The sequence below is a fragment of the Ictalurus punctatus genome, chromosome 11 (genome assembly GCF_001660625.3).
Source record: "Ictalurus punctatus breed USDA103 chromosome 11, Coco_2.0, whole genome shotgun sequence".
Lineage (NCBI taxonomy): Eukaryota > Metazoa > Chordata > Actinopteri > Siluriformes > Ictaluridae > Ictalurus > Ictalurus punctatus.
This window is the reverse complement of record NC_030426.2, coordinates 1,978,479-2,050,567: the sequence shown is the minus strand read 5'-3', so window position 1 is coordinate 2,050,567 and position 72,089 is coordinate 1,978,479. Positions and strand designations below refer to the sequence as shown.

The 72,089-nt window shown below is 38.0% G+C and overlaps 2 protein-coding genes, 1 long non-coding RNA gene and 1 pseudogene across 3 annotated transcripts in view; 1 reads left to right on the top strand and 3 right to left on the bottom strand.

The window, feature by feature from the left end:
- Nucleotides 1–7,549, top strand: part of LOC108271901 (serine/threonine-protein kinase 4) — a 45,524-nt gene extending 37,975 nt beyond the window's left edge. Inside the window, exon 11 of the mRNA XM_017479835.3 lies at nt 5,583–7,549. Coding sequence (XP_017335324.2) covers nt 5,583–5,741 — 159 coding nt within the window. The 3' untranslated portion in view covers nt 5,742–7,549. The remainder of the gene's footprint in view (nt 1–5,582) is intronic.
- Nucleotides 7,550–26,327: 18,778 nt separating this feature from the next.
- On the bottom strand, nt 26,328–29,856 carry LOC108271573 (uncharacterized). Its single transcript, XR_008397209.1, has 3 exons — nt 29,711–29,856; nt 29,557–29,626; nt 26,328–26,922 (listed from the first exon to the last, which is right to left on the bottom strand). It is a non-coding gene; the product is annotated as an uncharacterized LOC108271573 (long non-coding RNA).
- A 12,395-nt stretch (nt 29,857–42,251) lies between these two features.
- On the bottom strand, nt 42,252–44,928 carry LOC108271680 (potassium voltage-gated channel subfamily S member 2). The gene is made up of 2 exons (XM_047158719.2): nt 43,957–44,928; nt 42,252–43,041 (listed from the first exon to the last, which is right to left on the bottom strand). The coding sequence occupies exons 1-2, from the start codon at nt 44,920–44,922 to the stop codon at nt 42,511–42,513; spliced, it is 1,497 nt and encodes a 498-aa protein (XP_047014675.2). The 5' UTR covers nt 44,923–44,928; the 3' UTR covers nt 42,252–42,510.
- A 19,175-nt stretch (nt 44,929–64,103) lies between these two features.
- LOC108271630 (potassium voltage-gated channel subfamily S member 2-like) lies at nt 64,104–66,954 on the bottom strand (annotated as a pseudogene).
- Between the last annotated feature and the right edge of the window lie 5,135 nt (nt 66,955–72,089).

Sequence of the window (72,089 nt, the reverse complement as noted above, 5' to 3'; positions counted from 1 at the left end):
TCAAAACATTGACATTAATAATTCAGTTGAAATTAAAGTGTCAGAACTTGTGACCTTAATGGTTTGTTTTATTTTTCTTTGTGTTGAATATAGACTGATTCTCATCAGCATTTGTTAAGTATAGAGTGTAAGAGTCACATTTCTGAATCGATAGCTTCTAGTAGATAGTGTCACAAAAAATCAGACTCTCTAAATAAGGGGTTTGAAAACATGAGCCTTTTTACCTGCAGGACTCCGAGTGCACATGCATTTCACTTGCTCAAGTCAAACAAATTATAAGGCATGGAAAAAAGAAATAAAGACCATTTTAAAGGCAACTGTCCATATACAGTTGATATAAAAGGTCTACACACCCCTGTTAAATGGCAGATTTTTGTCATGTAAAAAATTTAAACGAATAAAAAATGAGCTAAATCATGTCAGAACCTTTTCACCTTTATTGTGAAATTGCAACATATAAATATCAAGTGACAAACACCCAGAAACTTCCAATACCCAACTTGCATAAGTGTGCACACCCTTTTATAATTTGGAATGTGGAAGTGTTCAGAAGCAACCAATCACATTCAAACTCATGTTAAATACTAATTAGTATACACCTGCCATCAATTAAATGCTGTACATCTTCTTGGTAACATCCAACTGGAAAAGCCATGTGTCATAAAGAGCTTACAAAGCAGGCACAGGATATCACTGTTGAACAATAGCAATCAGGAAAGGGTTAAATAAAATTCCAAGGCATTGGATATACCATGGATTACTGTAAAGACAATAACCAACAAGTGGAGAAAATATGACAGTACTAAGGACAGGACGTCCCTCTAAAATTGATGAGAAGATCAGGAGAAAACTGGTCATGTAGGTCTACAGCAACATTAAAAGAATTGCAGCAATTTCTGACAAGTACTGGTTGTTGTGACGAGTACATGTGACAACAATCTCCTGAATTCTTCATAGCTATGGGGTAGGGTGGCAAGACGGAACCTTTTTTAACCAAAATATAAATAAATAATACTTTCAATCTCCCAAAACCATGTGGAATAATATGTTATGGTATGATGAGACCAAAGTTGAACCTTTTGGCCATAATAGCAAAAGATATGTTTGGCACAAAAGAACACAGCACATCACCCAAATAACACCATCTACTGGGGAAGCATGGTGGTGGAAGCGTCATACTTTGAGGCTGGCTGTTTGTTCATCTGGAACTGGGTCTTTAATCAAGGTGGAGGGAATAATGAATCGCTCCAAATACCAGTCAATTTTTACACAAAACCTTAAGGCTTCTGCTAAAAGATGAAAAGGAATTTCACCTTTCAGCATGACAACGACCCAAAGCAAGCCTCTAGATCAACAAAGAGATGGCTTCACCAAAACAAATTCAAGGTTTTGGAATGGCCCTGCCAGAGTCCAGACCTATATCCAATTAAAAAAAAAATATGTGGGGTGATCTGAAGAGGGCTGTGCACAGAAGATGCCCAGCCAGGTGGATGTATTTAGAATGCTTTTGCAAGGGAAAATGTCAAAATATTGCTAAATCAGGATGTGCCAAACTGATATGGACTCTTACCCAAAAAGACTGAATGTTGGGATTAAAATCTATAGGTGCTTCAACTGGGTATTAGTTTAGGGTTGTGCACACTTATGCAACCATTTTATTGTAAATTTTTTAATTAATAGGTTAAATTTTTACAATAAACTTTCTAATTTATTTTGTTTTGTTTTTTTTATTTTTTTTTTTAGATTACAAAAAAACTGACATTTTAACAGGGGTGTATTGACTTTATAGCCACTGTACTGAAGAGTAAGGACATTGGAGACAGATTGCTATTGTTGTTTGACCAAACGATGCAAACATTTCCATATCAGTTTTTTCCCTTTATTTGTGTATTCCTTCTTTTTTGTTCACTTGCAAGCAGTATAGTGCTCTACTACATTAACTATTTTTTTTTTTTTTTTTTTTTTACTCATCTTAAAAGTCCAGGTGATTGCATCAGACCTGATCCAGCGCCTCCTACCTTTGGAGGGGGGACAGGGTGTGAGGGGACGGGTGTGTTTGTTAGACATTTGGATATTGATAGTTCTCCTGGAATTTTAAAACATTCTGAAGAATTTGTTAACTGCTAATCAACACCTCCATAAATGTTTTACATTTTATAACACAAATTCAGAACTTGTGTAATGGTCTACTAAAGTGTGTTAAGCCACAGGGCTTAGTGGTCATTCCATCAAAAGACAAATTTTAGGTCACATTCAATGCTACACTCGAGTGAACATTGGTGAGGTACCAACAGTGAACAAAGAAACTGATATTCAGATAAATATTATACTTTATTTGTAAGGCCAGCAGCGGCTTACCTTTGATACCACTCTCTTAATGTCTTTAGGAAGCAAATGTGAAAACTCTATCCTGCACATTGTTTCCAGATGCACTGCTACAGCTGTTAGAAAAACAAACCACACAGAACAGTGTTTTGAGAAGTCTGTTGGCTTTGACTCCTTTAACTGAACTCCTTTCCTTATTAGAATGAAATGCTCCACAGCAACATTTTTCCCCTTTGTCCGTTCAGTATGACAATCCTTCAGTCTCAGGCACGGTCACTGAGATGACTCTTTTCTTAGAATGGAGATGGTCTTGTTATTTTTATCTTATTGATTGTGCAATATATAGTTACAGGATGCCCGTAAAGGGCACTAATGAAGTCATCTGGGAGTCAGCAGGAATGTCTTTGTGCTGGAAATGCATTTTACCTTTCCTTTTTATTTGCTACTAAAAAGCTATGGTTTTACTCTATATATAAAGTCACAACATAATTGGCTGATGCACCAGACCTCAACAATAACATTTGTGGGATAATATGCTGTGTAAAAAAAAAAAAAAAACCTCTCACCAGTCATGTGTTTTTATTAACATTATAATCTTTATTGGTTGAGAAATCAGTTCAATAATTGTTTCCTTACTACACTAGTATTTTTTTGCCCCCTTTTCATGTTCTTTTGTGCTACTAATATGTTTTTTTTTAAGGTTCACATTAATGCTGCAGCCTCTAGAGAGAGACTAAAAAACACTATCAATTTTAAAGTGAAAAATATGACATTATTTTTCTTTCCCAGTATTATATGATGTTCAGTATATAGTGATCACATGTTTTCAGACATCTCTGTGCCATATGGGCTGCATGCACTTTACATATAGCATCAACACAAGCAATATGTTAGCACACAGTTGGAAATCTACAGGTACCTTGGTAGTTTTCCAAAATATCTCTGGTGTAGCTGAGGCAATACAGATGTACAGTATACTCAGTATTCCTACTATTTCTGATTGGGCTGTGGTGAGTGATATGGCTTTCAATTAATAACATAATATATGGGATCTTTTTTTGCAATAAATATATTCTATAACAATATGTAACAAATGCTTCAATGAGAGGTGATACATATTATGTAGTGTAGCCATCTGTAACAGGTGACTGATTGAGTAATTTCATTCCAGTGCTTGCTTTTTCTATGGTCAGCATGTTGCAAACACTCCAGGTTTGCTTATATGAGTTGGCTTTGTTTACTGTTTTAATATTGACTGACACATTTATTGAAGTCTGACCTAGTGCAGGCTTTTCTGAAAGTATTTGGAAGTTGGTTATGTTGTTTGGCCAGCATCTTTGACCTGTCCAGTTGCAAAGTGGGGCCTTCATGTATCGGACTTTGTCCAGCACATCCCACAGATGCTCGATCAGATTGAGATCTGGGAAATTTTGAGGCCAAGTCAACACCTTGAACTCTTTGTCATATTCCTCAGACCATTCCTGAACATTTTTTGCAATGTGGCAGGGCGCATTATCCTGCTGAAAGAGGCCACTGCCATTAGCTAACGCCGTTGTAATGAAGAGGTGTACTTGGTCTGCAACAGTGTTCAGGTAGGTGACGTGTCAAATTAACATCCACATGAATGACAAGACCCAAGGTATCCCAGGAGAACATTGCCCAGAGCATCACACTGCCTCTGCCGGCTTGCCTTCTTCCCATAGTGCATCCTGGTGCCATCTCTTCCCCAGGTAAGCACACTGCACAGGGCCATCCACATGATGTAAAAGAAAACATGATTTATCAGACCAGGCCACCTTCTTTCATTGCTCCATGGTCCAGTTCTAATGCTCACATGCCCATTGTAGGTGCTTTTAATTTTGGACTGGGGTACAGCACGGGCACTCTGACTGATCTGTCTACGCAGCCCGATATGCAGCAAGCTGTGATGCACTGTGTGTTCTGACACCTTTCTATCATAGCCAGCATTATTTTTTTCAGCTATTTGAGCTACAATAGGTGTTCTGTGGGAACTGACCAGATGTGTTAGCCTTTGCCCCCCACACCATCGGGGAGCCTTGGGCACCTTGTTGTAAGTTCTGATTGTCCTTCCTTGCATCATTTTTGGTAGGCACCAACCACTGCATAACGGGAACACCCCATAAGACCTACTGTTTTGGAGATGCTCTGGCCCAGTCATCTAACCATCACATATTGGTCCTTGTCAAAGTCGCTCAGATCCTTACGCTTGCCCATTTTTCCTGCTTGTGTCACATCAGCTTTGAGAACTGTATTCATCTGCTGCCTAACATAAATATATAATATTTAAGGCCAAGTTACAGAAAAGGTTAATTAGATGTGAATTAAGTGAGATGAAAAGTAAATGGCGTGACATGAAAAGGGAGGGAAAAAAAACAAACCTACTGTACCCAGGTGGTTGTTGACACCAAGAACAATACACAGAGAAACTGCACTGTTTGTGTCGTTTAAAAAAAAAAAAAAAAAAATTGTAGTTGAAGTGTCTCGGTGACTCGACCAGAAATCCCTTGTGTCTTTCCTGATGCCATGTGTAAGAGCAGAAGGTAATGTGTCCACATGAAGCTAATCAGCTGCAGCACACTAGTGAGTTTTTGGCACACTGCAGCTTGAGACTACATTGGTCACTTACAGCTCTAATAATCTTGCTCTAATAATGTGTTGCACAGCATTAAAAGAAGATTCCACAGTGTTTCTATAAGCTTAATTATATTTGTGTGTCTAATGTAAAATACAGAAGCTATTTAAACTTGGCAGCATAATCAGTATATAAAAGCACAGTAACTCATCACAATTTATGATTTGTAGCTGAGGTTTATGTTCGTTAGTATTCTTAGGCGTAAATTTGCACACACTAAGGAGCATGAGTAGGATACAAACGTATTTCCAAAATTACTGAATTTGCGTCAATACTGAAACAATATTTAATGTTCAATTACATGTCGACCTCAGAATAGAAAATCATAATCAGAATGAAGGTGTTTGTTGCTTTGTTGATCATCATTGCAAGTCTAATGACCAAGGGAAAGTAAGGAATCAGTAGGACTATATAACTTCTTTTTCCATATTGCTGTGAAAAAGAGCAGTGTCTATATATTCTGAAGGAATACTGGATTAAAATAACTCCTTATAGAAATGTTGAAGTTTCATTCCCATATTCAGTCCATTGTATTACAGTAGTTTGGGAGATGAACCCTAGCACTTTAATTTAAATTATAATCTCCCTGTACCCATTTTTCCAGATACGTTCCTTAAGTGTAGAGGAGCTAAGAAGACGCCTGGCATCTCTGGACCCTCAGATGGAGCAGGAGATTGAGGAGATCCACCAGCGCTACCAGGCCAAACGCCAGCCCATTCTTGATGCCATTGAGGCTAAAAAGCGACGCCAGCAGAACTTCTGAACCAGCTGAAGAAACTATTGATGATCCCTCAGCAATGTTTTACAGTCAGTTACCTATAAAGGTACCTGTGCCAGTCCCAGCTACACTTTGGGTTTTGTTGTTTGTTTGTTTTTATTTAAAATTCTCTTTGCATTTGTTGTTTTATTATTTTTAAAATCTGTTGCTGTATCTACACCACTGTTGGTACTTGATTGGTGTTACTGTTGGCTCAAAAAGCAGGGAACAATATTTTGTCATATACTGTTTGACTTACTGCACTTTTTTAAGATTTCTATTACTTTGGCATAAGTGTTGTGTATATTTTTTGTTTTTGTTTATTTGTTTTTTGTTTAAAATAGCTGTAATTAGCACAGTTCACAAAATCTAGTAGTCATAAAACAAGCTAATAATTAGATTGGATATTTTTATTAATAGGATTTTCTAAAGAAGGCAACTAAGAAAGGTCTATAGAGATATTTTTTTTAGCCAATATAAAAAGAATACAAACCATACAGCTTCTAGCTGATACACAAATGGTACAGGTTTAAATGCAAGTCTTTTTAAACACCATCTCTATCACATCTGCTGTACTGTCAAATTTTAGCTCAGTATAGGCACACCCATGAATGATTGTACAAGGTCAAAATCTAAACTGACATGGTAAAACTGGAAGTGTGTGCTTTTATTCAAGGGACCTAGAAGACCTATAATCTAGAGTTGAGGATTGAACTGCTTTACTATCCACAGCTCAATGTTCCAGTTGGACACATTCTCCATGCAGCAGCAGAACATGTTAACAGTGACTGGTCACATAGGCATAGAGACGGAGTTCTGTTTAGTAAGCAACACTTCATGCTACTTTGCAAAGATTTTATAGTTCCCTTTTAACTATTTGTAACACAGCCACAAATTGCTTGCTAGCTGTGCTACTCAAAGCATTTGGAAGGATCTGCTGAGAGGCAAGTGATGAGAGCAGTCACAACCACCTTGATACTATTACATTCAATTCCATGGTAAAATTTTTGATAACCAGATGTCCTTTAAAGCCCAAAAAGCTCAATTTCTCCTGATCATGACTTTAGTTTAAGCAGCTGTAATGTTTGAAAACACATGTCAATGAACATATTCTATATCTTGCACTCTGTAAGCTCCCTGCAAGGGCATGAGAGGAAAACTTGAGTACCCCCTTCTATTTTGGTCCTGTCTGTTAGGATATCATATTTGATATAATATACTAATTTAAAAAAAAAAAAAAAAACTAAGAGCTGCATACTTACATTTTTCCTTTAATGGTTAATGTCAGATCAGGCATAGATGAAGTTGAGGTGCTAAAATTTGGAATGTGGCTAAAATAGCCAATTTTATAATATAGTTTATTTTTAAACATTGAAAGATTTTGTATGCTGTGAGGTCCTGGTATTGTTGTAGCTGGAGTGTAACATTTCCCTGCAAATTTGACTCAGGTTTAATTGTCTCAAGATATATTTGTATGGTAATCCGTAGCTACTGTGAAAGACTTGTATATTTTATATATACACACACACACACACACACACACACACACCCCTTATTATTTTTTGGAGTTTGTTACAATCTGTAATTAAATGATAAACCTTTACAGTAGTAATGCATGTTGCTTCTTCTTTTTTTCTTTTTTAAATGCGCAATGTGAATACAGAACCAATGTCAGTACACCTCATCTGTCCTAACACTGGTAATAAACAAGGATTTTGTCCGTGCCTTAAGTTATGCAAATTCTATTTGCAAGTGTTTAAATTTGGAATTGTCAATTTGTTTTATGTGTGAATAATAAACTGGATTCATTATAATTGTTTTACCTTGTTTGATCTTTGAACATGGCTTTCTTTTGTATGAATGAAGTGGAGAAAATGCTGTCTTCTAAAATTGTCCCCAAATTGCATGAATGAACACTGAGATCTCTATTGCATTAGGTAGAACAATCTTGTGATATGTTGCATCATCTTTGGTTAAAACCCTAGAGGCAGCATCTGTTGGTAAATTGCACACAGATAAACAAAACAAAAACTGAAAGCAAAAGAAGTTAAATGCTATTTTTAAATGAGTTGCTTGCTTGCTTCTAAGATTTTGCTTCCAAGATGCATAGTTAAATGTTTAATGAAATATTTGGATGCAATTATAACACAAATTCTGTAACTGTGGTTTTGTAAACCTCAGATAACTACCAGGAGCTTAAGACTGCATCAACCTGTGGTCAGACATGACCACTGAGTTAACTCCACTGGGAGGGGTGATGTTAACCTTGTAAAATCTGGAGAAAGCAACTAATTAAAGTAGTTTGGGGAACCACGCTCTTGCCAAATCCTACACAGAGTGGGACAGGGAATCCTGGCCCAATGGGGTTTACTTGGCACTTGCAAAGAAAACTCCACCTGCAACTTGCCAAACCTTTCCCAGATTTGGGCTTCTACTTCTGGGTGCAGTTGCCACTTCTCTGGTCCATGGCAATATTGTACTGCCCCAGTGGATACGTTGCTCTCAATGTGGCCAGTTGTGGATGGGCCTGCCTTTGGAGTTTCAGTGCAAGTAAAAGAGGAGAACCTGACATTGTGCTGCCTTGGTGGTTAATGGTTAATAAGCTGACAGTCACATCTGAGGGGTTGGCAAAAACATCAGGGTCAGATAGCTAGTTGATGTATTCTGACCTTGCCAATGAGGGGAAACCACACATCCACACTCTGAGTTAGGCATCCATGAACATTATCACTCTCCAGTAGGGGACCAGTCCCAACCAGACACCTGTTAGGAACACACCTTGCATTGGAAGTGAGCCAGTGCTTGGGATCCTTTCACTGAGACAAGGACATATTTCAGCTGGTGGAGTTTTGGGCCTAGATGCAGGCTGATAACCCACTTCCTGATGCTCACGGTTCTAGCAAGTTCAGAGTTCACTGTGATTCTGAGTGCCAAAATGTGGGAGAAGAGGGTGGACGTGTTCCAGATAGCTTGCTCTTTCGTGGGAGCACAGAGTATACCAGTTGTTCCAATATGGCAGTATCCAGATGCCAGTGGCCATCAAAGAGACAATGCCACCTCCACACATCTTGAAAAAGCCTGTGGTGCTGAAGGGCAGCGGATTTTTAATGTCTTTGCTCAGAAGGGAATCCTTAAAAAAAGCATCAGTGGTTCATGGATGCATAAAATGTTTAAATGCATAGGGAAAAAATGGTACCAGGGAGCAGTTTCCTAAAGGTGCCACCTGAACAATCTGTTGGCCCTGCTGGCTTTGTTATTTTGGAACGTGTACCATCCTATTTAGGGCTTCTATGGCAGCAGGTCCAAAGAGTGACCCAGCAAGTTCCACATGGCTGATTTTCGCACATCAGACAAAGAGGATTGTGACAGCCACAGATGTTGACACATAAATTGTCAGAGCCTCTCCCCATATCCTGGCTCATGTGTCATCCACTGTCATGAGGGCAGGGCACACAGCTCTCTTACAAAGGGGCCAACTGCGGATTGGGGAAACTTTTCCAATGCAAGTAGCAGAATAGCCAACATATTGCCAGTGCTCGCAACATGATGCAACAGTGCACATTTTCACCAGGGATTAATTTCTGCAACTGAACTCGACACTTGGGGAGCACACATACAGTTGCAATCAAAATTATTCAATTCCCATTGCAAATCAGGTTTATTGACAAAATTGGCAGACTTTCAGCTGTTTGCAATGAACAAATCAAACAAAAGCATTTGAAATAGTTTCAACAATGAATGCTTCAAGTGGTTTTCCCAAATTCAACTGAAAATGCAACTTATAATAACTAGAATGAAAGTCATTATAAGCTGGAAGTCTATAAATTTTGACAATAAACCTGACTTGCAATGGGGATTGAATAATTTTGATTGAAACGGTTGTATGTCCATAGTTTGTTTGGTGAGACCACCAGCACTGTGACACAAGCATCAATGGCAGGCATATGACTGAAACCAACCTGCTTGTTCATCACATTAGCCAGAGCACATGTCATAAGGTGAGCTGTCTAAATCCCCTATGAAAGCTATCAGTAGGCCTTGTACTGTGGCTTAGCAAATTAAAGGGGCTGTTCCAGAACTGTGCATTCAGTGTTGTGGGCAACCCTACTCACACCACAGCTATTTTCAGGGTGGCTGTGACAGCTATGTAACAGCTTTGAGACCATACTGTAAGCCCATGAGAACTGGCAGGGGCAGAGCCGGATTTCTCCTAGACGCTGCAGAGGAGCTGAAATCAGCCTGTAGAACTTCTGTTTGCAGCTCATATAGCAGCTGTGGCTCAGGTGGTAGAGCAGGTTGTCCACTAATTGTATGGTTGGTGGTTGGATTCCCAGCCCACATGACTCCACATGCCAAAGTGTCCTCGGGCAAGACACTGAACCCCAAGTTGCTCCCAATGGCAAGCCAGCACCTTGCATGGCATGTGTGAGTGTGCGTTTGAATGGGTGAATGAGAAACAGTGTAAAGTGCTTTGAACCGCTAAGCTTATAAAAGTGCTATATAAGTGCAGTGCCATTTACCATCTGTGCACTTATCAGATGGGGGGGCTGGAGAAAATCCAGGTCTACTGCCAATTCCCTAGAGCTCATAGAGATGAATTTCCACTTACAAGAAGTTGAGTGAGTACTGTATCTAAATATAGGGCTAGTAATGCTAGCGATGGAAATCTGACTCAAGGCAAAGGAAGTAAAGACAGCCTATTAACTTTTTACAAATAATGGTTGCAGTATACAGTCCCCTCTGAAAGTACTGGAACAGCAAGGCTAATTCTCACTATACACTGAAGTCATTTTAGTTTGACATCAAATGATGAATATGCGATGATGGATCAGAATTTTACCTTTCATATCCTGATAGTTACATCTAGATGTGTTAAACAATTTAAAACATGGCACCTTTTGTTTGAATCCACCCATTTGTTCAAGTGATCAAAAAATATTGAAACATGACTGATAGGTATGTCTTGCTGCCCATATGTGCCCTGTTTAAAGTGATTGTTTAAACTTATTATTTAAACAATTAATAGCTCTGATTATCTACTCTTGGTTTGAGCTATAAGTTTGCCTGTGTAGACTGCATTTGTTTTTAAAAAGGATAAAACATGAAGACCAGAAAACTCTCTATGTGAGAAAAGCAAGCCATTTTTTAAATGCACCAAATGTTTGAAGACAGAATTTGTTCTAACAATACTTTGTGACTCATTATTTTTGTGTATTCTTACTGTGTATTCTTAATAGTTGAGGGAACATAATGTACTGCAAAAGTTTTTTGTTTTTTTTTTAAACAGAGAAATGACTATGAGCAGCAAGTTGGTTTACAGGTAAAACATTACAGAGATTTTGTAATGAAAATTGTTGTTAGTTGTTTTATCTGTAACCTACACCAATCATCAACAACATTATAACCACCTGCCTAATATTGTGTAGGGCTCCTTTGTACGACCAAAACAGCTCAGACCCATCAAGGCATGGGCTCCACAAGACCTCTGAAGGAGTGCTGTGGTATCTGGCACCAAGATGTTAGCAGCAGATTCTAAATCCTGTAAGTTACCAGGTAGGGTTTCTATGGACTGGGCCTGTTTGTCCAGAACATCCCACAGATACTCGGTCGGATTGAGATCTGGGGAATTTGGAGGCCAAGTCAACACCCTGAACTCTTTGTCATATTTGTCAAACCATTCATTACATTTTTTTGTAGTGTGGCAAGGCACATCCTGCTGAAAGACACCACTGCCATTAGGCAATACTGTTGCCATGAAGGGGTGTACTTGGTCTACAACAATGTTTAATGTGATATGTGTCAAAGTAACATCCCCATGAAATCCAGAACCCAAGTATTCCCAGCAGAACATTGCCCAGAGCATCACAATGCCTCTGTCGGCTTGCCATCTTCGAATAGTGCATCCTGGGGTCCTCTTGAAAACGCGATTCATCAGACAGGGCCACCTTCTTCCATTGATCCATGGACCATTTCTGATGCTCGCTTGCCTTCGGCAGTGGAAAGGGGTCAGCATGAGCACTCTGCAGCTACGCAGCCCCATATGCAGCAAGCTGTGATGCATTGTGTGTTCTGACATATATGAAGCATACAGTACCCTCTACTAATATTGGCACCCTTGGTAAATATGAGCACAGAAAGATGTGAAAAATTGTCTTTAACATTTGAATGTTAAATTTTGAACATTCTGATCTTTTGTTCAAAAAATTCACAAACATACTCTGCTCTCATGGATATCAAACAATTGCAAACACAACATCGGTTTATCCAAAAGAACATCGGTTTATAAAACATCGGTTTATCCAAATCTTTGTTAAATATAGGTGTGCAACAATTATTGGCACCCCTATGAATTCATATGAGAAAAAATATATTTTTGTATATTCCCATTGATATTTTACTTTTTAATACACCTGGGTGACTAAGAACAGGAAATTGTTCAACCATGACTTCCTGTTTCACAGAGGTATAAATATGAGTTAACACATAGGCCAAATTCTCTTAGTCATTCATAACAATGGGTATGACCAAGGAATATAACTATGATGTGTGGCAAAAGGTTGTTGAGCTTCACAAAATAGGAAGCGGCTATAAGAAAGCATTTCTACCATCAGGGCAATAATTAAGAAGTTTCAGTCAACTGGAAATGTTATGAATCAACGGAAATTGGATGTGTGTCTGTATTGTGGAAAGCTTCTGCATTTAGTTGGCTGTGCCTCAGGTGGTAGAGCGGGTTGTCTACTAATCGTAGAGTTGGCGGTTCAATTCCCGGCCCACATGACTCCACATGCTGAAATGTCCTTGGGCAAGACAAGTTGCTCCCAATGGCAAGCTAGCACCTTGCATGCCAGCTCTGCTACCATTGGTATGTGTGTGTGTGTGTGTGTGTGTGTGTGTGTGTGTGTGTGTGTGTGTGAGAGAGAGAATGGGTGAATGAGAACCAGTGTAAAGTGCTTTATAGAACCTAAGGTTAAAAAAGTCCTATATAAATGCAAACCGTTTATTGTCTCAATGCACGGTGAAGAGGATGGTTCACGTGGCCAAAAAATCTCCAAGGATCACAGCTAGAGAATTGCAGAAGTTAGTTGCGTCTTGGGGTCAGAAAGTCTCTAAAACTACAATCTGAAGTCACCTACATCACCACAAATTTTTTTAGAAGGATTTCAAGAAAAAAGCCTCTCATCCAAAAACAAACTCAAGCATCTTCAATTTTCCAGAGGCTACTGGAACTTCAAATGGGATCAGGTTCTATGGTCAGATGAAACCAAAATAGAGCTTTTTGGCAATAAACACCAAAGGTTGTTTTGGTGCACACAGAGAGGTACCATATGGAAAAGTACCTCATGCCCGTGGTTAAATATGGTGGTGGCTCTATATTGTTTTGGGGCTATTTTTTTTGCCAGAGGACCTGGACGTTTTGTTACGATACATCATGTACTTCATCAGCCCGCTTTAATTTGTAATTCATAATTGTAATTCATAACTGAATTACAATATGTCACATGACCACCTGCACCTGAATCACGGCTCTGTTAACGAGCACACTTATATATAGCCATTGTTTGCACTGCTTCCCGGTCTTACGTTTGTCTTAGGCTACCATTGTCCATGTTACCGTGTTTTGGTTCTGTTAGTTTATGTGTAGTCTGTACCACAGTGTTTTGCATCAATCTAAGTATCTTCTATGTTTTGGTTGGTTTATATAATAAAATGTTGAAAATTTGCGATTGCTTCTGCATCTACCTTTGAGACGTGACACTCATATTTACCAAGGGTGCCAATATTAGTAGAAGTTGCATTTTCAGTTGAATTTGGGGAAACCATTTGAAGCATTCGTTGTGTTAAACTATTTAATTTGCTTTTGTTTAATTTGGTCATTGCAGACAGATGAAAGTCTGTAAATTGATTTGCAATTGTATTATATATATATATATATATATATATATATATATATATATATACACATATATATACACACACACACACACACACACACACACAATCTCACAAAAGTATCTCACCCCTCACATTTTTGAAAATATTTGATTATATCTTTTCATGTGACAACACTGAAGAAATGACACTTTGCTACAATGTAAAGTAGTGAGTGTACAGCTTGTGTAACAGTGTAAATTTGCTGTGCCCTCAAAATAACTCAACACACAGCCATTAATGTCTAAAATGCTGGCAACAAAAGTGAGTACACCCCTAGGTGAAATTGTCCAAACTGGGCCCAAAGTGTCAATATTTTGTGTGGCCACCATTATTTTCCAGCACTGCCTTAACCCTCCTGGGCATGGAGTTCACCAGAGCTTCACAGGTTGCCACTGGAGTCCTCTTCCACTCCTCCATGATGACATCACGGAGCTGGTGGATGTTAAAGACCTTGTGCTCCTCCACCTTCCGTTTGAGGATACCCCACAGATGCTCAATGGGGTTTAGGTCTGGAGACATGCTTGGCCAGTCCATCACCTTCACCCTCAGCTTCTTTAGCAAGGCAGGGGTTGTTATCATGCTGGAATACTGCCCAAGTTCCCTCAATGAACTGTTGGTTTCCTCAATGAACTGCAGCTCCCCAGCGCCGGCATCACTCATGAAGCCCCAGACCATGACACTCCCACCACTATGCTTGACTGTAGGCAAGACACACTTGTCTTTGTACTGCTCACCTGGCTGCTGCCACACACGCTTGACACCATCTGAACCAAATAAGTTTATCTTGGTCTCATCAGACCACAGGACATGGTTCCAGTAATCCATATCCTTTGTCTGCTCGTCTTCAACAAACTGTTTGCAGGCTTTCTTGTGCATCATCTTTAAAAGAGGCTTCCTTCTGGGACAACAGCCATGCAGACCAATTTGATGCAGTGTGCGGTGTATGGTCTGAGCACTGACAGGCTGACCCCCCACCCCTTCAACCTCTGCAGCAATGCTGGCAGCACTCATACGTCTATTTCCCAAAGACAACCTCTGGATATGACGCTGAGCACGGCACTCAACTTCTTTGGTCGACCATGGCGAGGCCTGTTCTGAGTGGAACCTGTCGTGTTAAACCACTGTATGGTCTTGGACACCATGCTGCAGCTCAGTGTCAGGGTCTTGGCAATCTTCTTATAGCCTAGGCCATCTTTATGTAGAGCAACAATTCTTTTTTTCAGAGAGTTCTTTGCCATGTTGAACTTCCAATGACCAGTATGATTCAGTGTGAGAGGGATGACACCAAATTTAACACATCTGCTCCCCATTCACACCTGTTGTAACACTACCAAGTCACATGACACCAGGGAGGGAAAATGGCTAATTGGGCCCAATTTGGATATTTTCACTTAGGAGTGTACTCACTTTTGTTGCTAACGGTTTAGACATTAATGGCTGTGTGTTGAGTTATTTTGAGGGGACGGCAAATTTACACTGTTATACAAGCTGTACACTCACTACTTTACATTGTAGCAAAGTGTCATAACTTCAGTGTTGTCACATTAAAAGATATAATCAAATATTTACAAATACTGTGTGTGTGTGTGTGTATATATATATATATATATATATATATAGAGAGAGAGAGAGAGAGAGAGAGATAGATAGATAGATAGATACACACATTTATTTAAGGGCACTTAAGGGGCAGTTACTTAGTTACTTAAATCAATTACTGAAAGGGATTTGCTAATATTTATGGACTACATCCTGCTATTTAAGAATGTAGTGCTTTTTGTGTAGACTTTTACTTCTGACTGTGACACAATGTAGTCACGAAAGGAATTTCTTGTATGCAGACACAAACATAGATGATAATTATTCAATTCAATTCAATTCAATTCAATTTTATTTGTATAGCGCTTTTTACAATAGACATTGTCTCAAAGCAGCTTTACAGAAATATCAACACGGTATACAGATATTAAAGGTGTGAATTTATCCCAACTGAGCAAGCCACTGAGTGGCGACGGTGGCAAGGAAAAACTCCCTAAGATGTTTTAAGAGGAAGAAACCTTGAGAGGAACCCGACTCAGAAGGGAACCCATCCTCATCTGGGTAACAACAGATATTGTGAAAAAGTTCATTATGGATTTATATGAAGTCTGTATGGTGTTAAGAGCAGCCGTAGTCCCAGCAGTCTGGAATTAAAGAAGATTTGAGCTCCATCCAGAGGCTGAAAGGATCAGGATCTCTAGTATCTCCATAAATTCGTGTGGGGCTCGGCGAAAGGAGAGAGGGAGAAAGTAGAACAGAAACTAGTCAGGGTAGGCTTGAGTAAACAAATACGTTTTAAGCTTAGACTTAAACACTGAGACTGTGTCTGAGTCCCGAACACTAATAGGAAGACTGTTCCATAACTGTGGGGCCCTATAAGAGAAAGCTCTTCCCCCTGCTGTAGCCTTCACTATTCGAGGTACCGTCAGATAGCCTGCATCTTTTGATCTAAGTAGGCGTGGCGGATCATATAAAACCAAAAGGTCGCTTAGATATTGTGGCGCGAGACCGTTTAGTGCTTTATAGGTTAATAAGAGTATTTTATAATTAATGCGAGATTTTACTGGGAGCCAATGCAGTGTGGATAATATCGTTAATAATTATAGTTAATTATTTTAAATATTCAAATTTAAAACTGATTGTTTTAAAATTTTATCAGCTGCATAAAACATATCACTGAAAACTGGGTAATGTAGATGCAAGATATTTGCATTTTATTTATTACATAAGTATATATACAATATATTTTTTATTAATTTATAGTCACATTTGTGAATAAGTAGCTCTGTATCTTAAATCTGGGAAATTTGCTAATATAAAATGTATTTTTATATAAAAACTGCAACAACATTTAAGTGTTTATATAATGAATGACTAATCAACAGCTACTTGTAAGGAAAAAATAAAACACCCCCACCCCCCTAGATCCCAGCCTTTCAACAAAATTCCATCTGCAGGCAAGTAAGCAACCTAAGAGTGAGGAGACAAAGAAATGCACTAGAGTGTGAGATTGTTCCAGGATCAAAGCTTGCATTACCATTAATATGCTTTCCTTCAGAATAAACTTACCGTAACTTGAGCTGTGAGATGTGTTGGTGGGGTATATAAGGTGGGATATCTGTAATACAATACCCAAGCCATTAAGCATCTGCCTGTGCTGACACTGAAAGGAGCTGCAATGCAGGGTTTTGATGTGCAAAAGAAAGTAAAGTATGAGCAAGATATTAAGATATTTTTGTCATGCTGAGTATGTGCTGTGTAAAAGCAATAAAGAATAAATAAATTTAATAATCTAACCAAAATAACTTCAACGGAAACTGAACATAGTTCCTATAAAGAAATGTAAAATGTATGTGGGCTTTTTATGTCTGTTCACATTTGGATAGGAGACTGTAATATCAAGCAGTAATACCTCAAACATCACTTAGCAAATTGAAAGAAAAAAATAAATAAATAGAAAAATTAGCCCTTATGCTATATTTTGGCAGTATGCATATTGTCATGGTAGGACAGAACTACACCACCCATCAGCCATTATGGTTCTTGTTTTCAGGTCTTTGATTTTGTTTGCACTTTACTTAATAAAATGTCTGCATTTGCATCTGCCTTTACCTCCCAGTTGTAACAGAACTCTTGACTTACCATTAATGCAGCAGAGTTTTTCAGCATCCAAGAAGCCCTCCTGGTCTAGAACCACATGATATGGAGCAAAAGGGAAAGGGTAGGGTCCCATTACAGATCGTGGCCTTGCCATGGGCATGACTCTGTCTTCCTGCTCCACCTTAGATGTTGCTACGGCACCCGGCTCCACTTTGGACGTCGCACCGTCTTCCTACTCCACTGAGGATGTCGCTCTGCCTCCTTGCTCCACTGAGGACATCACTCCGCTGCATTACTCCACTGAGGACATTACTCCTTCCTCATGCTTCTTGGTGTATGTCAGTCCCCCCCTTGCGTTGCAGACAATGTTACTCCCCACCTCTGGCTCTGCCTGGGACTTTGCTCCTCCCACTGGCTTTGTGGTGACCAACGCTCCGCTTTGTGCTCCACCTTGGACATTGTGCCATCCCTTAGCTATGTGGAAGAGATAACTCTGCCTCACTGCCTTGTGGATGACGTCGCTTCTCCTATCACCTATGCTAAGGGTATCACTCCCAAAGAACCTTGTTGGCCTAAGGGCCCTTATCAGCTAAGAGACATCGCACGTGACTATCCAGAACCCCCCTCTTGACTGTTTCATGCTTCAGGAGCCACGCATTAAGGGGGTGTGGGTGTGGTAGGTCATGTTAGCACCAAAGGGACACAGAACTACACTACCCATCAGCCTCGGTATGTCACGTTTCACTAACCACTCACACCCGTTTCCTATTTCATTTTGATTTGCACCACTCTAAGTTCTAAGTTCTACTTTTTCAATGTCTCGTTGGCAAGCTTTTGTTATAGTTGTCATTTACCTTCATGCGTCAACAGTTCATATCCACAGTTCATGTTTATGGTTCTTGTCTTCATGTCTTTGATTGTTTTGTACTTTACTTAATAAATTGTCTGCATTTGCATCTGCCTCCACTAACATTCTGTGATATATAGAAACTGCAGAATAATGAGATATAGTCTAATTACAGTTGCAATCAAAATTATTCAACCCCCATTGCAAATCAGGTTTATTGACAAAATTGGCAGACTTTCAGCTGTTTGCAATGAACAAATCAAACAAAAGCATTTGAAATAGTTTCAACAATGAATGCTTCAAGTGGTTTCCCCAAATTCAACTGAAAATGCAACTTATAATGACTAGAATGAAAGTCATTATAAGCTGGAAGTCTGTAAATTTTGACAATAAACCTGACTTGCAATGGGGATTGAATAATTTTGATTGAAACGGTTGTATGTCCTTAGGTCTTTGTTTGGTGAGACCACCATGTTGGCTCGAATTTAGCCTATTACCCAAAAACATTTAAAATTCAACTTAGAAGCCAATACTCACATCTACCTCTGAGACCAGTTGGAGATAGAAAAAATACACCAGCCGTGAGTGAGAAGAAGCAAGGGTCCAGCTTTATTGTTTCATTCCACCACACGAGATCCACACCGATGAGAATTCTCAGAAGTGATCCCCCATACCCTGAGCTTAAGCTCCAGTATTTATACTGTATTTACACACTAGATAACCCATAGGTTTCCAGAAAAGGCCTATTTCACTTACCCATAGAATTGAAACCAGGGGTTTTACTTTACACATAAAATCAGAACTCAGGCATTTCCAACAACCCAGGAAACAAAAACCCAGTGTTTCTATTTACCTAGGTTTTCAAAAACCAGGGTTCTCTTTTACCTAGGTCTTCAAAAACCAGGGTTCTCCCTTACCTAGGTTTTCAAAAACCAAGATTCCCATTTCCCTAGGTAATAAAAATGACGTAAGCAAGACGACTAAACAACCGGGAGGGACCTTGGTCTTATCGTTATCTCGAGGGGGGGGGCAGCCACCCTTATAACTGGCTTTCTTCATGGTTCTCTAAAAATTAAGGCTTTCCTTGCGAGATGAGAATCTTCACCATCTGAATCATGAGTAAGTTATATTTTCCTTTTTTCCCCGTACTTCTCATTTATAATTTATTTTCATATTTGCACTATATTTCTTATTTTATATATATTTATACTACTTATACTACTTGTTGTGTCTACTTGCCCGCCCTTGACTGTACGAGTGTGTGTGTGTGTGTGTGTGTGTGTGTGTGTTTTTAGCACTCCTTAGCTCGTACACTTCTTTTTGACTTTTTTGACTATTACTGATCTTAAATTGCTCGTAATTCCAATCTGTCAATGTCCGCCTAATCCCGCTTCTACGTGTCAAGGTGCCCGTTTTTCCTTCTTCTCCCTTATGTTTATTTTATGACATTTTTTATCCACAACAACCAGCACTGTGACACAAGCGTCAATGGCAGGCATATGACTGAAACCAACCTGCTTGTTCATCACATTAGCCAGAGCACATGTCATAAGGTACAGGTGAGCTATCTAAATCCCCATATGAAATCTGTCAGTAGGCCTTGTAAGGTGGCTTAGCAAATTAAAGGGGCTGTTCCAGAACAGTGCATTCAGTGTTGTGGGCAACCCTACTCAAGCCACAGCTATTTTCAGGGTGGCTGTGACAGCTATGTAACTTTGAGACTACCATACTGTAAGCCCATGAGAACTGGCAGGGGCAGGGGCAGAGCCAGATTTCTCCTAGATGCTGCAGAGGAGCTGAAATCAGCCTGTAGAACTTCCGTTTGCAGCTCATATAGCAGCTGTGGCTCAGTTGGTAGAGCTGTTTGTCCACTAATCGTAGGGTTGGCGATTGGATTCCCAGTCCACATGACTTCACATGCCGAAGTGTCCTTGAGCAAGACACTGAACCCTAAGTTGCTCCCAATGGCAAGCTAGCACCTTGCATGGTAGGTGTGAGTGTGTGTTTGAATGGGTGAATGAGAAAAGCGCTTTGAACCGCTAAGGTTAAAAAAGTGCTATATCAGTGCAGTGCCATTTACCATCTGGGCACTTATCAGATAAGGGGCAGGGGGGGCTGGAGAAAATCCATGTCTACTGCCAATTCCCTAGAGCTCATAGAGATGAATTTCCACTTACAAGAAGTTGAGTGAGTACTGTATCTAAATATAGGGCTAGTAATGCTAGCGATGGAAATCTGACTCAAGGCTAAGGAAGTAATGAAAGCCTATTAGCTTTTTACAAATAATAGTTGCAGTATACATTTCCCTCTGAAAGTATTGGAACAGCAAGGCCGATTCTCACTATACACCACGATAAATTAATAAATTGGTCTGATGAATTAATAGCTGCTGTGCAGTTCAAATAGTACTGTAAGGTGCATAATAAATACATTAGGAAAGATTCTCCAGATTGCCATGTGTAGAATGCTGCAAGGTCAATTGTCTAGTTCATAAATTTGGGTGAAATAACCTTAGGCAGGTACCCTGGGTTCAGCCATAAGGTTACTTTGGAGTCATCCAGTCACCAGTGCATGCAGGGCAAGATTTATCACCAAAGCATGCAATTCTGTCACCCTTTGTGCTAAGGTGATCACCAGCAAAATGGCTGTCTGTAGGGTTCTATTGTCTTGCAATAGAAGGACTCCAATAGAAGGGGGAGATGTCATACTGGGCTCTTCAGAAATTCTGAAAAAGTTGGGACAGTAGGAAAAATGCAAATAAAAACAAAGAGGAGTGATATATGTAAATGTACTTTGACTTGTATTTAAACAAAAAAAATGATAAAGACAAGGTATTTGAGGTTATACCTAATCAACTACATAGTTTGAAATTGATGCATGCAACACATTCCAAAAAAGTTTGGACAGGGGAAATTCAGGAGTAATAGCAATGTGACAAGTTGAAATAAGAAGGTGATGTGAAACAGGTGAGGCAATCGTCTAATCATAGTACATAAGGAGTCTTCAAAAAAGGCTTAGGCCTTCAAGAGCAAGGATGGTTCAAGGCTTGCCAATCTGACAACAGATGTGTCAGCAAATAATCCAACACTTCAGGAACAACATTCCCCAAAGAGAAATTGGTAGGATTGTGGGCATTTCACCTTCTACAGTACACAATATAATTAAAAGAATCAAGGAATCTGCTCAAATCTTGGTGCATAAAGGGCAAAGCCTGATAACCACTTCTGAATACATGTGATCTCTGATCCCTTAGACATTACTGTCTTAATGACTGTCATCATGAGTCTGTAATGGATATCCTGACATGGGCTCGGGAATACTTTGGTAAACCTTTTTCAGTCGACACCATTTGCCGCTGCATCCACAGATTCAAGTTAAGGCTTTACTATGCAAAGCAGAAGCCATACATCAACACTGTCCAGATGTGCTGCCGACTTCTCTAGGTTCGTCTCATCTGAGATGGACAGTTACACAGTGGAATCGTGTTTTATGGTCCGATGAGTCAACATTTCAAATAATTTTTGGACAACTGTTGTGTTCTTCGAGCCAAATAGGAAAAGGACCTAGCTGTTATCAGCATCAGAACCAAAAGCCAACGTCTGTCATGCTATGGGGGTGTGTCAGTGCCCATGGCATGGGTAACATGCACATCTGTGAGGGCATCATTAATGCGGAAAGATATGTACACATTTTTGAGCAACATACTGTATGCTGCCATCCAGAGCAGTATAATGCCAAACCACATTCTGCCAAGATTACAAGAGTATGGTCACGTAAACAGAGTGGCTTGCCTGCAGTCCTAATCTGTCTCTGATTGAGAATGTGTGGCGCATTATGAAGCACAAAATAAGGCAATTAAGGCCCGGTACAATTGCGCAGCTAAAGAAATGCATAATGGATGAACGGGGGAAAATTACACTTGCTAAACTTAACCAACTGGTGTCTTCAGTGCCCAAATGCTTAATAAATGTTATTAAAAGAAAAAGTGATGTTACATAGTGGTAAACAGTCGACTGTCCCAATGTTTTTGGAGTGTGTTGCAGTCATAAGATTTGAATTGAGTATATTTTCAAAAATAAATTAAATTCACAAAGTAAAACATCAAATTATGTGCAAATGTGTTTTCAATATAGTACAGGGTGAGTTGAATTTCAAATGACTTTTTTGTATGTTTTTTATGCATTTTCCATACTGTTTCAACTATTTCAGAATTGGGGTTGTATCTCCTTTCATAAATTCTGTTTTGAGCTCCTAGAAAGGTGCTATTTAGTGTGCTGACGTGAGCCAAAATTGCAACCACATATACTTACAGCATACACAGGTACTTGCATTTATCCAGCTGGGCTTGCAAAAAGACTACCACTGCAGACACTGGGCAGTGCACTGGGTACAATTATTGGGGTGCACACCATTTCTGGAACCGTTCCCACTTGAGAGCATAAAAGGCCTTTACACTAGGGGCTCAAGCATTCAGAATCTTTTCCTGGATTGTTATTTCACAATTATCAAGCTACCCCCACATACATTAGCCCATGAGGCCAGTCATGGGCCAAACTCACAGCACAAATGTGGTGCACACTGGCAAGGAGTATCACAACTCATCTATGACAAGGCTGCCCTGGAGGGTATTGCCACTAGTGAGAGCAGCAGTGGGAACCAGGGTCTCTCTGGCTATTCTGGCACCACAAGTAAAACTCTGTGGTTCAATTGATGAATTCTGTTTAGCATGGGCAGCAAAGGATGTGGGAGCACATACAGTAGACCACAAGGCCAGTCATGGCTAGTGTGTCTTGTCCCAGAGAGCTCTTTGTCTCTACTAGGAAGAATGCTGGCCCAAATTTAGCCTATTACCCAAAGACACTTAAAATTCAATATAGACGCAAATACTCGCATCTGTAAACCCAGCTGGAGAGAGAAAAAAAAGACACCAGCCGTGAGTGAGAAGAAGCAAGAGTCCAGATTTTATTTCCACCTCACAAGATCCACACCAATGAGAATTCTCAGAAGTGATCTGACACCTGGAGCTCAAGCTCCAGTATTTATAATGTATTTACACAGTAAATAACCAATATATTTTAGAAAGACTATGATATCAATACCAATAGGGTTAAAAAGAGCTCATCTACATTACCATGATGTTTAAAAAAAGGCTTATCAAATTTACCATGATGTTTTTAAAGAGGTTTATCAAATTTACCATGATGTTTTGAAAGAGGACTTTCTGACTACCATTAGGATTGAAAGTGGGAGAAAGAGAAAGCAATTTAGATAGACCTTGGTCTCATGTTGTTATCTCATAATGTTATGTGTGTGCGATGGGGCCTTTGGGTGTGTTATGTCTGCACGCCCGCCCTTGACAGTACGAGAGTGTGTGTGTTTCTCAGCCTGCACTCCTCAGCTCTTATATTTCTCTGTGACTAATAAACCATAGTGTGTTACTCTTAAAGATCTTAAAGTGTGAATCCAATTTGTCAATATCCACCTAATACCGCTTCTGTGTGTCTAGATGCCTGTCATCATTTTTCCTTCTCTCCTTTACTGGAGGGGCTGGATTTGGATCTGAACACTCACTATCAGCTCACGCATCTCACTGCTGACATCATGGTGCTAATTGACGTTCTTCGCAGCAACCCCTCTGGAAATGGAAATGCGGGGTCCCCCCCTCTCAAATACAGAATCCACTCCACGAATGTGTGTACTGACGCCTCTACACAAACAGACCCTCTGCCTGACCCTCCCTCCAGCTTTCAGTCTGAGGATGATATCGCCTTCTCTGATCTGGGCTCTGACCATTCTTCCCTCTTCTCACCTGTCAGTCCGCCGTACTCTCAGTATTCTCCTTATTTCACCCTTGCTGGCTATCCCATGTCCCCAGGACGCCCCGCATTTTCTTCCCCCTACCACTCTTCTCAGGATTACACACCCACCAGTCCTGTGAATTTTCAATAAAATTACATATTACTCATACTAGATCTCCCTCGTGTTTATTTCATGTCATCTTTATCCACAACAAGAACCACTCTTGACAATGAGTTGTGTAACCCTTATTACGAGGTAGTAAGAATGTACATAGGTGTAGTAGTCTAAAGTAGTCTTAGGGGTTATCAGTAGTATGAATTTGGACCAGAATCAGAAGTTGCTAAATTGTTAAGAGCCTGGGAATTGAAGGTCAATAAAAAGAATACCACACCAGAATGACAATTTGCATAAAATGTATTAAACACACATGGGCTGGTACATACATATATACAAAACAGTTATGAAAAAAATAACAAACTAAAATAATAAAGTGCGCACGTAAATAAATCCCCTCTTAAATTCCCTTGAGCTTAGCTCGTCCTCAGTTTCACTTGCCTTTGTTGACAAGAGTTCAGTCACCAACATTGGGCCCTTTTTAGTTCGTGTTAGTGTTTGTCCTACCACCATGAAGATGAAGAAGATGATTCTGGCAATCCGTCTAAAGTCAGAGTCACAAACACGGTTGGCTCGCCACCCAGCCACCCGGACTGGGAATCTATGAATCTCTGGAAGAGCGCCTGGAACATGGGGATCTGTATCATTCCATGGAAAGGATCTCCGCACGATGTTTCCAACTCTTTACCAAAGCCTGACCTATAAATAAGGCCAGATCATTTCTCTCAATTACCATTCAGTGAATAACTGGACTGCTACAGGCTACTATAAAATAAAATGAGATAATACTTAAGTTCACCTATAATGCAATGTCAAAATCTCTCTCTCGTTGTACAACAGCTCTTATGTTTCTTCTCAGGTATCAAAACTATATGAATTTCTCTCCAGTATCCAAAGTACATTTACATCACAAACTACATCCTTCATAAAAACACACATTTCTAACCCAAGTTGCATGAAACCTTAGTAACGTTAACAGTATGAAGAATAAAACTGCATGAATTGCATGTAAACATCGATCAACTTGTATTACTTTAAATTAGGAGGCATTAAGGTGTTAGCGTGCTTATTTATCTCCCTCTGCACCGGTAACAGTGGAAAGAATGCACTAAAAATTGTACTTCTTTGACCTCCAATAAACACAATTAAATTCACAACGTTTAACATCATTATTTAACAAACTAACCATTTAGCAACAGTAGGGAAAAGTAACATGTCTTTTTATAACCCACAACCAAAATCATTAGTTGTTTTCCAAGGCATTGACCAGTAGTCCGCTAGCCTATTGTGGCTAATTACCATATTAGCATTTGAATACCTGAGAGCTCCCCATCCTCAACCGTACCAAAGGCTGAGTCCAAGAGCTGCAGGTAAGTGGTGGGGGGTGATTCAGGCCGTAGCCCTTTGACCATATCGGCTGCAGGCGAAAGTAGACATTCAAGAATTCGTCTTGAGATCTGGAGATGGGACATGCTGGGATCATTTAGAAGCAGTTCGATGTGTGAGAGTCAAGTGTCGTAATCAGCTTCATTACTGGGTCCGGGAATCTTTCCAGAAAAGGAACGAAGTCTCACTGGAGATTGCAGATGTGGCCTAACATCTTCCCTCCTTACAATATGCTCAACCACCACCTTCTGTATTTCTGCTGGGTTTATGTCGCTCACTGAAAGGGACGGAGCTTTCCCTCCATTAGTGAACAGGACTGAATCAGTGGCACTTAAGCAATTGCCTTCCAGAGGGGCATCCAAGAGTGAGACGAGGGGCTGTTGATCTTCAGGGGTATGAGGTTGAAGTGTCACAACTGGGGTCTCAACATGTGAAGGAGAGACTTCTGTAACTACGGGTTTCATAGCTTCAATATCTTCACCAATCTGAGACATCATCTCTTTCAACACCTCCCCATAGTCTTTGCCACTTAGCTTGGCTAAGCCCTTTAACTCCGTTAGGTATGTTTTTGTAACATTACTGCCAATCTGAGTAGTGTACACACTGCTTAATGCTTTTACACCGTATTTAGCACATGGATCTGCTCGAAAACTCAATGATCAGGTTTTGGTAAAATTCGGATTTGGAATCATCAACGGAAAGGGCTCTTCCGATGGAACCATACTTCTTAAGGAAGTCAACAACTTGCTCATCCTGATCCGCTACCTGGGTTACCCCACTAACGATCACTGCATTCGGAAATTTAACACCTGACTTCCGTATGAAGTCCATTTTGCATATTCTTTCAATATTGATATTCAATGTCTCTGGCTCCTGGCTGGCTCGCCACTTTATGTAACCCTTATTACGAGGTAGTAAGAATGTACATAGGTGTAGTAGTCTAAAGTAGTCTTAGAGGTTATCAGTAATATGAATTTGGACCAGAATCAGAAGATGCTAAATTGTTAAGAGCCTGAGAATTGAAGGTCAATAAAAAGAATACCACACCAGAATGACAATTTGCATAAAATGTATTAAACACACATGGGCTGGTACATACATATATACAAAACAGTTATGAAAAAAAATAACAAACTAAAATAATAAAGTGCGCACGTAAATAAATCCCCTCTTAAATTCCCTTGAGCTTAGTTCGTCCTCAGTTTCACTTGCCTTTGTTGACAAGAGTTCAGTCACCAACGTTGGGCCCTTTTTAGTTCGTGTTAGTGTTTGTCCTACCACCATGAAGATGAAGAAGATGATTCTGGCAATCCGTCTAAAGTCAGAGTCACAAACACGGTTGGCTCGCCACCCAGCCACCCGGACTGGGAATCTATGAATCTCTGGAAGAGCGCCTGGAACATGGGGATCTGTATCATTCCATGGAAAGGATCTCCGCACGATGTTTCCAACTCTTTACCAAAGCCTGACCTATAAATAAGGTCAGATCATTTCTCTCAATTACCATTCAGTGAATAAATGGACTGCTACAGGCTGCTATAAAATAAAATGAGATAATACTTAAGTTCACCTATAATGCAATGTCAAAATCTCTCTCTCGTTGTACAACAGCTCTTATGTTTCTTCTCAGGTATCAAAACTATATGAATTTCTCTCCAGTATCCAAAGTACATTTACATCACAAACTACATCCTTCATAAAAACACACATTTCTAACCCAAGTTGTATGAAACCTTAGTAACGTTAACAGTATGAAGAATAAAACTGCATGAATTGCATGTAAACATCGATCAACTTGTATTACTTTAAATTAGAGGCATTAAGGTGTTAGTGCTTATTTATCCCCCTCTGCACCGGTAACAGTGGAAAGAATGCACTAAAAATTGTACTTCTTTGACCTCCAATAAACACAATTAAATTCACAACGTTTAACATCATTATTTAACAAACTAACCATTTAGCAACAGTAGGGAAAAGTAACATGTCTTTTTATAACCCACAACCAAAATCATTAGTTGTTTTCCAAGGCATTAACCAGTAGTCCGCTAGCCTATTGTGGCTAATTACCATATTAGCATTTGAATGTCCCATCTGGGGTGCCAAATGTTGGCTCAAATTTAGCCTATTACCCAAAAACATTTAAAACTCAACTTAGAAGCCAATACTCACATCTACCTCTGAGCCCAGTTGGAGATAGAAAAAATACACCAGCCGTGAGTGAGAAGAAGCAAGGGTCCAGCTTTATTGTTCCATTCCACCACACGAGATCCACACCGATGAGAATTCTCAAAAGTGATCCCAATACCCTGAGCTTAAGCTCCAGTATTTATACTGTATTTACACACTAGATAACCCATATGTTTCAAGAAGACTATGATCTCACTACCAATAGCGTTAAAAAAGAGCTCATTTACCTTACTCTTATGTTCCAGAAAAGGCCTATTTCACTTACACATAGAATTGAAACCAGGGGTTTTAATTTACACATAAAATCAGAACCCAGGCATTTCTAATAACCCAGAAAATAAAAACCCAGAGTTTTGAATTACACAGAGAATCAGAAACCAGGATTCTCATTTACCTTAGGGGGTCAGAAACCTGGATTCTCAATTACCTAGGGAATTAAAATGACGTAGACAAGACGACTAAACAACCGGGAGGGACCTTGGTCTTATCGTTATCTCGAGGGGGGGGGGGGGCAGTTTGACCCAGCCACCCTTATAACTGGCTCTCTTCATGGTTCTCTAAAAATTAAGGCTTTCCTTGCGAGACGAGAATCTTCACCATCTGAATCATGAGTAAGTTATATTTTTCTATTTTTCCTTTATTTCTCGTTTATAATTTATTTTCATATTTGCACTATATTTCTTATTTTATATATATTTATACTACTTGAAAAGTGGTTTACTATACTTCCAACTTCTTAATATCATTACAGTTCTACTGTCCTGCATATCCTACTATTCTGTTGTTTTTTTTTAGAGTTTCTCTATTACTATAAGATATTATTAAAGTTATTCATGTGTGTGTATGAGGAAGAGAGAGTGTGTGCGTATGTTGTGTCTACTTGCCCGCCCTTGACTGTACGAGTGTGTGTGTGTGTGTTTTTAGCACTCCTCAGCTCGTACACTTCTTTCGACTTTTTGACTAACAACCCATAAAGATCTTTAAAGTGTTTCACCACTCTATCCAACTCTGACTAAAACCGCTTCTGTATGTCTAGGTGCCGGTGCCCGTCGTCAGTCCCCTCTCTCTCCGTTACTGGACCTGGATCTGGATCTGGATCTGGACACTCATTACCAGCTTGTGCATCTCACGGCTGATATCATGATGCTACTTAACTATCTTCGCAGCACCCCCCCTAAGAATAGAGATCCGGGGTTCCCCCCTCTTCTTCGGTACAGAATATACCTGGCCTCTACACAGTCAGAACCAGAACCCCCCTCTAGCTTCCAATCCGAGGATGATGTTGTCTTCTCTGATCCGGGCCCCGACCATCCGTCTCTCTTCTCACCCACCAGTCCGCCCGACTCTCAGTGGTCCGTTCACTTCACCCACCCTGATTTCCCCATGTCCCCAGGACGCACCCCATTTTCTTCCCCCTCTTACTCTCCTCCAGACTACGCACCCACCCGTCCTGTGAATTACCAATAAAATTACATTTTTACTCATACTCAGTCTCCCTCGTGTTTATTTCATGTCATTTTTATCCACAACAGAGGCATTAAGGTGTTAGTGCTTATTTATCCCCCTCTGCACCAGTAACAGTGGAAAGAATGCACTAAAAATTGTACTTCTTTGACCTCCAATAAACACAATTAAATTCACAACGTTTAACATCATTATTTAACAAACTAACCATTTAGCAACAGTAGGGAAAAGTAACATGTCTTTTTATAACCCACAACCAAAATCATTAGTTGTTTTCCAAGGCATTGACCAGTAGTCCGCTAGCCTATTGTGGCTAATTACCATATTAGCATTTGAATACAGCAGGCTCACATTAGCTATCCACCATTAGTACCTTTGCATTGCTTACCCATTAGCGCCCATTAGCATAAATGCTAGCGAACTCAGAGGCCTAGCGCCAGGTAAACAACTCACCATTTTAGCAGAATTCACTGCCTTTAGCTCCGTGACAACAGTGGATTCAGGCACAGCTCTCTGTTACTCTCTATATTACAACAAGATATAGTCAGTATAAGCAATAATGAGTACAGAACTTGTTTAATTCACTCCATGTCGTTTTTCGTCTTACCAAGTGGATAACGCAGCCTCGTATGCTCAGGTGCAAGCGCCAAAAGAACGTGCAGAGACACTAACCTAGAGGTGTAACTGTAACAGAGCCTAGTTGGCAGCTGATTGCTCAGTTCACTGCCTCATAGAGTTCACCCATTTGCTCACTTACAAATCCATCAAAGATAACAAGAAAATCAAAGTTAACCCTTTTGTGACTTGCTTAGACAGCTAAATAGTGTTTCTCATTATTAAGCCTGGGCTATAGTTGACTTAGCATTGGTAAAGAGGTTCACCAAGCTCCACTCTCTTGGCATATGTGCTGCTTCGAAAGCTGGACCTTTATGCCAACCCAGTAGGTAAATTGCTCTCAGTGAGGCTAGCCAATGAGTAATAATTGAGAAACTTCAATATATGAGGAAGAAAGCTTTTTTCAACCTCATTCCACCCTGGTGATTTATGTACTTTACAGTAACTACATTGTCCAAAGGGAACAGGATGTGACAGAGTCTCGGGACCAGGTAGCAAGATCCTCGAGGCAACCTTCAGTTGTTATAGGTTGATGTGTTTTGATCTCACATTGCAGGTGCATATACTCCCTGGGCCTCTGTGACACCACACTGCTTCCCATCCATGATGACCATCTCTCTCTGATGGAACCTACGTCTACACCTTTTTGTGTGAAAGGCTTCATGTCTCCAGAAAGCCAGGGACTGACAAACATGTGTCTCTATTGCTCAAGCCTTGAATTCAGCCAGAGGCTGATGAATCATATCTGAAAGTCCCTTAGTTCCAGCAGGTGCAAAGGAACCACTGCTGTGGCTGCAGTCAACAATTCCAGGAGCCGGAATGTAGTGGTCTGCTTACATCCTGGTCATGCCACAGACCATGGCATAAGGATGGCTCACAGCCTCATTAAATCTAGCTCTATAAGTATAAATTGTCTGTTAGGGAGCTCTTCTGTGAGTTCACACTCAGATCGAGCTTTGAGATGTATGTGAGAAGATTAACTGTGGTCAATGGCCCACTCTCTGGTGGAGGCACACAAGAGATGGTCACCTACAGTCCTCTCTGGGACTATTGAATGACAAGGCTAATTCATTTGTTTGGTGTTATAGATCAAAGACATTTGGGTTTGAGCTTCAAAAGAGTGATGTCAAAGGATGTCTGCTTTTTTTCCACTGATATTTACATCTAGATGTGTTAAACAACTGAAAACCTGGCACCTGTACTGGCAGACCACCCAATTTATAGGTGAGCAAAAGTATAGGAACAGATCTTAAAGTAAATTGAAGTAAATGAATTGCAGACAGATTGTTTCTGTAAATTTCAGAATTCATTCTGCTGTTAAATAATAATAAGTTAAATAATCAATAAAAATTAGTGAGTCTGTTCCAGAAGTAGCCATGCAAGCCCAAGCCATGACACTACCTTCACCATGTTTGACTGATGAGCTTCTGTTTTGGATCATGAGCAGATCCATTCTGTCTCCTCACTTTGGTAGAGGTTAATCTTGGTTTCAGAACTTTTGTGGCTCATCTCTGTATTTCTGTGCAAATTCCAAACTGGCCTTCTGATTCTTACTGCTCATGAGTGGTTTGCATCTTGTGGTATGGCCTCTATATTTTTGCACTTGAAGTGTTCTTCATATGTTGGATTGTGATACATTCACCTCTGCCCTGTGGAGGTTGTTGGTGATGTCACTAACTGTTGTTTTGGAGTTTTTTTTTATTCACAGCACTCACAATGTTTCTGCCATCAACTGTTGTTGTTTTCCTTGGCCAACCTGTTCCATGTCTAGGTAGTACATCAGTGGTCTTTTTTTTTCAGGGCATTCCAAATTGTTGTATTGGCTATACCCAATGCTTGTGCAATGTTTCTGATAGATTTTTCCCTCTTTTCTCAGCTTCAAGATGGCTTGCTTTTCATCCATAGACAGATCTTTGGTCTTCATGTTGGTTTATCTTTTTTTAACAACAAATGCAGTCTTCACAGGTGAAACCCACAGCTCAAACCAAGGGTATAACTAATTCTTTAAACAGTCAATTTAATAGGGCATACCTGGGCAGCAAGGTACACCTGTCAGTCTCATGTTCCAATATTGATCACTTGAAAAAAAAATGGGTGGGTTCTAAATTCTAAATGTTCTAAATTGTTTAACACATATCAATGTTAATATGCGGAAATGGAAGGTGAAATTCTGCTCTATCTTCTCAACTTTTGATCTCAAGACAAGATGTCTTCAATGTATTGCAGAAAGAAAAGAATTGGCCTTGCTGTTCAAATATTTTCAGAGGGGACTGTAAATACAGATGTATCCTGACACCTCTGACTATCAGAGATCATAAGGCAGTCTGCACACATGTCAAAATCACATAGGGCTAGAGATAGCTCAAAGGGCATAACTTTGACTTGATGTGCCCTCCTCAGGAAGGCAACTCCAAGAGGTAACTGAGTTCTGGGATGATGGGAATATGGAAGTATGCACTGTGCTGATCTGCCGATGTGCTCCAGTCTCATGGATGCATGGCATGACTTTCAAGAATTAATTAATTCCTCTCGGATTTAAATTAGGATCGAATCCGATGTTCGTTTCTCTACAAGAAAATATGTTGAGTTGAACCTCTTGTTATGCATTTTAGGGTCTTCTTTTTAGATCACATCTTTGATCAAGTGGGAATAAATTTTGGTCTGAAATTGGTGATGCATATGAACAAATAAATACGTCAATAAATAATATACAAGGTGTCCCAATTGTTTCAGTACAATAAAATGTAGCTTTATTGAAGCTCTACATGATTGCCATTGCTTTGTAAACACACAAGGAGTTGTCTCTCCCACTCACGATGAACCTGTGTTAAATGAATGTCCATCGCAACCTCGTGACAGCGAATGATTTCAATATGCTTTTCTTTTGTCTATATATATATATATATATATATATATATATATATATATATATATATATATATATATATATATATATATAAACCATACGTAAAGGACATAATACACACATGGTTTGGAGAATTATATTTATTAATACATTTATTAAGTTATTTAATGCATTATTTTATTTATGTCATATTTTGGCCAGCCTACCTTTTAAGGAAGCATAGTTAAAATGAAAACATACATACTTTCTTCATGTATTTTGAAGCCTTTTTAATGTTATAGATTTTACAGTTCAGTACAGTGTGTATTCTCTAAAATGCCTCTTAATTTGGGTATGCATAGATTAAATTATTTGCAATAAAGCAGTGTGGAGTAAACATGTATGTTTTTGTCCTGAAGCATTAATGTTGCATACAGCATAATTCAATGCAACTTAGCATATTTTAGAAATTCCCAGTGCAGTTGCATTTTAATCTTACTTCAGTGTCTCTTGCAAAAAGTATTGTGTAACAGTAACACCATAATTAGGAGTTTATATGTATGTGACAAATAAAAGCTATAGCCGCTATAACAAGGAATGTACATACATACATACATACATACATACATACATACATACATACATATAATATCTTTGTTTGTTTTTTTGTTCATGAGTGTGCATATAGATGACTAGTGGAAGCCTGTTAAACCACACCATTTAACTAGGATAACTACTGGCTGCCAATAGTCAAAATAATGCCTCGCAACATCCTCTATCCTGTAGACTTGCCAATATCAGAAAACTTTCAATTTAGGTGAATATACCTGTTCTAAACTGTTTAGCTAATGCACTGACATTTGCCAGCTAGTGGCTGGCAAATATATGGTATACATTGGTATACATTGAAATTGTAATATAAATGGTATTTATTTTTATTGATTAAGAGTAATGAGATCAAGGCCTTTAGTGTGTATATTGTTTCTACCCATCTGTGTCTTTTCAGTTGCTGCTCTGTAACCAGCCAATGTTAGCACACTAATGGTGTCTGACTGTTATACAACGTTATACATTGCAAACTCTGTTATACTGCGTGAGTCAATTAATGGATAAATGTATGAGGCTTTAATTTTTATAACTCTTCTTTAAAACCCAAAGGGACAATGATATACAGTGAGGGAAATAAGTACTGAACGTGTCAAAAAAAAAATAAATCTGTAAATATATTTCCAATGAGGCTATTCACATTATATTTTCACAAGACTTTGGTATTAACTCTAGAAATCCACAAATATAAAGAAATCCAAACTTTGAAGCCCATAAATGAAGTTATATGACACAGGAAAAAAGTATTGAACACACTAACTGAGCTGTATTTAATACTTAGTGGAGAAGCCTTTGTTTGTAATGAAGAAATTGTTCTTCCTGTATGAAGAAATTAATGACAGTCTAATTCTGACAGTCCTACAGCTGAGTCTGATGTGTCTGATGATTTACATATTGAACATTTCAATCAAAACACATACTATAAATATTCAGTTCTTACTGTGAAGCAAATGCGCCTTACTACACCCTGTTTTATCTGCGGTCTCATGCCTCTTAGCACCCTCCATCCTTTCACCTTTTATCCGGTGCGAGAAACATAAAATCTGTGTTGCTGTGTAGCCGTCGGTCTTAGACGACACCACTACGACAATATTGATCCACTCCTTTTATTACTCCTATATTACTCCTTTTAACGTCACCGCCAGTAAAAATAAACCCTTAGTAGGCGTTGATAAACCAGGTGCTACTCCATATTGTAAAGATCTTCCCTATGATCTCGCTGACCATGAAACTAATTGGTCTACTGATTGTCTGGACCCTCTGTACTCCTATCAAGAGGAAGGGTCTTTTAAAACCCCTCAGATACCGCTAACCTTTCAACAATCTGTTGGTTTACCTAAGGGTAATAAATTCGCTGTATGTTTTTATCGTGAAGTATCAAAGATCACCACCCCTTACGCATCTGCCATCCTCCCTATTATTGCAGTTCTCATTTTTATCTGCCTATTCGACCCCTGTATTTGTGCCTGTATTCGTCGTAGTATAGCCTTGGTTCAAGATTCTGTAAATACAGGTCTTTTTAGCTCTACTCCAATTGGCCATTCCAATCATGGTTCTTACCCTGAGGTGACCCGTTCGGCCCCGGCTGACATTTACATTCATAACCATGACGCCGTGGTTTCAGCGGCCTTCGATGTGGTCTCACAGACATATCATGTCTTTCCTGTGAAAGGGTGATGTTAACCTATGACTTTAGAGAATTCCTTTTGGTTTATTCTATGCTACGTTAGAATAAAAGAGAGGATTGAAAGGAAATTCTCTTATATCATGTACTCTCTTATATTATGAACTGCTATCAAATACCTATAATGAATGTATTAATTTAATTGCCTCTTTAAATAAGCTGATCAACTGCTATCCTTGATGATATTATTATGTATTTCCGTGTCAACATGACACAGGACTTATTTTGTATTATGACTATGTGCTGTGTGTTATGTTTAAATCTGTCTGACACCTGGACCAGTAGAAACCGTCCACGCACTGCTTCTTATCAATGTGTATAAATACTCTTGGTTTGCATGAATAAACTCGATGTCTATTTGAGCATGCATGTGTCCTCTTTGCTTTTACCCATCATGAGATGTTTCTTGTGTGACACCTTGGTAATAAAGAGCCTTTTCATAAACCATCAATATATTAACCCAGCTGATATTAATTTGCATAGACTGTGGGTATAATTACTTACAGATTTCAGCTGGTTCTTCGCCTTACCTTGCCTTGGAGAACTGCTTTTTCTTAGCATGTTCAATACTTTTTTCCTGTGTCATTGCACCTTATTATACATAACTTTATTTATGGAGTTTAATGTTGTGAATTCTTTATATTTCCAGATTTCTTGAGTTAATACTGATGTCTGGTGAAAATTTCATGTAAGTAACCTCAGTGGAAATATATTTACTGAAAAAAATGTTTGATACCACATTCTAAATAATATCTAGACAGACTGCCATGGTGGAAAAAATGATGTAAAGTGGCAGTCATGCAAAGCATAGTGCTAATTTTTTATATAAATATGTTTTCATAGTACATACATTTTGCCAGTAATATGCCACAATATACACTCTAAAAAATGACAAGTTAAAAAAATGGGTCATGGTTATTTTTGTCACAAAAGGGTCAGAGCCAAGGTCAGTATGTCAGTATGTCATTAAGGCCGGAATAGCTCTTAAAAATAGTCCAGAAATCTATTTAAGCCTGCAAAAAAAAATTATTTGTTAAGAGTGGGGAGTAAAATTCCTTAAGCATCTTAAGCATGACAGTTCAAGGACATGGAAAGCATCCTCAATACCCCTGACATTCAGGATTACTTTAACTTCTAATTTAGCTGCAACATAATAATAATAATAATAATAATAATAATAATAATAATAATAATAATAATAATAATAGTATAATAGTATGGATTAACAAATAAAGAACTCGGGTTAAACAAACTTTAAAATATAGGGTTTTTGAGTTTGCATGTCAGAGGTCGTAACAGCAATTTTTCCATTTTTTTTTACATTTATTAATGAACAACAGATTGCGCTTTTAAACTGATTATAGTTACATTTAATTTTATCGCACATCACAAGACTCCAATCTTTAGGACAGAGGAGCTTGTGCTTTCTGATTTCTCTGTAACAGGACAAACAGCAGTTTTTGTCATACAGAAAAAATAGAGGCTGATGAGGGAACAACTGTGTATGTATATATATATATATATATGCTACAACGTAAGTGATATTAATTGGATTAATATGTAACGTCAGTGGATAAATGATTGTAATCAACATGCAATCTCTGTTAAAAGAAACACGAAAAGATAAAACGAATAATAATACTACTACCAATAATAATTTTAAAAAATTAAAAATTTAAAATAAATAAATAAATAAACAAATAAATAAATAATAATGGGAAATGCAAGTAGACTAGGCATGTGTCACTGATTCTCCATATTTATGGGGTCTTTTCAAATTCAAATCCCAGTGGAGCCAAATAAAATACATATAGCTGAAAGTCTATTATTTTCATATACAACAACTGACTGTATTAAACCACATGCATTAAGTTTATATCAATAATGGTTTTGTCCCAGGCAGAGGTAGACTCATTGGCTGAAACTGGTAATTTTGTGATCAATCACTACAACAGAGCTATAACATCTAAAGGCAGTGATGCCAGCATATGTTATGTGGTTAGCATTTGAGTAACTGCCAGATAATCGACTAAGTATGGAAGCACTTTATTACAATTTTTTTTAAAATTTATTTATTTATTTATTTTTATAATTCACATATTTTGAGATCGAATGGCCAGCCAGATGATGCCTCAATCAGCCATTATTGCATTGTTTCCTATAGTGTTGCTAGATATATTTGATTACTGATTACCTTTATCATTTAAAAAAAGGTTCTTTATGAGTGCATCTGTTGCAATAAATCTTTATTATTAATAATTAAAATTATTGGGCGCACATCTTTTCTATCTAAAAGATGTCATCTTTTGCTTTACTTGCTTGTTTGGCCAAAGTATAGTACATTTTCTAATTTCTAAGAATGTTTTTGGCACTTAAGACCAAAATTATCCTGCTTTACATGTTTTTTATATATAACTGGCCTTGATGACTGCAAAGTCATGAATTAAATAATTTTCATGATCATCACACCTGTCAGTGAGCACTCATGTCCAGTGCGTGGGGACAATGTTATTCTGGATGAGACCACTCCCATCAGGATAAAAATATTTTGTTATTGAATAATGGTGATAAGTCAGAATAACTTTATATTGAACTTTAACCACCATTGAAGAATTCAAACAATCCACAATTACTAGTCACTCTCTAGATTCCTATTCAGATATATGTGGGTCATTCTATAATTGTGGGTACATTTGATGTCCAAGGTGATCATTTTTTTTCCTGTTTCGTTCCAATATTCAAAATTTTCCATACTGGAGTAAAGTGTAACTCACTTATATTCAGTGTAAAGGCAGTTAAAGCACAACATTTTATTGTTATTATTATTATTATTATTATTATTATTATTATTATTATTATTATTAAATATTTTATTAATAATAATAATATGTTTTACTGTAAAATTGTGATTTCTTGCTGCCTGAATTTCTTAAGTGTTTTTAAAACATATTATTATTATTATTATTATTATTATTATTATTATTATTATTATTATTATTAAACAAATCCTTTTCTAATAATTATTGTTTTGGTTCTAGGTTTTTGTGTTATTTTTAAAGCAAAAAATAAGAGGCAGTATTAAATGCATTTATAATATAATTTAGTTTGAGTGTTTTTTATTTTTATTTTAAAAAAGCTTTTCCATTCTGTTACCACCTTGTAATTCCTGTTTTATAGGGAGTTTTTATTTCTACTGCTTTGCAAGTGAGACAAAAGTAATTTTTTTCTAACTTTCTAACTTCCAGTAAAATCTTGGGTAGATAGACATTAACATACAACCCCAATTCCGAAAAAGTTGGGAGAGTATGGAAAATGCAATAAACAAACAAAAAGTCATTTTAAAATTCAGTTCAGCCTGTACTACATTTAAAACTAAATAAAAAAAATTTTTACATTGTGAATTGATTTTTTAAAATATACACTCATAGTAGTGATGACCATGAATTTTTTCATTGGTAAATTTGAAAATGTTAGATATGATTAACCCTGTAGATGATAATATAGCAATATCAGATCAAGGATTAAAATGTCCCTTAGAGAGATGAATTAACGTATTAATCCCTTCAGCAAAATTATCAACTTGTATATTAGATCCTTTACCTACTTGTTTCTTCAAACAGATTATTCTGGGAGTAATCAAACTCGTTCTAAAAATAATACATTCTTCCCTTAACACTGGCTATGTACCTAAATCCTTTAAACTATCAGTTATCAAACTGATTAAAAAACCTGACCTTGACCCCTGTCAACTGTCCAGTTATAGGCCAATATCAAATCTCCCCTTAATCTCCAAGATATTAAAAAGGTTGTAGCACAGCAGCTATGCTCGTACCTACATCGGAATAGCACTTATGAAATGTACCAGTCATCATAGCGCAGAGACAGTGCTGGTTAAAGTAGTAATTGACGTACTACTGGCCTCTGATCAGGGTTGTGTCACCTTGCTTGTGTTACTTGACCTTAGTGCAGCTTTTTATACTATTGATCATGCTATTCTCCTTGATAGATTAGAAAATGTTGTTGGCATTAAGGGAATGGCCCTTTCCTGACTCAGGTCTTATTTGATTAATAGCTATCAGTTCATAGATATAAATGGCGACTTCTCCACACATACCGAGATAAAGTTTGGTGTTCCACAAAGTTCTGTTTTAGGCCCATTGCTTTTTCTTTAGATATGCTACCTCTGAGTCAAATTATTTGTAAACATGGAATTAGCTTCCACTGTTATGCTGATGATACACGGTTGTATGTTTCAGTGAAGCCAGACAACAGACAGCAGTTTAATAAAGTTCAGGAATGTGTAAAAGACATTAGACACTGGATGCTTATTAACTTCCTTTTACTTAATTCTGACAAGACAGAAGTACTTGTACTCGGACCACATGCAGCTAGAAGTAAGCTTACTGATTACATAGTAACTCTGGATTGCCTTTCTGTTTCATCATGTGCAGCAGTAAAAGACCTTGGTGTGATTATTGACCCCATTCTTTCATTTGATGCTCATGTAGATAATATTACTAGGATAGCGTTTTTTCATCTCAGAAATATTGCTAAGATAAGAAATATAATGTCACTACATGATGCAGAAAAATTAGTTCATGCTTTTGCCACCTCTAGGCTGGATTATTGTAATTCCTTACTGTCCAGGTGTTCCAGTAGGTGCATCAACAAACTCCAGTTAGTCCAGAATGTAGCTGCAAGAGTCCTTACTAGAACTAGAAGATATGACCACATCACCCCTATCTTATCCACACTGCACTGGCTCCCAGTAAAATTTCGCATTGATTATAAAAAACTCAATTTCACATGGACATTTTCGCAGTGGTTGCTGGGACTATGGTTGATGCTTTGGCCTTAGGACTGCAATTACCACATACAATTTTGCACTCAAAGTCTCCTTTAGTGAACAGTGGATTAGTTCAACAAAACAAACTTCATATAAAAACCATAATTACATTACTTTCACACTACCCATATAAGGATGGGTTCCCTTTTCAGTCAGGTTCCTCTAAAGATACGGTACCACCCTTGCCACTGGCTTGCTCAATAGGGATAAATTCACATATTAAAATCTGTAGCCTGTGTCTATGTTTCTGTAAAGCTGCTTTGAGACAATGTCCATTGTTAAAAGCGCTATGCAAATAAAATTTAATTTAATTGAAAATTTAATTGAATTTCAATTCTGATGACAGCAACACACTCCAAAAAAGTTGGGACAGTCGACTGTTTACCACTGTGAAACATCACCTTTTATTTTAATAACATTTATTAAGCATTTGGACACTGAAGACATCAGTTGGTTAAGTTCAGCAAGCAGAATTTTGCCCCATTTATCCATTATGAATTTCTTCTTCTGCGCAACTGTACGGGGCCATCGTTACCTTATTTTGGGCTTCATAATGTGCCACACATTCTCAATGTTTCTCAAGAGACAGGTCAGGACTGTAGGCAGGCCATACTAGCACCCGCACTCTCTGCTTACGCAACCATATGTTTGTAATCCAGGCAGAATGTTGCATTTGTTGGCAGATTGGAGAGCCTCGACCCCTCCTTGCTCTTGAAGGACTAGGCCTTTTTTGGTCGATCCTTATATACTATGATTAGACGATTGCCTCACCTGTTTCACATCACCTTCTTATTTCAACTTGTCATACTTGTCGTATTAGTCCTAAATTGGACCTGTCCCAATTTTTTAGAGCGTGTTGCATACATCAATTTCAAAATAAACGTTTATCTTCAAAAAAGTATGCAGTTGATTAGGTAAAAACCTCAAATACCCTGTCTTTATAAGATTTTTGTTTAAATAAAAGTCAAAGTACATAAAAAAAACACTCCCCTTTGTTTTTATTAGCATTTTCCATACTGTCCTAACTTTTTCGGAATTGGGGTTGTAAATTATACAGAGTAACGAACAACAACATACACTATATCAAACGTAATAAACACAGAACTGCATGGGCTTTTTTTTTGGGGGGGGGGGGGGGGGGGGGGGCAAACTCTAATCAGGTCTTCATTATTTTGAGTCTTACCATTTACGTCTTGGAGTAAAGCCATTGTTGACACTGTTGTGAAGGAGTTTTTATTCACCACAGAAAGAATTCTTCTGTCACACATCATATTTGTGGTATACATGTTTTCCATGATCTTCCAGGGCTTTTGGTGTTCTGAGCTCATCAGTGCATTCTTTACTTTTAGGAATGAACTATATAGTTTATTCCACCAGATCTAATGTTTTTGCTGTTTCTCTGATGGGTCTGTTTTGATTTGATTTTTCAGCCTAATGATGGCTTGCTTGAATGGTAATGACAGCTCTTTGGACTTCATATTGAGCGTTAATAGCAACAGATTCCAAAAGCAAATGTCACATTTCAAATCAAATATAGACATTTTATTTGCTTCTTGAAAGTGAAATCATGAGGGAATAACACACCAGGCCAATTGAGCAGTCAATTATCCAATTATTCCCTTAAAAATGGGTAGACAACATATAAAAAGTGTGTAATTCCTGCAACTTTCACCAGATTTGGATGTACATACCCTCAAACTGTGCACTTTGAGCTCATATTGTTTTTTATGGTTTAATGACAAAGTCATGTGACACTATTTGCTGTGGTTGATTAGACCAAAGTAGAACATTTTGAGCATAATTCAAAACGATACATTGGCCAAATGTCTGAGACCATATTGAAATTCTCTATTTTTCTTTCTTTTTCATTTATTTATTTATCTATCTATCTATTTATTTATTTATGGAAATAAACAGAAAACTAAAAATTAAATCAAAGAAAAATAAATGTTCACCGTGACATTTGTAACGCCTTTGTACAAAAGGTCAGATATTCCATGAGCTTTATCTCTTCCACTAAAGAATGGGTTCAGACGACACTCCCATGGTTTTGCTCTAACATGAATCATCAGGTTTTATACAGCCTTCTGGAGTCCATGCCAGCTCAAGTGCAAACTGTCATTAAAGCAAATGGGAGATATACCAAATACAAAGAAATTTTCAAATTAGTGTAAATATTCTGTACAATTTTACTTTTCACACACGTTATTGCTGATAATACTTTTGTAACCAAACATTTTGTATTAAATTTGTAAAGCTTGCAAAACTTGATGTGCTATTTCTCTTCCTTAATGACTTAATTTTATAGGTTAAAAAGTTTGATCCGGGTTTTTAAGTCTGCATATTTCATAACATTTCTGTTACAGAGCTAACAAATTCTTTGGTTAACTTATATTTATTCATTAAATATGTAAGGAAAATGCATGTTTGTTTACCATGCACTGGATTTGTGAAACCCAATACAAACATATCTGAGAGAAATTCTAGAAATTTTATATTTCATTTTTTTTTGCGACATTCCAATTGTACTCGCAATTATTGATTGGCCCAAATATATGGATCAATTTATAAATTTATTATCCGGAATTTTATATCCAGAATTTATATATTTCTATAAAGCTGCTTTCTGACAATGTCCATTGCTGAAAGTGGTATACAAATAAAATTTAATTGAATTGAACCGAATTGAATATGCATACATACAAATTAACAAAAGGAGAATTATATATGTTCATGTATGATTAAGGGTATGAACTAGAGTTATATACTGTCTTGGCTTTTGTACTATTGGAGATAATGGACAAGCAAGTCTCAGAGATGATCAAGTTCTTTTCCTCTTGCAAATGGATCACTCATCTCAAACTGTGTAGAAGATGCTGAAAGCAGATTATGTACATAACTGTAATTTACAACCCCTCCTTCATTCTCCACATCTTTTTCCTCTTCCTGTTCCTCATCCTCCAAACAGTGGCTATCACCTTCAGATCCTTCTTCCTTCTCTCGTTCATGTCCCTTCTTGTTGTTGTTTCTCACTGAAGCCTCCAGAGCCTTCTGTTTGCGGTAGAAATGCGAGAACTTGTTGAAGATGATGGTAATGGGTAAGGCCACTACTAATGTGCCACCCAAGATACATCCCGAAGCTGCTAACTTTCCAGCCACTGTGACAGGCACAACATCCCCATAGCCAACAGTGGTCATACTTACTGTACCCCACCACCAGCAAGCAGGAATGGTGTCCAAACCGACATCCTCCTCATACTCTGCAGTGTAAGCCACACCAGAGAAGACAGATACACCTACAGCCAGGTACAGTAGAAGGATGCCCACCTCTCTGTAACTGTGCTAAAAGGATAGCCATGAAGCAGGAAAGAAGGTGAAATGTATGACATAACTTTTATTAAATAAGGAACATCACATTAAATAGAACTTCACCAGCTAAGAGCTTGAAAGATTGATAGAAGTAATCACAAATACTACCAGCATGTTAATGCTATTTTAAATTCCAGTATTTATTTGTTTATCTGTAGCAATGGAATTACAAAATTGCTCCTCCTTTCAAATGGTGAATGGCAAATGGTGCCATATGTAATACACAGTACATATTTTACCTTCTTAACTATAATAACATGTTGTCATCAATATGGGAGTTTATTTTGAGATTTTGAGTTAATTGCCCAGTTCTCTATAACTGACCTGTAAATATTGAACGATTCTAAGCAAAGAATTGATAGCGACATGGGAGTGTCATTGAATCAGTGCATCTATTATACAAATATATTCCAACTGACAATACACAAAAGTTGCTCTGGTATGACATCAGGCACAGGAACATTGTTTGGATTTTTAAAAACCTCAGTGTCATTGCTGGGTTGTGAGTAGTCTCCCAACCATAAATATCTAGCCAAGAGAAGTGCTATGGTGACATACTTCTCCCTGTGAATGGTAGAGGATAACTAACAAATTTGGCATGAAAATAGAGATGTTACTGTTTATAATTGTACATCTACTACATAACTAAACATGATAGGTTTGTCTAATAGAGTGGCCAGCAAGTGTACAGGATACAGGTAGGTTTAGCTTAAAAAATGGCCTGTGACCAGCTTCAAAGCAGGTGTACCTAATAAAGTGGCCATTTGGTGTATATAACTTTGGATATATAATAGTAGTTGGATATGGATGTCAAGACATTTCCAACCTGGTATCATTTTATTCTGTGTTTAGAAAGCTTAGTATAATTCATTAACAAAATTATCTTACCCGTAATGTAGCACCTAATGACCTCAGGCCTGTTGAGTGTCTGGCCAACTTCAGCACCCTGAAGATCCTCATGAGCCTAAGAACCTGAACTATTTTTCCAATGTTTTCCAGCTCTGAATCACTACCAGCAAGTAGGTCAAAAATGAGAGTGATGTAGATAGGCACCACTGAAACAATGTCAATCATGTTTAGAGGATGAAGGAAAAACTTCCGACGGTTTGGTGCAAGGAGCATACGCATTACCACTTCAAAAGTGAACCAGCAGATGCAAAAAATCTCCAAAGCTTGCATGGTTGGATCCTCAATTAGCTGACCATTATCATCATAAATCTGGTACTCTGGGATACTGTTGATGCACATGGTGGCAATTGACATTAACACAACAATGATGGAAACCAAACTGAAGAGCTTGCTTGGAATGGAATATCCTGGATTTTCCAAAGTCAACCACAGGCATTTACGTATATTACCAAAACGCATGTCCTGGAAATGTTGGATATCCTTGTTAAGATCAGATATCTCATCCACAGAAGTGTCCACACTGCTTACATCACTTTCCTCATCCCAGGACTTATGATGGCTCTCTAACCTGCGATCATGGTAGAGATAACTACAGCAACTATCCAAGAAGAACTCATTTATGCCCCAGTACTCAATCTCCTGGCAGAAGGAGAAGATGCACAGCTCTTCCATGATGTGCAGTTTTCCAGTTTGATAGAAATGGAAGACATAATGAAAGAGATTAGGGTTTCGGTCAAAGTAAAATTCCTTCTCTTGAATGTCATAGTCATCGCAAACCTGTAAAATGGCTTCCGCTGTGTCACAGGACAAAAGGCGACATAGCCGTGTGTCTGGAAACCTCTGTAGTGTGCTAGAAGGGAAACTATGCTTCAAACCACCAACGTTAATGTTAACCAGGTGGTCTTCTGGGTTCTGACCACACCCAGGAAGGTTCTTGGTCACCATATTATATTTGTCTGTAAAGGTATAAACAACAACTTGTTTAGAAACCATACTTAATAGTGATACAATCTAATGTTTTCAGAAGGTGCATTCCTTGATTTCAGTTCTGGTGTCTATCAGCACAAAAAATTAGCTTGGCAAATGTTTTCTGTACTATATTGGTAAAAGGTTTATAGACAAAGTAAAACATTTTGTAAAAGTGTGTACCAAGAACCATTTACAGTTATAGGATTTAATCAGATATTCCCATGGTTACTTGTGTAAGTCACATGCTTTACTTCTGTGTAAATCATGTACAGTGCTGTGAAAATGTACTTGCCCCATCCTGATTTCTTCTGTTTTTGTGTATATCTCATACTAAATTGTTTCAGAAATGAAAACAAAATCTAAGATAAAACAAAGGCAACAAAGGCAAAATATAGTTTATAAATGGTAATGTTATTTATTTAAGCAAAAAGTTATCCAATTCCAACTGGGCCTGTGTGAAAATGTATTTGCCCCTAGTTACTAATTCCCCAAATCTATGAAACTGCATTCATAATGGGATTCAGCTGGACTAGACACAACCAGGCCTGATTACTGCAAACCAATCAAATCAATAAAAACAGTGGTTCCTAACCTGGGGTCCGTGCCCCCCTTAAAGGGGCACCAGAGTTCATGGGGGGAGGACGTGATCTCATTTGCTTTTTGGTCAAACATGCCTAAAATGTTCCACTATGATTAAATTTAATTAATTAATACATTTTGAAATGTTACTAAAAGATTGTATGCTTCCAATGCCAAGGCCAATCTAAAAATAATAATAACGTCAATGACCCGCACTCAATCAGTTTCAGCTAGCAGCTCGGTTTTCCTGCACTCAGAGCATCACTATTTTATGAATAAAACAACAAGTCTAAGAAACATAAAGTTAAAGTAAAGAAAGAAAGGCTATATCTCATAATAAAGTAAACCAAAGAAAGTAAGGCTATATCTCAAGAGTTATCTTAACTTCAGTTTTACAGAAGGACAGCACAGGACTTGGCCAGAAGGTGCCATTTGTGGCAAGAAGCTAGGTAACAACAGCATGAAGACAAGCAATATGCAACAACACCAGGAAGCAAAACACCATGAGACTATTGGTGAAGGTCAGGATTTTTTTTAGTTGAAGAAGCAGTTGGAACTATCAAAAAGATCTACAGACATCATAAAAGCATTTGAAAGATCAGGCAGTGATTTACACAGACCCACGGAGGCGTTATTTGAGTGTTCACTATTAATTCCAAGGCTAAAATTTGGGAGAGCAGCTAATCAAACCCTGCCTGAAAATTATAGAGAGACTGTGTGTCCCACAGGTGGTGGATAAAATGAGAACCTTCCCACTCTCTGACAACACTGTCAAAGACAGGTTTGATAAAATGGCTGGAGATTGACAAAACCAGCTGCACGAGAAGCTTAGGAATGTTCCCTTTGCCATTCAGTTGGATGAAACAACAGTGTCAAATGAATCTTTACTCATCGTTTATGTGTAATATATTGACAGTGTTTACTTGAAACAAGGCATTCTTATGTCTACCAATGTAGCCACACCAACAACAGACCAAGATATGTTTATAACTATTTTTATAACTATCTCTCATCCAACAATCTGCCCTACAAGAATATTGTTGCATGCTACACTGATGGGACTGCAGCATTGATGTGCAAAAACAAGCGATTTAACAGCCTATTGAAGGAAAAAGCCCCGGGGTGCGTAATTCTCCACTGCATGCTACATCGCCAAGCATTGGCCAGTAAAAAACTTTCACGAGAAAAAATGTTCATGAGGTGCATGGCCGGGTTGCAAGGAGAAAGTCACTACTCTCCAAACAGAACATTGCTGCCCTTACGCAGTTTGCTAACAGTCATGCGGTCAGGCCAGAAGCCTATTGGAAAAATGTTTTGTGGACAGATGAGACCAATATAGAATTTTTGTTTAAATGATGTGTTATGTTTGGAGAAAGGAAAACACTTCATTCCAGCATAAGATCCTTATCTCATCTGTGAAACATGGTGGTGGTAGTATCATGGTTTTGGCCTGTTTTGCTGCATCTGGGCCAGGACAGCTTGCATCTCATTGATGGTACAATGAATACCGAATTATACCAGCAAATTATAAAGGAAAATGTCACATCTGTTCATGGACTGAATCTCGAGAGAAATTGGGTCATAGAAATGTTGTGGAAGAAACTGAAGCAAGCAGTTCATGTGAGGAAACCCACGCACATCACAGAGTTGAAGCTGTTCTGTATTGAGGAACGGTCTAAAATTCCACCAAGCCAATGTGCAGGACTGATCAACACTTATCAAAAATGTTTAGTTGCAATTATTGCTGAAAAGGGGATCACACGAGATACTGAAAGCAAAGGTTCACATACTTTTGCCACTCACAGATATGTAATTGTCGATCATTTTCCTCAATTAATAAATTACTAAGTACATTATTTTTGTCTGATTTTTTAAAATTGGGTTCTCTTTATCTACTTTTAGGGCAAATCTGATGTTTGAGGTCATATTTATGGAGAAATATACAAAATTATGAAGGGTTAACAAACTTTCAAGCCCCACTGTAGATACCAATAAGGACCAATAACGGTAATGGTAATTGTTTTAATGGTTAGCTGATGCTTTTTAATGGTATTTTTAGTGGAAACGATTAAAATTTCTGTGATGGTTTCTATTGTTTGTTTATTTTTAGCATAGAATGTTTCTGTCCTCATCTACTGTTGTTTTAATTAATCTTTGTTAGTGTAACCCATTATAGGTATAAGAGATGCACATGGCTCCCTTTCAAAGGGAACTCAACATTGCGTGAGCTTCATGCTGTGGAAAGCACCCTCGTGTGTGGCCGGAATCTGAAGCTTGTGTAACATCATACCTTTTAAAGGCCTGCCGTGATGTGGGTGATGTGGCAATTAAGCGCATTGCGTGATATGAAAAAACGGCACCTGTGAACTGCACAGTCAACCTTATCATCTTCAGCGAGACTGCATGTCAGTGGTTTGTGTAATGCTCGCAGAAAGACTCTTCATTTCCTCTCTACATTTCCTCTCTATATCCTCTCTATATGGGGAAAAGGTCGGTCGGTTCTTGGCTCACCAACTGCGTAGCTGAGCGGCTTCGCGCTCTATTGCTCAGATTATGCAGTCCAGTGGTGCATTAACGTCAGATCCTGTAGAAATTAATTAAACTTTTAAAAGTTTTTACTCCTCTTTATACACAGCTGGAGCTCCTGACAATTCAGGTAACATGGACCATTTTCTTAGAAATATTGAGTTTCCCAGAGTTGACCCTCTATTGGCATCTGAACTTGACAGCCCCATCACCTTAGATGATACCTTAACTCAATCAATTCATTGCAATCTAAGAAAAAGAAATTTCATGTTACATTGGCCCCATTACTTCTGGCTGTATTCGAGGAATCCTTAGAACTAGGTACGCTGCCACAAACATTGAGACAAGCATCTATAACTCTATTGCTTAAAGATGGACCCAACATTATGTAATTCGTACAGACATATTAGCCTCCTATATGCTGATGGCAAGATTTTAGCCAAACTTTTGGCCTCTCGTTTAGAGGGGATTGTCCCTAGCATTATTTCAGAGGAGCAAACTGGATTTATAAAAGGACGGCATTCTTTTTCTTATATTTGTACTCTACTTAGCATTATATATTCAAAACAAAACAGCAACTCCTCTGAAGTGGTCGTCTCTCTGGATGCAGAAAAGGCATTTGATAGGATAGAATGGGAATATATTTTTATGGTGCTAAAGAGGTTCGGCTTTGGGCATGGACTGATATCATGGATCCATTTACTATATGTGGAACCGCAAGCTTCCATATATACCAATGATGCTAAATCTGACTATTTTAGTTTGTCACGGGGTACGCGCCAGGGATGTCCTCTGTCTCCCTTACTTTTTGCCATAGCAATTGAGCCTCTCTCGATAATGCTTAGAACTCTTCCTGTATTTCAGGGTATAATTCACAAAGGAATTGAACATAAATTAGCCCTATAAGCTGACGACTTACTACTTTATGTTACGGATCCGATTGAATCTATTCCAGAGATAATACGCGTATTAAATGACTTTGGGAATATTTTCTGGGTATAAACTGAACCTACAAAAGAGTGAATGCTTCCCCATGAACCAATCTGGCCAAAAAATAAAACAGACTGAAATACCTTTTCATTTGGAGGATTCAAAATTCAAATATCTCGGAGTTAATGTCACCCGTTCCTATTCTGCATAAATGGCGGCAAATTTTACACCCTTAATTTCATACATGAAGTCAGCCTTTCAAAGATCGGTGGCTCTACCATTATCCCCTCTTGGTAGAATAAACATGGTAAAAATGAACATTCTTCCAAAATTCCTCTACCTTTTCCAGTCCATCCCTTTGTTTTTACCCAAATCTTTCTTCAAGAATATAGACCAATTAATCCCCTCTTTTATATAGGCAGGAAAAACTCCCAGGGTTTCCAAATTTTCACTTCAAAAGAGTTGAGTAAGTGGTGGCCTCTCATTGCCTAATTCCATGTATTATTATTGGGCGGCTAATATTCAGAAACATTGGTGCCAAAATTGGTGCTCTGGGTGCAGGCCCCCTCTCTTCCGTGCCACTTAGAAGCAAAGTCTTGTATTTCAAACTCCCTCCCTGCTATGGTGTTCTCCTCCCATCCTATACCCCTTTCACAATACACGGATAATCCAATAGTATGTACCTCCCTAAAAATTTTCTATCGGTTTCGCCGTCATTTTAAATCCATCTCGGCCTCAACCATGGCACCTGTATGTAATAACCACCTCTTTCCACCCTACTTAATAGATTCCACGTTCTCTTTTTGGGAAAAGAAGGGTCTGATTAGATTAGATTAGATTACTGTAATGCCTTACTGTCTGGATGTTTCAGTAGGAATATAAATAAGCTCCAGTTAGTCCAGAATGCAGCTGCTAGAGTCCTAACTAGAACTAGAAGATACGGCCATATCACACCAATATTATCAATACTGCATTGGCTCCCAGTAAAATCTCGCATTAACTATAAAATACTTTTATTAATCTATAAAGCACTAAACGGTCTCGCGCCACAATATCTAAGCGACCTTTTGGTTTTATATGATCCGCCACACCTACTTAGATCAAAAGATGCAGGCTATTTGACGGTACCTCAAATAGTGAAGGCTACAGCAGGGGGAAGAGCCTTCGCTTATAGAGCCCCACAGTTATGGAACAGTCTTCCTATTAGTGTTCGGGACTCAGACACAGTCTCAGTGTTTAAGTCTAGGCTTAAAACGTATTTGTATTTGTAACCTGACTAGATTCTGTTCTACTACTTCACAGTCATAATAATCTTTTTTCTCCCTCTCTCCTTTCACCGAGCCCCACACGAATTTATGGAGATACTAGAGATCCAGATTCTTTCTGCCTCTGGATGGAGCTCAAATCTTCTCTAATTCCAGACTGCTGGGACTACAGCTGCTCCTAAGGCCATACAGACTTCATATAAATCCATAATGAACTTTTTCACACTATCTGTTGTTACCCAGATGAGGATGGGTTCCCTTCTGAGTCGGGTTCCTCTCAAGGTTTCTTCCTCTTAAAACATCTTAGGGAGTTTTTCCTTGTCACCGTTGCCACTCAGTGGCTTGCTCAGTTGGGATAAATTCACACCCTTAATATCTGTATATCATGTTGATATTTCTGTAAAGCTGCTTTGAGACAATGTCTATTGTAAAAAGCGCTATACAAATAAAACTGAATTGAATTGAATCTGAAATGCTTTGAGGATCTTTTCATTAATAATGTGTTTGCAAGCTTTTCTATATTATCCTTGTCATTCAGCCTGCCTCCGTCTCACCTATTCCGTTTCTTTCAAATTAGGCATTGTGTCTCTTCCCTATTCGCTGGTTTTCCCTCCTTACCTACAAGGTCTGCATGGGAAGACGTGTTCAAGCTGAATCTTCATAAGGGTGGCATTATTTCACGGATATATGCAACGATCTGGTCACAGGACGATTCTTACAATATCAAAACCATTAGTGCTTGGGAAGAGGAATTGGGCCTGGAGCTTGACGATGATTACTGGGGCAGAGCGTTAGATAATATACATACTGCCACGTCACGTCTAATCAGGGTCACACGGCGATGCCTACATACTCTGAGCATTTGGAGTAATCCCTGGTTTGTAGCCTCGGGTCAGACTCTATGGGCGTATCCTTATCGCAAGACAGTAATGATAGATGCCTGCCTCACAGGCTGGGGCATGGTCTAAGATGGCTGTCCAGCTCACGGTCTCTGGAGAAGCCCTCATCCGGAGTGGCGTATACATTTCCTAGAAATGCGGGTCATAATTTTAGTACTGAAATTCTTACTTCCTCAATTGAAAGGTCGCCAAGTGTTAGTTGTGACAGACAACACAGCCTTGGTCTCATATATCAACCACCAAGGAGGGTTACGTTTGCACCCCCTGTTCAGGCAGGCACTAATTCTTCTCTGGGCAGAGGGAGACTTTTTGTCAGTGACTGAAATGTACATTCAGGGAAACCGGAATGTGGGGGCAAGCATCCTTTTGAGGCAGGGGATTGGAGGCTCCATCCACAAGTGGTGAAGTCCACATGGCAGAGGTTCGGCCAAGCAGATGTGGGTGTGTTCACCTCAGAGAAGACAACACACTGCCTGCTGTGGTTTGCCCTCACTGATCCCGCATCATTGGGACTGGGTGCCATGGTGCACACATGGCCATGGTAATGTCTGTACATTTTCCCACCGATCACTCTGATCCCACTAGTTCTAGCGAGAGCCAAGACCATCTATGTCTGCTTCTAGTAGCACCATATTGGCCAGCTCAAATATGGTTCTCAGAGATAATATCCCTGCTAGATGGAAGGTCCTGGAAGGTCTGTCAGGTGCCCCAATAAGCCCTTAAGAGTCAGCCTCAGAGAAGGCTTACCTTCTGACTCTAAAGGGTCTGCTGGCCCTGACATCTCTCAAGTGAGTAGGAGATCTACAATCTCTCTTTGTTGCCACTTCCTGCCTTGGATTTGCCCCTGAATTAGCCAAGGCCTGCCTATATCCTAGGCCGGATTATAATCCTTAAGTGCCTATGTCTGCTGTCCAGCCGATAGTGTTTCAGGCTTTCTGCCCTCCTCTTTTCCTCACACCGGAACAAGAGAAATTGCACCTAGAGTAAGTGCTCTCTGTACTTACATCCACCACTCTGGCCAGCAGCATAAGTCAGAGCAGCTGCTGGTCTGCTTTGGTGGCAACAGTAGAGGTAATGCTGCGTCGAAGCAGTGCATCTCTAATTGGATAATGTAAGGCACTCAGTCGCACTATGCCTCTGTGCATAAGGGTGGGTGTTCCACTATGTGGGTTGCCTCCTCGAAGGCTTTGTCCAAAGGAGCACCCTTACAGTGTATGTCTGCTGTGGCAGGGTGGTTTATGCCACCACATTCATTCAATATTACAGATGGGATATACCTTCCACCCCGGGCTCGAGTGTCTTGCAGTGACCCTTGGGCACGGATCTTTTGAACAGGCCATGCCCTCAGTATGACGGAGTGGGTATTTTCGTTCCCACAGCGTGAAGCTCACGCAATGTTGAGTTCCCTTTGAAAGTGAACATCTTGGTTACAAGTGTAGCCCTGTTCTCTGAGAAGGGAACAAGATGTGTAGTTTTGTCATACTGGGGCATGCCTGTGAATTGCATCTTCACTTCAGATAATAGAGTCTGACAGCGTGGTTCACAGGTGCTGTTTTTATATCATGCGACATTCTTATTTGCCACATCACCTGATCACGGCAGGTCTATAAATAGGCATGATGTTACACAAGCTCAGATACTGGTCTGAGTACACTCAGATACTGGTCTGAGTATGCTCAGATACTGGTCATATACAAGGGTGCTTCCCACAGTGTGAAGCTCACGCAACGTCTCGTTCCCCATCAGGGAACAGGGTTACTTGTTACATTGGTGGAAATAACAGCCCACCATCATAAGTTATTATTATGCCTATACTTAGTATGGAAACTACTGAAAATTTGAATGAAAAAAAATGGTACTATAGGTGTAAGAGAGAATACTTGCAGAGCAGAATTAAGCCTGTACCCACTATAAATTAAAAGAAAAAAAAAAAAGAGCCATTAAATTCCATGCCCACCTAAAAAATTGTGATGCAGAACCTCTCCATCACAAAGCCCTAAAATAGAGCTTATCCCAGAGGGAAGCCCCCTCAGCAGAGCTGACTTTATAATTCAAAACATGTCCAGCCAAACCCCATACCAGAACCATATAGATCAACCAAATCAAATTAATAAAATACAAAAAGAATATAATCTAAAGCACTGGACAGAAGCAACAGTCCAACCAAGTAAACACAACCAACATAAGACAGGCTGCCCCCCCACTATTTTAAACTCTTGATATCGGGGTGAACTGCATCACCTACACAGCGGCGTCTTTTTCGTTCTTCTTTTATTATTATTTTTTGCACTCGGCCTTCCAACTCTACAGTATTTAGATTTTTATTGAAGACATCGTCGTTGCATTACTTGCATTACTGATTTTGTGGACTCACTCCTCTTAAATCTACTTCGGTATTAATTTGGTTCTCTGTTTTGAGGCTCTGACTGGGTTAGAGTTTCTGTTTATTTAATTGTATTAATGTTTTTTCCTCGGCTTTACGTCCTACACTGTCATATTATTTGTTACAAGTCTTCAAAAGTTAAGGACATTATATTTGTTATTGTGCGCAGCCTGTTTATCAGACTTGAAGTCAGTAGGGGCTTTTTCTCTTAGTGGAACTTTTTGTCTTGGTAATTTTGTTGGTTAGTTCAACTTACTCTCCAAGTTGTTTTCACATTGTGGAAACATTTTATCATTTTATGGAGACTTTGGGTGTGTGTGTGTATGGGGGATTCTGAGAGTAAACCAAACATGCCAATGCTTTGAAGGATGTGAACTGGAATGGAGTAATATTAGTCAAATGTGAATCTGTTTTTAGAGGATTTAAACCAAATATGGTGAACAAATTATATTATAGAATTCACATGTATGATGTAAATGAATCACATGAATATGAATCACATGAAAATTAATCACCTGTAAATGAATCACATGAATATGAATTGTATGAAAATGAATCACATGTAAATGAATCACATGTAAATGTATCATATGAAAATAAATAAATTAATTAAATTGAACAGAGGCTGCCCCCATGGCACAAAAATTGAAATGGAATTTTTTTTTATTGCTATAATTTATCAAACATTTTTGTTTTTAAATTGTGTGAATGTGTGTACATATGTCTGTAATTTAATGTTACCAATGCTTTGGCAATGTAAAACCTTTTACCATGGCAAAAAACTACTTGAATCACTTAGAGAGAGAGAGAGAGAGAGAGAGAGAGACTCCTGTGCACGATGAGGATATAGCTGAGTTTATAATCTGGCATTGTCACATTTCTGTATATACTCAAGTATGACTGCTAACTAAATTACATTTGCTTTGTAGTCTACTGCATGTATTGGTAATGCAATAATTGATAATAGACTAATTGTTTTGTCATCACTGGACTATAGACTGCAAGCGTTAGGCTACATTAAATAAGCACACGCTATGTTAATATTAGGCTACAGAGTGCACTCTTATCTGGAGAACTCTTCCTAGGCACTTTACGCATTTAAACTGTAGTTAATCTATATTTAAAGAGAGTAGCTACTGGCCGCCAAGTTCTTAGAGAAAACATTATAACACCGATAGTATATAATATATATTCAATAGTCGTTTCCGTTAATTATCGTGCATTTCTTCGACGCGATTTATACAGACTTTTTCTTGTACCACATTCTAATGGGTTACATTGTAACAGCTACAGTATAAAAGAAACATAGGCCTGTATCATATATATATATATATATATATATATATATATATATATATATATATATATATATATATATATATATATATATATATATATATATAAATCTGTTCACTTATTGTTGTTGTTATTATTATTATTATTATTATTATTATTATTATTATAGTAACTGCCATAACTCACCGCAAAAACTGAATTCGCTGTCACACATGTAGTCACCTCCTGCTGTATCTTTCATTTCATTTTTTCCCCACGACTGATGCTCCGAATCAAGTTCCGTATTCGATGAATGAGTTTTATTAATGAGTTTCTTTCTGCTCCGTCTTTAAAGCGTGTGTCTCACCTCCAAAGAAAAAGAGACGGGATGTTTTGCCGCAAACGACGCCCTCGTAAACGGAGTGTCTCGCGCAAGGCACGTGTCCCAGAGCAGCTGTGTGTCCGGACGTTTTTTTTTTTCTTTTTTTTTTTCTTTTTAAATCGTCCCGAGTATTTGCTGTGGAACCACTGCGTAGAACTGTATAATTTTTTATTATTTAGTTCGCTGAAAATTGTTAGTGCAAGCAGAAGAGGCGATCACTCATAAGCAGAGACCATCCGTAGGTTATTAGGTTATTAAGTATTAGGTTATTATTACTTATTCATAAAGTCATTAACACTGTTATAAGCGAGCGCAAATGTGGTATTATTTAAGTGAGATAGGCTGCATAACACTGCAACATACACTCTAAAAACTGTTGAGTTAAAAAATAACCCAACCTTAACCCCACCGCTGGGTAACTATGGAACAGAACACACGCTGGGTTGGTTTGACCCAAGTGCTGGGCTTTACCATTTAACCCAGTATTCTTAGTTGTTCATTTGACCCAAACTAGTGGGTGAAATGAACTCTTTTGCTGGGTTAAGTATACTTTGGGGGTATTTCCTGTCTCATTGCCTTGCTACTTTTATATATTTAATAATAATAATAATAATAATATTAATAATTGCCTCCCCTCCCCCAGTTCAAAGACATGCATGGTAGGCTAATTGGCGTGTCCAAAGTGTCCTTAGTGTATGAATGGGTGTGTGAATGTGTATGTGATTGTGCCCTGTGATGGATTGTCACCCTGTCCAGTGTGTACCCCGCCTTGTGCCCCATGCTCCCTGGGAGGTTTCCCCGCGACACTGTAAAAGGATAAGTGGTATAGAAGATGGATGGATGGATGGATGGATGGATAATAATAATAATAATAATAATAATAATAATAATAATAATATGGATTAACAAATAAAGAAATCGGGTTAAACAAACTTTAAAATATAGGGTTTTGAGTAGTTTTTGAGTTTGCATGTCAGAGATCGTAACAGCAATTTTTCCAATTTTTTACATTTATTAATGAACGACAGATTGCGCTTTTAAACTGATTGTAGTTACATTTAATTTTATCGCACATCACAAGACTCCAATCTTTAGGACAGAGCTTTGGACAGACTTGTGCTTTCTGGTTTCTCTGTAACAGGACAAACGGCAGTTTTTGTCTCATACAGAAAAAATAGAGGCTGATGAGAGAACAACTTTGTACATATATATATATATATATATATATATATATATATATATATATATATATATATATATATATATATATATATATATATATATGTATATATATATATATATATATATATATATATATTGTTGTAGCATATATATATATATATATATATATATATATATATATATATATATATGCTACAACGTAAGTGATATTAATTGGATTAATATGTAACGTCAGTGGATAAATGATTGTAATCAACATGCAATCTCTGTTAAAAGAAACACGAAAAGAAAAAAACGAATAATAATACTAATAATAATAATAATAATATAAAAAATTAAAAATAAATAAATAAATAATAATAATAATAATAATAATAATGGGAAATGCAAGTAGACTAGGCGTGCGTCACTGATAATTGCTTTACCACCACTTCCACAAAGGACATCCCATTACTACTTCTCCATATTCATGGGGTCTTTTCAAGATTGAACCTTTTTCAGTTTCCTCTTTTCAAATTCAAATCCCAGTGGAGCCAAATAAAATACATATAGCTGAAAGTCTATTATTTTCATATACAACAACTGACTGTATTAAACCACATGCATTAAGTTTATATCAATAATGGTTTTGTCCCAGGCAGAGGTAGACTCATTGGCTGAAACTGGTCATTTTGTGATCAATCACTACAATAGAGCTCTATGGGTATAGTCACAGCCCAGGACCCATCAGCCTGAAAGTATAACATCTAAAGCCAGTGATGCCAGCATATGTTATGTGGTTAGCATTTGAGTAACTGCCAAATAATCAACTAAGTATGGAAGCACTTTATTACAATTTTTTTTTTTTTTTTTTTTTTTTTTTTTTTTTTTTTTTTTTTTTACAATTCACATGTTTTGAGATCGAATGGCCAGCCAGATGATGCCTCAATCAGCCATTATTGCATTGTTTCCTATAGTGTTGCTAGATATATTTGATTACTGATTACTTTTATCATTAAAAAAGGTTCTTTATGAGTGCATCTGATGCAATAAATCTTTATTATTAATAATTAAAATTATTGGGTGCACTTCTTTTCTGTCTAAAAGATGTCATCTTTTGCTTTACTTGCTTGTTTGGCCAAAGTATAGTACATTTTCTAATTTCTAAGAATGTTTTTGGCACTTAAGACCAAAATTGTCCTCTTTGCATGTTTTTTATATATAACTGGCCTTGATGACTGCAAAGTCATGAATTAAATAATTTTCATAATCATCACACCTGTCAGTGAGCACTCATGTCCAGTGCGTGGGGACAATGTTATTCTGGATGAGACCACTCCCATCAGGATAAAAATATTTCGTTATTGAATAATGGTGATAAGTCAGAATAACTTTATATTGAACTTTAACCACCACTGAAGAATTCAAACAATCCACAATTATTAGTCACTCTCTAGATTCCTCTTCAGATATATGTGGGTCATTCTATAATTGTGGGTACATTTGATGTCCAAGGTGATATTTTTTTTCCTGTTTCGTTCCAATATTCAAAATTTTCAATACTGGAGTAAAGTGTAACTCACTTATATTCAGTGTAAAGGCAGTTAGAGCACAACATTCTATTATTATTATTATTATTATTATTATTATTATTATTATTATTATTATTATTATTATTATTTTATATATATATTATTATTAATAATAATGAAAATGTGTTTTACTTAAAATTGTGATTTCTTGCTGCCTGAACTTCTTAACTGTTTTTAAAACATGTATTTTTTTTAAACAAATCTGTTAGATTTTCATTTATCACAATGTAAATATTTATGTCTTCAGATCTCCGTCAGCCCTTTCAGCCTGTTCTACCATTACTTCTATTAAGTTTTAGTTCTGTGCTTAGAAAGTGTGGTTCTCCTCAGACCACTTCAGATCGATCTGGGGAGCCTAAGTGAACACACACGGACACATGCATGATGCTCAAATAGACATCCGAGTTTATTCATGCAAACCAAGAGTATTTATACACATTGATAAGAAGCAGTGCGTGGACGGTTTCTACTGGTCCAGGTGTCAGACAGATTTAAACATAACACAAAGAACATAGTCATAATACAAAATAAGTCCTGTGTCATGTTGACACGGAAATACATAATAATATCATCAAGGATAGCAGTTGATCAGCTTATTTAAAGAGGTAATTAAATTAATACATTCATCATAGGTATTTGATAGCAGTTCATAATATAAGAGAGTACATGATATAAGAGAATTTCCTTTCAAAATCCTTTTCTAATAATTATTGTTTTGGTTCTAGGCTTTTGTGTTATTTTTAAAACATAAAATAAGATGCAGTATTAAATGCATTTATAATATAATTTAGTTTGAGTGTTTTTTTATTTTAAAAAAGCTTTTCCATTCTGTTACCACCTTGTAATTCCTTTTTTATAGGGAGTTTTTATTTCTACTGCTTTGCAAGTGAGACAAAAGTAACTTTTTTTCTCACTTTCTAACTTCCCGTTACATCTTGGGTGGATAGACATTAACATACAACCCCAATTCCGAAAAAGTTGGGAGAGTATGGAAAATGCAATAAACAAACAAAAAATCATTTTAAAATTCAATTCAGCCTGTACTACATTTAAAACTAAATAAAAAAATTGTTTTACTTTGTTAATTTATTTTTTAAAAATATACACACTCATAGTAGTGATGACCATGAATTTTTTCATTGGTAAAGTTGAAAATATTAGATATGATTAACCCTGTAGATGATAATATAGCAACATCAGATCAAGGATTAGAATGTCCCTTAGAGAGACAACTTAACGTCATTAATCTCTTCAGCAAAATTATCAACTTGTATACTAGATCCCTTACCTACATGTTTCTTCAAATGATTATTCTGGGAGTAATCAAACTCGTTCTAAAAATAATACATTCTTCCCTTAACACTGGCTATGTACCTAAATCCTTTAAACTATCAGTTATCAAACTGATTAAAAAACCTGACCTTGAGCCCTGTCAACTGTCCAGCTATAGGCCAATATCAAATCTCCCCTTTATCTGCAAGATATTAAAAAGGTTGTAGCACAGCAGCTATGCTCGTACCTACATCGGGATAACACTTATGAAATGTACCAGTCAGACTTTAGGCCTCATCATAGCACAGAGACAGTGCTGGTTAAAGTAGTAAATGACCTACTACTGGCCTCTGATCAGGGTTGTGTCTCTTTGTTCTGTTACTTGACCTTAGTGCAGCTTTCGATACTATTGATCATACTATTCTCCTTGGTATATTATAAAACATTGTTAGCATTAAGGGAACGGCCCTTTCCTGACTCAGGTCTTATTTGATTAATAGCTATCAGTTCATAGATATAAATGGCGACTTCTCCACACATACCGAGATAAAGTTTGGTGTTCCACAAAGTTCTGTTTTAGGCCCAATGCTTTTTCATTATATATGCTACCTCTGGGTCAAATTATTTGTAAACATGGAATTAGCTTCCACTGTTATGCTGATGATACACAGCTGTATGTTTCAGGAAAGCCAGACAACAGACAGCAGTTTAACAAAGTTTGAGGAATGTGTCAAAATTAAATCAAATGAGGCAGGCTATTTGTTGGTATCTCGAATAGTGAAGGTTATATCAGGGGGAAGAGCTTTCTCTTACAAAGCCCCACAGTTATGGAACATCCTTCCAATTAGTGATCGGGACTCAGACACAGTCTCAGTGTTTATGTCTAGGCTGAAAACATATTTGTTTACTCAAGCTTACCATGAATAGACTTGCTTTTATGCAAAGTACACAGTCTTATCCATTATGGGATAGTAAGCATACCTAACAATCTCTCCCTCTCTTTACTTCCCTCTCCCTATCTCCTTCTGTCAAGCCACACATGATATTATGGACATGCCATTGATCCTGACCCTTTCTGCTCTCCGAACCTGCCTGATCCCTAGCTTTGGGTAGAGCTCTCATCAACTGGAGGCTACATTCTGCCACTGAGGACGACTCCAAGCAGTGCAGCCTGAAGATTGCTAAGGATGTTCTCGCTTGAAGTTTTGGACCTCAATTTCACATGGACATTTTCGCAGTGGTTGCTGGGACTACGGTTGATGCTTTGGCCTTAGGACTGCAATTACCACATACAATTTTGCACTCAAGTCTCCTTTAGTGAACAGTGGATTAGTTCAACAAAACAAACTTCATATAAAAACCATAATTACATTATTTTCACACTACCCATATGGGGATGGGTTCCCTTTTCAGTCAGGTTCCTCTAAAGATAGGGTGCCACCCTCACCACCGGCTTGCTCAATAGGGATAAATTCACATACTTAAAATCTGTATCCTGTGTTTATATTTCTGTAAAGCTGCTTTGAGACAATGTCCATTGTTAAAAGCACTATACAAATAAAATTTAATTTAATTGAAAATTTTATTGAATTTCAAAACTGATGACAGCAACACACTCCAAAAAAGTTGGGACAGTCGACTGTTTACCACTGTGAAACATCACCTTTTATTTTAATAACATTTATTAAGTGTTTGGACAACTGAACACCAGTTGGTTAAGTTCAGCCATCAGAATTTTGCCCCATTTATCCATTATGAATTTCTTCTTCTGCGCAACTGTACAGGGCCTTCATTACCTTATTTTGGGCTTCATAATGTGCCACACATTCTCAATGTCTCTCAAGGGACAGGTCAGGACTGTAGGCAGGCCATACTAGCACCCGCACTCTCTGCTTACGCAACCATATGTTTGTAATCCAGGCAGAATGTTGCATTTGTTGGCAGATTGGAGAGCCTCAACCCCTCCTTGCTCTTGAAGGACTAGGCCTTTTTTGGTCGATCCTTATATACTATGATTAGACGATTGCCTCACCTGTTTCACATCACCTTCTTATTTCAACTTGTCATATCGCATATTAGTCCTAAATTGGACCTGTCCCAATTTTTTAGAACGTGCTGCATGCATCAATTTTAAAATAAACGTTTCAAAAAACTATGCAGTTGATTAGGTAAAAACCTCAAATACCCTGTCTTTATAAGATTTTTGTTTAAATAAAAGTCAAAGTGCATTTAAAAAAGACCCCCCTTTGTTTTAATTAGATTTTTCCATACTGTCCCAACTTTTTGGGAATTGGGGTTGTAAATTATACAGAGTAATGAATAACAACATACACTATATCAAACGTAATAAACACAGAACTGCATGGGCTTTTTGGGTTGTTGTTTTTTTTTTTTTTGGCAAACTCTTATCAGGTCTTCATTATTTTGAGTTTTACCATTTACGTCTTGGAGTAAAGCCATTGTTGACACTGTTGTGAAGGGGTTTTTATTCACCACAGAAAGAATTCTTCTGTCATTCATCATATTTGTGGCATATATATTTTCCATGATCTTCCAGGGCTTTTGGTGTTCTGAGCTCATCAGTGCATTCTTTACTTTTAGGAATGAAGTAAATAGTTTATTCCACCAGATCTAATGTTTTTGCTATTTCTCTGATGGGTCTGTTTTGATTTGATTTTTCAGCCTAATGATGGCTTGCTTGAATGGTAATGACAGCTCTTTGGACTTCATATTGAGCGTTAATAGCAACAGATTCCAAAAGCAAATGTCACATTTCAAGTCAAATATAGACATTTTATTTGCTTCTTGAAAGTGAAATCATGAGGGAATAACACACCAGGCCAATTGAGCAGTCAATTATCCAATTGTTTTTCTTCCCTTAAAAATGGGTGGACAACATATAAAAAGTGAATAATTCCTGCAACTTTCACCAGATTTGGATGTACATACCCTCAAACTGTGCACTTTGAGCTCATATTGTTTTTTTATGGTTTAATGACAAAGTCATGTGACACTATTTGTTGTGGTTGATTAGACCAAAGTAGAACATTTTGAGCATAATTCAAAAAGATACTTGTCAAATGTCTGAGACCATATTGAAATTCTCTATTTTTCTTTCTTTTTCATTTATTTATTTATCTATCTATTTATTTATTTATTTATGGAAATAAACATAAAAATAAAAATTAAATCAAAGAAAAATAAATGTTCACCGTGACATTTGTAACACCTTTGTACAAAAGGTCAGATATTCTATGAACTTTATCTCTTCCACTAAGAATGGGTTCAGACGACACTCCCATGGTTTTGCTCTAACATGAACCATCAGGTTTTATACAGCCTTCTGGAGTCCATGCCAGCTCAAGTGCAAACTGTCACTAAAGCAAATGGGAGATATACCAAATACCAAAAATTGAAAAGAAATGTTCAAATTAGTGTAAATATTTTGTAAAATTTCACTTTTCACACACGTTATTGCTGATAATATTTTTGTAACCAAACATTTTGTATTAAATTTGTAAAGCTTGCAAAACAGAAGCATTTTCTTCTATATTGGTCTCAGATGAGCTAATGGTACGCTAACCACTGTGTATATACTCAAATAAGCCAAATTAAGCTAATGTTATGCTAAACGCTGTGTGCAAATACTTAAATTAGCTGAAGCGAACTAACATTATGCTAACCCCTGTGTGTAAATGGTAAAATTAGCCGTGTTTGCTAATAAGCAAGCTAACATTATGCTAACCGCTATGTGTAAATACAACAATTAGCTGTGTTTGCTAGTAAGCGAGCTAACGTTCCCAATTTTATGATTTTTTTTTTTGGAGTTCGTTTACAAATTCAGTTATTTATTCCTAATGATGTGTTAATTTTTAGTACTTAGAGGACACTTTCCATTTGCATGACTTCATTTCCCTAGGGAATAATATATTAAAATTAGTGACACATTGAATTAGTTGCTTGCCAATTATGATTGTTCTTGAATTTTTCAAATAGCCAGTTATTCATTCTCATTAATAAAGTATTCAGAGGTAAATTCGGTTTGTCTGTTTTCATTTAAATCTATGTATTTCTGTAAATTTGATTCATATTGTAGATTTGAACGATGAATTAACACATTATTGCATGGTATCGTGATACTACTTGGTATCATGATACTTCAGAGGGTATAGTATTGTAAGATATGTTTATGATATCATGATAATCCTACTAACCACTTCATTTTACAATTTAATGTAAAGAAAAAAAATATATTATCTGTGTTTATTTTTTTTTTTAAATTCATATATCATGAAACTTGTGCTATTTCTCTTCCTTAATTGCTTAATTTTATAGGTTAAAAAGTTTGATCCTGGTTTTTAAGTCTGTATATTTCATAACATTTCTGTAACAGAGCTGAAAAATTCTTTGGTTAACTTATATTTATTCATTAAAAATGTAAGGAAAATGCTGTATGTTTACTACACACTGGATTTGTGAAACCCAATGCAAAAAAAAAGAAAAAAGAAAAAAAGAAATATTAAATTTCTAGAATTTCTCTCAGATGAAAGAAATTCTAGAAATGTAATATTTCTTTTCTTTTTTTTTTTTTTTGGGACATTCCAATTGTACTCACAATTATTGATTGGCCCACATATAGGGATCAATTTATAAATTTATTATCCGGAATTTTATATCCATAATTTATATATTTCTATAAAGCTGCTTTCTGACAATGTCCATTGTTGAAAGTGGCATACAAATAAAATTGAATTGAATTGAACCAAATTGAATATACATACATACAAATTAACAAAAGGAGAATTATATATATTCATGTATGATTAAGGGTATGAACCAGAGTTATATACTGTCTTGGCTTTTGTACTATTGGAGATAATGGACAAGCAAGTCTCAGAGATGATCAAGTTCTTTTCCTTTTGCAAATGGATCACTCATCTCATACTGTGTAGAAGATGCTGAAAGCAGATTATGTACATAACTGTAATTTACAACCCCTCCTTCATTCTCCACATCTTTTTCCTCTTCCTTTTCCTCATCCTCCAAACAGTGGCTATCACCTTCACATCCTTCTTCCTTCTCTCGTTCATGTCCCTTCTTGTTGTTGTTTCTCACTGAAGCCTCCAGAGCCTTCTGTTTGCGGTAGAAATGCGAGAACTTGTGGAAGATGATGGTAATGGGTAAGGACACTACTAATGTGCCACCCAAGATACATCCCGAAGCTGCTAACTTTACAGCCACTGTGACAGGCACAACATCCCCATAGCCAACAGTGAACAACCCCACCACCAGCAAGCAGGAATGGTGTCCAAACCAACATCCTCCTCATACTCTGCAGTGTAAGCCACACCAGAGAAGACAGATACACCTACAGCCAGGTACAGTAGAAGGATGCCCACCTCTCTGTAACTGTGCTAAAAGGATAGCCATGAAGCAGGAAAGAATGTGAAATGTATGACATAACTTTTATTAAATAAGGAACATCACATTAAATAGAACTTCACTAGCTAAGAGCTTGAAAGATTGATAGAAGTAATCACAAATACTACCAGCATGTTAATGCTATTTAAATTCCAGTATTTATTTGTTTATCTGTAGCAATGGAAATACACAATTGCTCCTCCTTACAAATGGTGAATGTCAAATGGTGCCTCAAAGGAAATTCTCTTTTATCATGTTCTCTTTTATGATCTGCTATCAAATACCTATAATGAATGTATTCATTTAATTACCTCTTTAAATTAGCTGATCAACTGACATCTTTAATATAGCTGACACATGTAGACTTATTTTGTAGTATGACCCTGTGTGCTGTGTGTTTTGTCTGTCTGTCTGGCACCTGCACTAGTAGAAACCGTCCACACACCGTCTTGTTTTGCATGAGAAACTGGAAGGCTCTGTGAACATTCATGTGTGTCAGTATGTGTGTTCATTCAGACTCTCCAGGCGCCTGAACTCTGGGTAAACCACACTTTCTAGCTCATAGCAGCATAGAAATAAGAGTAAAGTTAATAGAAGTAATTGTAAAACAGGCTGAAAGGGCTGATGGAGATCTGAAAACATAACCTGAGATTCCTGAGATACTTGGAAATCTAACAGTAATATGTAATACACAGTAAATATTTTCTCTTCTTAATTAAAATAACATGTTGTCATCAATATGGGAGTTTATTTTGAGATTTTGAGTTAATTGCCCAGTTCTCTATAACTGACCTGTAAATATTGAACGATTCTAAGCAAAGAATTGATAGCGACATGGGAGTGTCATTGAATCAGTGCATCTATTATACAAATATATTCCAACTGACAATACACAAAAGTTGCTCTGGTATGACATCAGGCACAGCAACACTGTTTGGATTTTTAAAAACCTCAGAGTCATTGCTGGGTTGTGAGTAGTTTCCCAACCATAAATATCTAGCCATGAGAAGTGCTATGGTGAGATACTTATCCCTGTGAATGGTAGAGGATAGCTAACATATTTTGCATGGAAATAGAGCTGTTACTGTTTATAATTGTACATCTACAACATAACTCAACATGGCAGGTTTGTTTCATAGAGTGGCCAACAAGTGTACAGGATACAGGTAGGTTTATCTTATAAAATGGCCTGTAACCAGCTACAAAGCAGGTGTACCTAATAAAGTGGCCATTTTGTGTATATAACTCTGGATATATAATAATAGTAGTTGGATATGGATGTCAAGACATTTCCAACCTGGTATCATTTTATTCTGTGTTTAGAAAGCTTAGTATAATTCATTAACAAAATTATCTTACCCGTAATGTAGCACCTAATGACCTCAGGCCTGTTGAGTGTCTGGCCAACTTCAGCACCCTGAAGATCCTCATGGGTCTAAGAACCTGAACTATTTTTCCAATGTTTTCCAGCTCTGAATCACTACCAGCAAGCAGGTAAAAAATGAGAGTGATGTAGATAGGCACCACTGAAACAATGTCAATCATGTTTAGAGGATGAAGGAAAAACTTCCGACGGTTTGGTGCAAGGAGCATACGCATTACCACTTCAAAAGTGAACCAGCAGATGCAAACAATCTGCAAAGCTTGCATGGTTGGATCCTTAATTAGCTGACAATTATCATCATAAATCTGGTACTCTGGAATACTGTTGATGCACATGGTGGCAATTGACATTAACACAACAATGATGGAAACCAAACTGAAGAGCTTGCTTGGAATGGAATATCCTGGATTTTCCAAAGTCAACCACAGGCATTTACGTATATTACCAAAACGCATGTCCTGGAAATGTTGGATATCCTTGTTAAGATCAGATATCTCATCCACAGAAGTGTCCACACTGCTTACATCACTTTCCTCATCCCAGGACTTATGATGGCTCTCTAACCTGCGATCATGATAGAGATAACTACAGCAACTATCCAAGAAGAACTCATTTATGCCCCAGTACTCAATCTCCTGGCAGAAGGAGAAGATGCACAGCTCTTCCATGATGTGCAGTTTTCCAGTTTGATAGAAATGGAAGACATAATGAAAGAGATTAGGGTTTCGGTCGAAGTAAAATTCCTTCTCTTGAATGTCATAGTCATCAAACCTGTAAAATGGCTTCCGCTGTGTCACAGGACAGAAGGCGACACAGCCGTGTGTCTGGAAACCTCTGTAGTGTGCTAGAAGGGAAACTATGCTTCAGACCACCAACGTTAATGTTAACCAGGTGGTCTTCTGGGTTCTGACCACACCCAGGAAGGTTCTTGGTCACCATATTATATTTGTCTGTAAAGTTATAAACAACAACTTGTTTAGAGACCATACTTAATAGTGATACAATCTAATGTTTTCAGAAGGTGCATTCCTTGATTTCAGTTCTGGTGTCTATCAGCACAAAAAATGAGCTGGGCAAATGTTTTCTGTACTATATTGGTAAAAGGTTTATAGACAAAGTAAAACATTTAGTAAAAGTGTGTACCAAGGACCATTTAAAGTTATAGGGTTTAATCAGATATTCCCATGGTTACTTGTGTAAGTAACATGTCTTACTTCTGTGTAAATCATGTACAGTGCTGTGAAAATGTACTTGCCCCATCCTGATTTCTTCTGTTTTTGTGTATATCTTATATTAAATTGTTTCAGAAATTAAAAGAAAATCTAAGATAAAACAAAGGCAACAAAGGCAAAATATAGTTTGTAAATGGTAATGTTATTTATTTAAGCAAAAAGTTATCCAATTCCAACTGGGCCTGTGTGAAAATGTATTTGCCCCTAGTTACTAATTCCCCAAATCCATGAAACTGCATTCATAATGGGATTCAGCTGGAGTAGACGCAACCAGGCCTGATTACTGCCAGCCCTGTTCAATCAAATCCACACTTCAAATCAATCAAAACAGTGGTTCCCAACCTGGGGTCCGCGCCCCCCTTAAAGGGGCACCAGAGTTCATGGGGGGAGGATGTGATCTCATTTGCATTTTGGTCAAACATGCCTAAAATGTTCCACTATGATTAAATTTAATTAATTAATACATTTTGAAATGTTACTAAAAAATTGTATGCTTCCAATGCCAAGGCCAATCTAAAAATAATAATAACGTCAATGATCCGCACTCAATCAGTTTCAGCTAGCAGCTCGTTTTTCCTGCAGTCAGAGCATCATTATTTTATGAATAAAACAACAAGTCTAAGAAACATAAAGTTAAAGTAAAGAAAGAAAGGCTATATCTCATAATAAAGTAAACAAAAGAAAGTAAGGCTATATCTCAAGAGTTATCTTAACTTCAGTTTTACATAAGGACAGGACAGGACTTGGCCAGAAGGTGCCATTTGTGGCAAGAAGCTAGGTAACAACAGCATGAAGACCAGCAATATGCAACAACACCATGAAGCAAAACACCATGAGACTATTGGTGAAGGTCAGGATTTTTTTGAGATGAAGAAGCAGTTGGAACTATCAAAAAGATCTACAGACATCATAAAAGCATTTGAAAGATCAGGCAGTGATTTACACAGACCCACGGAAGCATTATTTGAGTGTTCACTATTAATTCCAAGGCTAAAATTTGGGAGAGCAGCTAATCAAACCCTGCCTGAAAATTATAGAGAGGCTGTGTGTCCCACAGGTGGTGAATAAAGTGAGAACCATTCCAGTCTCTGACAACACTGTCAAAGACAGGTTTGATAAAACACCTAGAGATTGTCAAAACCAGCTGCACGAGCAGCTTAACAATGTTCCCTTTGCCATTCAGTTGGGTGAAACAACAATGTCAGATGAATCTTTGCTCATCGTTTATGTGTAATATATTGACAGTGATTACTTGAAACAAGACATTCTTATGTCTACCAATCTAGCCACACCAACAACAGACATCTTATCTGACATCTGATCTTAACAGACATCTGATCTTATATGTTTATAACTATGGACTCTTATCTCTCATCCAACAATCTGCCCTACAAGAATATTGTTGCATGCTAGACTGATGGGACTGCAGCATTGATGTTCAAAAACAAGGTATTTAACAGCATATTGAAGGAAAAAGCCCCGGGGTGCGTAATTCTCCATTGCATGCTACATCGCAAAGCACTGGCCAGTAAAAAACTTTCATGAGAAAAAAATGTTCATGAGGCTATCATTAGGAGAACACTGAACAATGGCGTGCATGGCCGGGTTGCAAGGAGAAAGTCACTACTCTCCAAACAGAACATTGCTGCCCTTATGCAGTTTGCTAACAGTCATGTGGTCAGGCCAGAAGCCTATTGGAAAAATGTTTTGTGGACAGATGAGACCAATATAAAATTTTTGGTTTAAATGATGTGTTATGTTTGGAGAAAGGAAAACACTGCATTCCAGCATAAGAACCTTATCTCATCTGTGGAACATGGTGGTGGTAGTATCATGGTTTGGGCCTGTTTTTCTGCATCTGGGCCAGGACAGCTTGCATCTCATTGATGGTACAATGAATACCGAATTATACCAGCAAATTATAAAGGAAAATGTCACATCTGTTCATGGACTGAATCTCGAGAGAAATTGGGTCATTGAAATGTTGTGGAAGAACCTGAAGCAAGCAGTTCATGTGAGGAAACCCAAGCACATCACAGATTTGAAGCTGTTCTGTATTGAGGAACGGTCTAAAATTCCACCAAGCCAATGTGCAGGACTGATCAACACTTATCAGAAATGTTTAGTTGCAGCTATTGCTGAAAAGGGAATCACACGAGATACTGAAAGCAAAGGTTCACATACTTTTGCCACTCACAGATATGTAATTGTCGATCATTTTCCTCAATTAATAATTTACTAAGTACATTATTTTTGTCTCATTTTTTAAAATTGGGTTCTCTTTATCTACTTTTAGGGCAAATCTAATGTTTTAGGTCATATTTATGGAGAAATATACAAAATTATGAAGGGTTAACAAACTTTCAAGCACCACTGTAGATACCAGTAAGGACCAATAACGGTAATGGTAATTGTTTTAATGGTTAGCTGATGCTTTTTAATGGTATTTTTAGTGGAAACGATTAAAACTTCTGTGATGGTTTCTATTGTTTGTTTGTTTTTAGCATAGAATGTTTCTGTCCTCATCTACTGTTGTTTTAATTAATCTTTGTTAGTGTAACCCATTATAGGTATAAGAGATGCACATGGCTCCCTTTCAAAGGGAACTCAACATTGCGTGAGCTTCATGCTGTGGAAAGCACCCTTGTGTGTGGCCGGTATCTGAAGCTTGTGTAACATCAAACCTATTTAAAGGCCTGCCGTGATCAGGTGATGTGGCAATTAAGTGCATTGCGTGAAATGAAAAAAGGCACCTGTTAACTGCAGTCAGCCTTATCATCTTCATTGAGACTGCATGTCAGTGGTTTGTGTAATGCTCGCAGAAAGACTCTTCATTTCCTCTCTATATTTTCAAAAAAAGAAAGAAAAATCTCTTTACTTTTCTTTCCATTTAGTGAGTGAGAGAGAATTCAGGAAGTGTGTCATGCCTGGCTCCCATTTCATGACGGGGGGGATGGACACACTTTCTGTCTGAAGTCTCTAGGGTTGGAGCATGCCAGGGCAGCACTCAAGAGGTCTGACTGTGCGCATTGTGAAAACCTTACAATCAGGCAGCTCCAGCTTGTGGCTTGCTCTCTTCTCGACCAAAGGGAGTTGGGTTTCAGAGCCTTGCGGATCTGGGCTGACCGCTGCCAAAGCAGCCAGCCGGCTCAGGTCCTGTGGATCTCGTATGGATCTGGAAGAGGAGCTGGAGATGAGCTCTGCTATAGCTCTTGTTCTGTATTCCAGGTCTGGCTCTCCACCAGATTTTGGAGCTCGCACCACGACTCCTCCTTCCATTGTGGAAAGACAAAAAAAAAACCTTCTCCTACTCTGAGGAGCCAAAAACAGAGAGCAGCTCTCAAGCATATAAAGAGCTGCTTGATTACTAAGGCAGTTGAAAAACTAAAAGAACTAGAACTAAATCTAGACTAGCCTGAGGAAGAGGAAGTGGCTTGTAGCAGGCTGGATAAGGCTGGATCTCCCCAGTGAAAATAAATCACCAGAACACTCCCCTTTTTTCCAAAAGTGCATGACGAAATATCACACTTCTAGGGAAAACCGTACACTAGCCCTATTTATAACCCCGCGACGCCGGATTATTTGCCATCATGGGGAATGAACTGCACAGCTATTAAGCTGTGCCAGAGGTGGCGGAGGCACTTGAGGGCTACCTCTCTCCATCGACAGCTCATAATTTAGGGGGGCCGGCTTGGCCATCCAAGCCATGTAAGGCCACCTCGGGATTGGTGGGCAAGGCCTATGTGGCAGCAGGTCTTGCTTGTGTGTCACTGAATACAATGGCAGTGTTGCATGCCTAACAGTCAGACTTGCTGAGTGAACTCGACATATGGTGGTGTTTAGCCAGTTTCTTCCCAGTAATGTCGAGTTCATGTTAATGTGAGGAAGGCACAGAACTTGAGTGTGGCTGCCTGCCTTCCCCCACGGAGAGCCAGGTGGACTGGGCGGCTACAGTCGCAGTCTGCTAATATGCCTGATCTGAGAATGATCTAAGAATGTTTATAACAGTAGAATGAGTTAACATCATTAAAAGACCATCTGGCAGCGTGGAAACTACTGCCAAATGTATCTCTATGGGATCTGTCTACCACAGAAAAGGGTTACCGCATGCAGCCAATTTTAGATGTGCGTCATCTGAACTGCATTCTTCGGACATAAAGGTTCAAGATGCTGACACTCAAACTTATTGTTCCATAGATTCATTTCGAGGACTGGTTTGTGACGATAGATCTAAAAGACGCATATTTCCACATAGAAACATCGCCCATCACAGGAAGTTCCTGAGGTTCATGTTTGGAGGCAACTCGTATCAATATTGGGTTTTTCCTTTGGGCTAGCTCTATCCCCTCACGCTTTCACAAAGTGCATGGATGCCATTCTGACTCCCTTTTGTTTCCAGGGCACTAAACTACCAGGATGACTGGTTAATTCTAGCATGATCCAGGGAACTGGCGATTCAACATCAAGATGTTGTTCTTACCCACATGAAGGGCTTGGAGCTCAGGTTGAACCTCAAGAAAAGTATGCTTTCTCCAGTTCAGGGGATGACTTTTCAGGGTTTATATGGGATTCTACTACGTTAAGGGAATTTCTATCCCCAACATGCTTAGGGTCAATCTTATCAACATTGAGCAAGATAAAGCTGGATCTGGGCATCTGCTCCAGTCTCTACGAGAAACTGTTGAGTCTTATGGCAGCAGCAGCCAATGTCATACGATTGAGCCTATTGCGCATGAAACTAATAGGTGGACATAAACGCAACTCGATGGTGAGATGACTAGCTAAATTGCAGGGTAATTGCCACTGTTAAGAAAAAGAAAATGGATAGCTTGTTCACTTATT

Excerpts from the sequence above, each read along its gene's own strand:
- LOC108271680 (XM_047158719.2), bottom strand. The coding sequence starts at position 44,922 with ATGGTGACCAAGAACCTTCCTGGGTGTGGTCAGAACCCAGAAGACCAC. Across the intron at positions 43,042-43,956 it reads CATTAGGTGCTACATTACGG|CACAGTTACAGAGAGGTGGG; the intron begins GTAAGATAATTT and ends CTATCCTTTTAG.